Here is a 72,089-nt window from a genome sequence, read left to right as displayed (position 1 = left end):
ATTTCTTTTGTCAGAGATGGGTGGAGGAGATTGTTGTCTCCAATCGCCTGGCCTTGGTAGATGAAGAACTAAGGCAACTGAAGGCGGCAGTCGGTCTGTCCGACCCTCAAGGCCCCTCATATTCTGAGCTGCAAAAGAAGGTTAAGAAAGCTCAAGATTTGTTGGCGGTCGAGCAAAAGAAGACGACCGATCAGGCCACGCCTTGGCCGAGTCCGAGCGACAAGTCAAGTCGCTCGACATAAAAATAACCCTGGCCACCACTCGAAAAAACACGGCCATCTCCGACCTGGAGAAAAAGAATGTGGAGGCTCGGGGCCTAGAGCAGAAAGTAAAGGAACTGAGGGACCAGCTCGATGGCGAGAAAGCAAGCCGCTCGGCTGACGCAGCCAAGCATATAGATGAGCTGAAAACTTTGCAGGAGTCCCTCGCCGCTTCTCAATTGGCCTTCAAAGAATACCAAGAGGCCGAGCCGAGTCGGATAGCTGCCCTAAGACAAAGCTACATCCGCTCGCCCGAATTCTCAGAGAAAGTCTGTGAGCGGATGTACACGGCCTTCGACCTGGCTATGACCGCCACCACTACATATCTGAAGTCTAAGGGTCTTCTTCCGGACTCCACTACTATTCCGGCCGGCGATCAAGTGGCGCTCCTGAACAACATTCCCAAGGACCTTTACGATTATATTGAGTAGACGTTTTTACATGTAATTAGGCCGCTCGGCCAAAGAATGATCCTTTTTTGTACTTAATCCGCTCGGCTTAAAGTTTTATTTTAATGCAATACTTTCCTTTCGCGTACTTTGCCCTTTTGCTAGCCAATGTATGTGTTGTCCGCTCATCTAATATCACACCTAGCATCCGAGAGGGATTTTTACGAAGTATTTGGCGTGACCCTTCCGCTCGGCTAAATTTGTAATATTCCGCTTTGATAGCAGAGATCGCTCGCTAGATGCTGATGAAGTATCTTTGGGTACTGGGCCGAGCGGAGCGTAGAGATGGTCGAACGATATTGACGGCGAGTTTCTTGGACACTTGCCGTCCTTTTTATTGGCCTCATCCGCTCGGAGGGTTTATAGATGCCGGCTCATCTCTCGATTTTTAACGTCGGAGCTCGACGGTCTTCCGCTCAGAGGGTTTATAGACGCCTGCTCGTCTCTCGATTTTTAACGTCATAGCTCGACGGCCTTCCGCTTGGAGGATTTATAGACGCCGGCTCGTCTCTCGATTTTTAACATCGGAGCTCGACGGCCTTCCGCTCGGAGGGTTTATAGACGCCGGCTCGTCTCTCGATTAACGTCGGAGCTCGACGGCCTTCCGCTTGGAGGATTTATAGACGCCGGCTCGTCTCTCGATTTTTAACGTCGGAGCTCGATGGTCTTCTGCTCGGAGGGTTTATAGACACCGGCTCGTCTCTTGATTTTTAACGTCGGAGCTCGACGGTCTTCTGCTCGGAGGGTTTATAGACGCCGGCTCATCTCTCGATTTTTAACGTCGGAGCTCGACGGTCTTCCGCTAGGAGGATTTATAGACGCCGGCTCGTCTCTCAATTTTTAACGTCGGAGCTCGACGGTCTTCCGCTCAGAGGGTTTATAGACGCCGGCTCGTCTCTAGATTTTTAACGTCGGAGCTCAACGGCCTTCCGCTCGGAGGGTTTATAGACGCCGGCTCGTCTCTCGATTTTTAACGTGCCAGAGGTTTTTTCGGAGGATTTTGTGTGACTTTTTCGCTCGGCCGATCTGTCCTACTTTGACAATAGAAGTTGTTTGCTCGATTTTGATGTACCTTTGGGTACTGAGCCGAGCGGAACGTGTCTCGATATTTAACGTCGGAGCTCGACGGTCTTCCGCTCGGAGGGTTTATAGACGCCGGCTCGCCTCTCGATATTTAACGTCGGAGCTCGACGGTCTTCCGCTCGGAGGGTTTATAGACGCCGGCTCGTCTCTCGATTTTTAACGTCGGAGCTCGACGGTCTTCCGCTCGGAGGGTTTATAGACGCCGGCTCGTCTCTCGATATTTAACGTCGGAGCTCGACGGTCTTCCGCTCGGCGGGTTTATAGACGCTGGCTCGTCTCTCGATTTTTAACGTCGGAGCTCGACGGTCTTCCGCTCGGAGGGTTTATAGACGTCGGCTCGTCTCTCGATGTTTAACGTCGGAGCTCGACGGTCTTCCGCTCGGATGATTTATAAACGCCGGCTCGTCTCTCGATTTTTAACGTCGGAGCTCGACGGCCTTTAAGGCTAACTTTAACACTGATGACATACACCCTACCGAGCGGCGAGGGGTCTTCGTCTTCGATGACTTGGCTCGGATAATTTTTACGCCCGGTCGATCGGCCCGGGGTCTTCGACATTGAGTCGGTGCCTCGGATCTTATACATCATGGAGATAGGCCGCTCGGCAGATAATGCCAATTGCGTTTTAACATTTTGCTTCCTGCATTTCAAATATACAGTCAAACGGAAAATATACAGCACACATTATATTGGTGCACCTTTCACCCTGCCACGGAAAGGCTGGAGATAATTTGCGCTTCATGGTTGATCCAAGTTCCAATCCATCTTCATCCGCTCGGCAGTGCTCCCCCTTGAATGCAGGTTGGATCATTGTCTCGGGGGAGGCGTCCGCTCGGGGATCATTGCCTCCGTTCGGGGATCATTGCCTCCGCTCGGGGATCATTGCCTCCGCTCGGCCACCTGATGCTGACGTTGTTTGTTGCTTCAGCCGCTCGGCTTGCGCATTCTCTCTCTGTTGCTCCACGAGCTTAGCTGCTCTTGCCTTGATTAGAGCGTCGAGCTCCTTCATGGAGAGCATCACCGTGGGCGGTCGTCTAGCCTCGTCCATTGCTTCCGATCGGATGCAGGAGCGTTCCCACAGACGGCGTCAAATTGATCCTGTCCGAAAGTTGAATCAACGGACGCTGGGCACGTGGCACTCTCTAAGCGGCTGACGTAGATCTCCTGACTATCCGCACGAACCTCCGGTGAACCTGCACAGAAGTCGGGCCGGGAAGGGGTTCCCGACGACGACCCTCCGACGCTCAAGTCAGGCAAAGCTCGACAACAAGAAAGTGGCTCCAAGAATCATAGAGTGCCTACCTCCGACGAAGGGTGAGGGCCTTTATATAGGGCTGTGAAGAAGCGAGTGCACACATACCGAGGTGTACACGTGTCCTTTCCCATACCGTAGTGTGGGCTTGTCAGAGGAGCTTACCTGACACCATACTGCTACAGTTTGAGCACGTCTCTGATGGGACAGCGGATCTTTCTGTCATAGGATTTGGAGTATGGCCTGCTCATGGAACATGCCTGCTATCAGAAAAAGATGTCCCTTGTCCTTTTCCCCCTACTCCCTGCCGGGCGTCCGGCCGGCCAGCCTCCACCTTAAGTCCGACCGTACATATATAGTGGTCTACTTGGGAGATTCTCGGTAATGTGCTATGTGGAGACTATTAGCAGTATGCTACCTCATGTCTTCGGCCGAGCGTGCCCTCCGCTCGGCTCTGCGATCCTGTCCAATGAGCGCCGAAACCCTAACTTCCGCCAAGGCGCCTTTAGCCATCAATTAGACACCGGTCGGCCGGCCGAGCGGTCGACCCACCCTTCTCCGGTCGGCCACCTGCCCTTTGACTTCCACGTGGCATTGACTCCCCAGAACGGGGGTCCCCTGTTCTTACCGCCGGATCACTTACGATATAAAATTACATGTTTATGTTTAGGTTCATGATTATGCAATGTTTATGTTGCTAAGCATGCACATGTTAAGTTGATGCACAAGTCTATGCTTAAGCTTACGATATGAAAATTACATGCTTATGTTTAGGTTTACAATTATGACATGTTTATGTTTATGCATGCTTACACTATGTTTATGCATAGAATTACGTTGAAATTCATGCTTAAGCTTATGTTGTGAATTTGCATGTTTGTGCTTAAGTTTATGTTCATGTCCCTCTTATGTCTGATTACAATACCTTAAAGTGATAATGATAATGATAAAGATTTAATGGGGATACTGTGAGAGAAAAGGCCCCAGAGGAAGTCTGTTTATGGAAAAAGACCCCAGAGGGAGCCCAATATCGGATAAGTTGAATATAACAAAGTGATAATGATAATAATAATGATAATGAGAATATCAGGTAAGTTGAATGCGACAAAATGATAATAATTAGATGGGAACGCCGTAAGGAAAAAGGCCCCAAAGAGATCCCGTTTATGGGACAAGGTCCCAGAGGGTGCCCAATATCAGTTTTCCATGTTAGGCCATGACCCAGTGATGAGAGTTGTTGACACCTCACCGCCAGGTACAATGGTTATACAAGTGAGATTGATCAATCGACCATATGATGATAGCTAGTCACTTTCAACGATCCTTACCTTAAAAAGATTTATGATATATTATGCTTATGTTATGCTTATATATATGCTCATAATTATATCTGTTCGTATGATTATGTTATGCTTATGTGCATGCTCATGATTATATTTGTTCGTATGTTTATGTTATGCTTATATACATGCTCATGATTATGTTTATTCGTATGCTTATATTTATGCTTACATTATGCTGATGTACATACTCATGATTTTGTCTGTTTGTATGCTTATATTTATGCATTCATGCTTATGTCGATGTCTATGCGTACGTTCGTGGTATGTTAGTAGGAAAGTCCCTAGTTACTTAGAATGTGGTTTCCCTTAGTACACTAGATTATAGGTGATCATTGTTGCATGACATGTTTCTGAATATGCTGAATCTCTGGACTCATAGACTTTAACCTTTCTTTTTCAGATGATGGAACAAATGAGACAAGAGACGTTGACCAGTGAGCCAGCTCGGAACAATGGCAGTATAACGCGAAGACCTTCCAGTTTAATTTCTGCATTTAGCTATATTATTTTTCGAACCATCTATGTAATTTTATTTGAACTAAGAAACCGCTATGAAACTATGAACAAATGACGTCCACAGTTACATTTATGAATTATAAAAAAAATAAAGAAAAAACTAGAGACGTTACACTAGCATTTGGTCAACCTTTACCTGCTGGAATTTCGTCACCAAGTGTCCGGTCAATCCTTTGACCCACTTGGACTTTTCTCCTTGTACCAAGTATCCAGTCAATCCTTTGACCTACTTGGACTTCCAATCACCAAGTATCTGGTCAACCTTGACCCACTTGGATTTACCAACTCGTGCCAAGTGTATGGTTAGTCTTGACCCACTTGGACTTATCAATCACTAGGTGTCCGGTCAATTATTGACCCACTTAGGTTTTCACATGTCTGGCTTTACTCACCAGGACTTTCATCTGGCTTCACTCACCAGGATTTTTCTTCTACTTAGCTTGACTCACTAGGCTTTTCACCTGATTTCACTCACCAGGACTTTTCACACCAAATGTCCAATCAACACTGACCCACTTGGATTTTCTTCTTCTACCAACCTTCCAGTTAGACTTGTCCTTGCCTAACTTCCAGTTAGGACTTTCCCAATCAAGTATTTGGTTAGTCTTGACCTACTTGACTCTTCTTCTCATCAAACTGGTCAAACCTTGACCAGAGGAGAATTGCACTAACAATCTCTCCACACAAATAATTACAACTGCAATCTCCATACATTATCAAATATCAAAACTCAAACATCAAGACTCAAACTTGAGTCAACTCAAGCTTAGTCAAACTAGTCAACATTGACCTAGGAAAATTGCACCAACAATAAACTTTAAAAGGTTATAACTTTCGATTTGGATTAAACTACGAGACACGTAATATATCAAATCTAATATCTCTTAACAAACTTTGATTTGATAAATTGTGTGTTTCTTAATTTAACTCGAATCAAAAATTAAGACATCTCAAAGTTTTTGGTTTAGTATGTTATTGTTGGTCTTTGTTGTTGATCTTCTAAAGAATAGCACATTGTTGCTGGTCCTCTAAAGATCAATAACATGTTGTTACTAGTCTTCTGAAGATCAACAACGCGTTGTAGCAGTTAATAAATTATAGTTGCTATAACTACAAGTTATAACTTTGAAATGTCATAACTTTTGATTCGGGTTAAACTACGGGACACATAATATATCAAATCAAAATATTTGAACTAGCTTCGATTTGATAATTTTTTTATTTTTAGAATGTCCTAGGTTCATTAGTTGATTTCGTCTCAAAAGTGACTAATGGACCTAGAGAACTCAGAATGATATTAAACCAAGATCAATGCGCTCATCTAGTTCTCTCGACTATAGTTATATCCTTAACCATAGATGCAATATATCATATTGAGAGCAACATTTTTTCAAAACCAACAACACAAATTCATTCCTTAATACTCAATATCATTTTACAAAAAAGTCATATGATAAAATTCATTATCAATATATATTAAAATAATAATATTTTTAAATACAAGTACAAAATTATTTTATAATATACCAAATAATAATTTATAACAAACAAACTGGTAACTACAATATTTCAACAACAATAATAATCTAATAAAATATAATTATCATACTGGCATTAATTTACAACTGTTATATAATAAAATAGCAACAACAGTTTTATTGAGTTTTACAACAACACAAAAGAAGAGCACAATAATTTAGGAAAAATAGCAATTAGTTATATACATTAATAACAATTATGTAGATATCAATAACTATAAAATATTATAAATATTTCTCTTCAAGATCCACAATAAGTCAGACATGCTTGTAATTTTATTAGCTAGGAAGAGTAAAGTTTTCTATATATCATATCCAATAAAAAAAATTCAAATTCTCTAATGTTTTCAAGTATCCTAGATGATTTTATGTAGTAATTAAGATAACTCAAGTAGTCCTACTCTTGCTTCAGATCCTTTTATTATCCTTAGTATTTTATAAGAAAAGATAAATATACTGCAAATAACAATTAAAGAGGTTCCTGTTAATTCAGAAGAAAAAGAAATAGAGCATGATTAATACTATTATAATTATAAAAATAAATCATTTCTTAGTATTATTGTTCAAATCTAGTACAAGATTAAGATATCTCATAACATAATTTATTCAACGACCATGTCATTCTTTCTCCACATTGTTTTCAAAAGATAGTACATTTGAATAGCAACAATAAAATATAAGGATAAAAAAAACTAGAGTTGAACAATAACATATTGTTAATAAGACTTTTGCATATGTTAAGAAAATCAGTCCAGTTTAAGTAATTAGTTAGAAAGTTAAAGTTCTGACACTGAAATATCTTATCAAAGTGATAACAAAAAGTCTAGCAAACCACTCATTATATGAAAAATGTTAGGTCAACCTAAAATTATAGTCTTGGAACCAATCAGTTAGATCATTTATAATTTTTAGTCAACCTTAAGAGAATCATAAAATAAATAATAAAAATTATCTACAATGAAATCTAAGATTCAATTAGATAAGAACATCGAAATATTTGTTAACCCATCAAACTTAATGCACTGTCTTAAATAGGAATTACTATTATCACCTATCTAAGCATGAGATTTAGTCATAACCATCTCATTCCTTTTCTCTCTTGGATGGCGCGATGGTGGTGTAGAGGGACGTCAGGGTAGTGGGGATGACGAGAAGGGTCGACTGTTACATCTCCGACTCGTTTAGCTACTGCTCACAATCCATTTCGATGATAAGGAGCACTACGAGGATGAGAAAGATGGTGTCAACAATCCACGCATCTTTTTGGTACTACAAAGGTGCTTCTTGGTCATGGTGCCATCCTCGGTGGCGACAACCCTACCTTGTGCGACAATTGTAAACTCTTAAACGAAGCTCAACATGTGGGAGCGCAAGACATTAGCCTACTCCGTAAGTAAACTCTTCGACAGAGACGAAAGAAGAGATTAAGTTTTTTTAAAAATAAAATAAAATAAAATGATTCAGGGGTTTTTTTTCCTAGATGAACACTTAAAAGAAAAATAGGATATTGTAGGAAAGAAAATGAGAATAAATATAATGCATGATTTGATCCATTCTAAAATGGGTACGTATTTTTTTTTTTTTTTGTATAATATACAAAACTAGCTATGGGTAAACCACACATGATTTTTAATGGCACGCATACATAAATTGTATTAGAAAAATCAGTTTTTGTCTAAATATATATAACATAAATTATTTCAGGTACGATCGTAATACATCTTAAGCCTTAAATCATCTCTGATATCTAAGATATAAAATGAGATCCATTATTTTAAAACTAGTTTTGTCCTACTTTAGTTCTTTATGGTAAAAGATGATGCATTCCGTTCAGACATCGGTCCTAAGACAAGCGGCCTCCTTTTTTAAAAAATCGGAGAGATTTTATTCTCAGAAGATTATTTCATTGGGGATTGATCGTGCATCCATATCAGTTTGTTTATTCTAAAAAAACTTAAATAGTAAAAAAAAAAAATACTTTACATATTTGAATATCTAGTGTATATATATATATATATATAAACTTTCATATTTTTTCTCTTTTTATAATATTTCGAGAATTTATTTCTTAAATTTTAAAAAGTATTATTTATAAATATGAAATTAAAAAAAAAGATAGAATAATATTTTCTAATTATTCTATTTAAAATTTAGAATAAAATTTTTGAATAAAATAATTGATCCGAATATAGCTCAATTATGTCAATACTTTACTTTCCTGATCGTCTAATACTTATTGAGAAATTAAAAATTCACAAGATTAAATTAATGGATCGATATATGCAGAATTGGAACATTAATTTATAAAAGGGCACCATTTTAATAGTCAACGTCCATCGCATTACGCCAATAATTAACAATTATAGCAACTGTTTTTTTCTCTAAAATGTATCACCATCGTATATATTTTTAACTTTAGTCTTACTGTAATTCATAATTAAATTCACAGATGATATCGACAAGTTTGTATTATTGGCTAGTCTTGTACTAGTTAGATTGATTTTAATATAATTTCTCCAACATAAATAATATTGTTTTACTACTTTGTTTACACATTAATTAATTACGATATTACTTTGGAGAAATCAACTTGTGTAAGCAAACCAGTTAGAAAACGTGGATTGAGAGAGATTTTTTATATAAATAAAAAAAAATTAAAAAGATTGGGAGTGAAAGAGAGGTCATAAATATTGACTTAATAGAAGTCTTTAGATCATCAATTTACTACTAGTCCAGTACTAGAAATATAAGTAGAAATGAGATACTGGGCTTCTAGATCATCTACCGAGAGCACTTCCTAATTTATCTTATTATTTAATACATAATTTATAAAATCATGATCTTGGATCGTATGATCCTACGATCCATAACACCAAAGCAATCCTAGATGATGCAAATCATTGTTTTAGTGGAATCGTAATAAGACTGTAGGATCGTAACAGGATAGGAATATGAAAGGAGTAGAATCGGTAAAAGCTTTAAGATGTCATAACTGTTAGTACATTTTTTATTAATGATATAACTCAAGTTTTGATGAATGACAAATGGATTATGATAAATGAATTAAAGTTAGAGTGTTTGTGATCTAATTGTTTAACTAAGTGTGCAGGAGTTGACGGGTCTAGAGAAACTGGCACTAGGTTGAAATTCAGCTAGGTCTGCAGGACCCGATAGTTGGTGCGAAGTCTAGATAAGTTTGTAAAACTTGATATCTGGCAGGAAGTCCGGTTGGATCCGTGGGACCTGACAATCGGCCGAAGTCCAGTTAGGTCTACGAACCCCACAACTGGCGAGAAGACCTGGTAGGTCAAAAATAAGTCAAGTGATTGCAGTTGGTAAGTGTAAGTAAGCAATTGGAGGAGAAATCCAATGAGAACGCGTTCTCCGTTGAGGGAATTGTAGATGTCGGTCCAGCCTAGATTCATTTGGGAAACCTAAACTGAGACCTTGACTAGATCTTGGTCTCAGGGAGACAGGATCTAATTATTACTCTTATCTTATTAATGTTTTGCTAACTCAATTTTGCAGGATAAATATATTTCTTTATTGCATGAACTAACTTTTTGTTGTAGAGAAGAAAAGAGACAAAAAGTGGTCAGGGCGCCTGGACCAGTCTCGCTCGGGTGGGCGTCAGAGGCGTTCGAGCGGGTGCTGCAGGCATCTGGGCGAGTGTCGCAGGGCCCCGGGCGGTCTGAGCACCGGAATTGGTCCAAGCGCCCGGATCACAAAAGTTATCCCGAAATTGAGTTAGAGTACGATGACTAGCCGAACCCACATCAGCGGTCCAGGCGCCCAGAAAGGGTCAAGGTGCTCGGAAGTGGATAAACTTCGCGGATGAAGTTTCGACGAGAGATCGCCACGTTAGCAACAATCCAAGTGCCTAGAGGGGTTCCAGGCACCCAGAATGGGCCTATATAAGGGCCTTCGACCAATAGCTTCAGATCATCATCTGCTATAACTTTCATATTCAAGTGCTGCTCCGAAGAGACTCCGACGACACTAAAAGGCTGCTTCGAAGTTCGAGGAATGAGAGAGACTTCATTTTCTTTTCTGTTTGTCGGTAACAAGTTTTACTTGCAGTTCTTGGACTCAATCTTTGTAATCCATTTACGAACTGATAGTGATTGTTCAACGAAAGCGATCAACAATCGCAAGTCTTGAAGTAGGAGTCGTCACAGGCTCCGAACCAAATAAAACTTAACATTGTTAGCGTTATCTTTTTGTTTTCCTTTTCCGCTACGTAACTCATTTTAACTCGCGATTTTTTACAAATACTATTCACCCAGCGTATTTACGATCCTACATTTAGATCTAATTAATTCAACAAATTTAAATATAAATAAAGTAATTAATAATAATTTAATCAATTCAAATCAGATAAAATTAAAATCTAAAATGACAAAGTCAATATAGATTTAGATAAGATTAATATATTTTTTTAATAAAATATTTGATACTCTAGATAATGTTAATCTTGAAATTTTGATTCAAAATAAAAATAATTTAACAAATAAAAATCTTAAAGATAAATTTACAACTAATTTAATAAATTCTACTAACAAGATAAAAGACAAAGAAAATATAAGGATAAAATTAAATACTTTAATAAAATCAAAACCAAATCTAACAAATTCACAATCAACCATTAATAAAAAATCAAATATCCAAGATACTTAATGAAAAATCATTTAAATAATTTAACTAATTCAAAATAAAAAATTAATAAATATAATCAGGTAAATAAAGATAATTTAAATAATTTAATAAATTTAAAATTAAAAAAATTAAATCTCAAGGATAATTTAATCTATTTAATTAATTTAAAATTAAAAACATAAATTCAATCTAAATGATAATTAATTAAACTTTAACTAAAACTTAATTAAATTAAACTTAATGAATTAAAGAAATAGTTCCGAGAGCTTAGCTAACCAAGCAAGTAGAACCAAACCAAATATACATAATTTTAAACAGAAAACTTAAAAGAAAAATCCATGATTTAGAGGGAGACTCCAAATTAATTGGCACCTCAAAAACATAGACCTTACCCATTAAGGGTAATTAGAACTAGAATAATTAGAGACAAAATTTAACTTGATAAGCAGTACCGAAGAAGTTTTGGATGATAGTAGGTTAGGAAAGCTCTCTTTATGTATGTCTAGAAAGATTTAGCTTCGACCTGATGCATTTAGTTTAGTGGAACTAACTGAAACTACCTTTATTAATTCCAGCAGATTACACCAAAGTTTTGCACTAAGTTCAATAGGTGATACTATTTGAAAATTTTTGAAAGTATGGTTACTCTAATGATGTTTAGGTAAATTACCACACCTTAGAAGTTTATCCAAATAATGTCTATTTGTTGAACTTAAAGTTAAACTTGAATCTAACACAAGGTAAAATAAACTCTGAAATTCAACTTAACTTATATCACAAAATCATAGAATCCCTTTATATAAAAACTTAGACTGGGTAAGATAAATAACGATTAAATTTAAAATTAAATTAAATTAATGTTAAAGTAAAATCATTTAACGTATTACGTCAAATTAAAAATTATTTTAAAATTTTATTTTACAAATTTGTTTAAAAATATTTAAAAAATCTTTTAAAATTATTTTAAAAATTCTTTTAAAAAAATCTTCTAAAATTATTTTAAAAATATTTTTAAAAAACATTTAAAAATTCTTTTTAAAATTATTTTAATTTTTTTTAAAAAAAATTAAAATAAATTTTTTCAATTATTTTTTAAATATTTTTTTTTAAAAATTTATTTTTAAAATAAATTTTTTTAAAATTCATTTAAAAATATTTTTTTAAAACATTTATTTTTTTTAAAAAAATCTTTTAATTTTTTAAAATTTTTTTTAAAATTACTTTAAAATTTCTTTTAAAAATTATTTTAAAATTTATTTTAAAAATCATTTTAAAAATCCTTTAAAAAATTATTTTAAAAAACCTTTTAAAAATCTTTTAAACATTATTTAAAAAAACTTTTAAAAACTATTTTTAAATCCTTTTAAAAATTATTTTGAAAATCTTTTTAAAAAATTATTTTAAAAATCCTTTAAAAATTATTATTTTAACACTTAACTAAAACTTAAAAATTTGACTTAAAACTTTTACTAAAATATAAATTAAATCTAACTTAAAACAAAATAAAATCTAAAACACTAAATAAACTTAAATTAATTAAATAAAGTTAAACCTAAAGTTTACTTAAATTAAGTAAATAAATTGACTTAAAACTTAAATCCTAATTTAAATTAACTTTAATTAATAATTTGTCTTAAGTTAAATATAAACAAAACTTAAAATTAACTCAATCAATTAACTTAAATAAATTGAAATAAAAATAAAACTAATATTTTCATTATTCAATTAACTCAATCAATTAATATAAAATTTAAGTTGTTTTAATCAAATAAGTATTAAATTACTGAATTAAGTTAAGTAATAGTTAATATAATGATTAACTATTATTAAGTTAGTAACAAATGATTTCATTTAACTTGAAACTTAATTTTAACTTATTTAACTTAATTCAATATTAATTTTTTTAATAATTAGTTAATTTAAATAATCTTATTTTAATTAATAAAACTTAAATGAACAATTATAATATGTAGAAATGCTTATGTAAATAATATATTTACTGAACATAAGTATTACTAACACTAAATACCCTAAACACTTAGATAGAACTTCCTATTGTTAACAAAAATAATCAGAAGGTGCTTAGTTAAGAGAGATGAAAGACCTTTAAAATATATGGTAAAATTTAACATACCCAAACCCTAGTATGAACTTGTTGGTGTGGGAAGCATCAGATGATCGAACTTGAGTTTTGATAATGGCAAAGGGTTCAAAAAAGGTAGATCCGCTACCTTAGCGGATGGCAAAGGGTTCAAAGTTAAGGTTATGTGTTGTCTAACAAGTTTGAATGAGATTGCAGGAAAGTCCTAAGTGATCTTAAACAAAAGTCCTAACTATGGTTAGGCAGGTGGAAAACCCTAGGGGGTGGTAACCTTAGGTCCTAGGAGGTGATAACCCTAGGTAGAAAGTCTAGGCAGGTCGAGGGCTTCGGGCAAAATCCTAGAGTCGGGGGCTCTAGGTTGAAATCCTGGTATCACGAACCTGGTGGAAGTCTGGACGGGTTGTGGAGCGAACGTCCAGCATAAAGACCGGAAGCTTCAGACATTGAGAAAAAGTTTAGTTGGTCTGGAGGATCAATCTGGCAATAGGTAACTTTTCCTGAGAGGAGTAGATGAGGACGCGTTTTCCGAAGAGAGAACAGTAGGCATCTATTCGACCTACAGTTTCGACAAAACTCAAAGTCAGAACTGGACAGTCAGAGACTGTCAAATTTCAGTTTATATATATTGTTTTATGTCTGAACTAACTTTATTTTGCAGAAAATAAGGGGCTGGAAAAAACTGGTCCGGGCGCCCGGAGCTGGTCTAGGCGCCCAGAGTCGGTCCGGGCACCCGAAACTCAAAAGTTATCACCAAGATGATGTGGAGCTTGCAGAGTGGTTGAGCCACGTGGTCCAGATGCTCGGAGGGGTTTCGGGTACCTGGAACATCCTATAAAAGCAGCTTCGACCAAGAGCTTGAGGACAATACAACGAACAACTTTCGCTTCTTCGAACTGCTCAAAAGATGATCCGACAAAGCCATAACACGACTTCGACAACCAGAAGTCTAAACTTCTCTTTTCTTATTTGTCGGTATACTTTTAATTATTGTATTAATATTGTACTTCAAGTTGTAATTTTCTGAAGCTATAGTGATTGTCCATCAAAAGCACTCTTACGTGCGGGCCTTGGAATAGGAGTCGTCACAGGCTCCGAACCAAGTAAAAAATCCTGGTATTTGAGTTGTGTATTTTTATTTTTCCGATGCGTATTTACTCAAAACGAAAGTGAAAGCCACGAGCGCTATTCACCCCCCTCTAGCGCTTTACGATCCTACAATTGGTATCAGAGCGGAGTCAGTTCAAATCGATGAAACCACCATTCAAGTAATTTTTTTTCTTTTTGTGGTAATTTTTTTTTCTATTTTCAGAGTCAATCAGAATCAGTAAAATTGTCGTCTTCCGATCTATTTTATCAATCGAGTTCTTTTGTTTCTCGAAGTCGGTGCAAACACCACTCGAGTTTTTATTATATTCTCTTGTTCTCGCACTACTAATCTAAGACCAAGTCTTAGAATCTTTGTTGTCCTTTTATTGTGTGCTAGATTTCTTAAATGGCCCGCCAAGAAGGGTATAACACTGCACGCCCTCCCCTCTTCTCCGGCGAAAACTTCGGCTACTAGAAGAGCCGAATGGAGTACCGCCTCCAGACACAAATCGAGATGTGGATGATCATCAAAATCGACCTCTCACTCCCACTCGACGACGCAGGAAAACCAGTATCATACGAAGGAAACAAAGAAGCAAAGGAAGAAGAAAGTACTGCAAGCGACATGAGATGAGTCTTTCTTTAGAAGACTCTAACGAAGAGCTCGAATAGACGAGCTTCCTCACGCTTATGACCCGGGAACAAATCGATGAATATGATACCGAGAGCGAGTCGAAAATAGAATCTGAGAGAAGCCACAGATCCGTATTCATTTTCGAATGGCCTAACCCCACTGTAAGAACCTCTCAATTAAATAAATTGCATAATTTAGTTAACTATCTCATGCGCAAGTTAGGTAAATCCAACATCCAGGTCAAGTCACTTCAAAAGAAAATAACAACCCTTAAAGAAGTGGCTAACCCAAGCTCCTTGACTGACTTCATTCAGACTGGCACTTCAACTCAAGTCCAAAAGCTTGAGGAAGAAAATTCCAGCCTGAAAAGTCAAGTCAAGGAACTAAAGAATATATTAGAACAGTTCACCTTGAGTTCCAATAATCTTGATCTGATTCTTGAAAAACAAAGAGCCGTATACAACAGATCTGAGCTTAGATTTAAGGCTAAACGAAAATACAGATCTTACTTATCACTTGTAAATAGAGCAAAAAGAAAAATAGTCCAAGCATGGGTCCCCAAGTCGAACTTGATTAATCAAGTTGGACTTGGTCAATATTGGATCCCCAAGGATCAAATCCACTACCTTGATAGACCCTATCGAGGCTATGATCCAGGGGGAGTCAATAGAAAGACCATCTTTATCGATAAATAAATTTTTTTTATGCTTTTTTTACTACCTTTATTATACATGCTTAGACTAGGCTAGATAAGGACCTAGGCTTGGTTTACACTTGACTAGTTAAACCTAAGGGTTTCAGAAAGGAAATTAAATATCTAATTTCTTTGAAAGACTTTATCTAGAAGTGGTGGATGATCTCATACCAAGAAGGCCTAGTGTCTCGCCATAGCTTGGAAGCCAATCATTGAAATGAATATTTAATTGACTGATTGTAAAACCTAAGTCTAACTCAAATGTAAATCAATCCTTAGATGATAATCTAAATTAATTACTGAGTAAAACCTCTAACTTCTTATTTTTAAATTTAAAAAATATTTTTTAAGGTCCAAAAGATTTTTATTTTTTATTATTATCTTTTGGACTATTATAGTTTAGATTATCTCTAGTATTCTACTGAATAAATATGCCTTAAAAGATTGTTTCTAACATTTGTATTCGAATCAAATGTTTCAATAGTTTTAGTTAAATCAGTTGCTTTGTTGGTTTTTAAATTATCTTATGAACCAAGGAAACATTCTTGAGGTTGATACGATTATTGTTATTATATTAGTAAAAAATTTATACTTTTTAATTTTTTATATAAAAAATATAAATATTATTGAGTGTCATTATGGTAGAATTGTTGTTAAATTACTAATTAATTTATATATATATACTAGTGTGATCGTGCATGTGTAATATAATAATATATAAATTATTTGGATCTTTGAAAATCTAAATTGTTTGAATTTTCTAGTGTCACGCTAGAGAATCCCAACAACAACTATTGTAACGGGCTTCCCTATGCAAAAAATTATTTTAATTTAATATTATACTTGTCTTAGTAAAAAAAACTAAGAAAAGTATATTTTTTAACATCGTCGGCCTAAAATATTTATAGAATCTTCTTTTAGCATAGTATTGTCAATTCTAAGATATGAGACTAAAGAGAACTATATTTTTTTATATAAAACAATCAGAGAAAATTAATGATGAGAAAAATTCATAATAATACGTTGTAGCTGAGTCTCGAACTTTAGATCACTGATTGTTTCGCTTGTGGAAATTATTAATAAATCTTGAATTATTTTTAGTGTAAATAGAAAAAAAGGACATTAACATAAATATATTTTAGGCTTCACCAAAGTTAATTAGTAAAGGGGAAGATTTTTAATAAAATAATTATATATATATATATATATATATATATATATATATATATCATGTACTATAAAAATTCAAAGGTATATATATTAAAATATTAATCATGTACTATAAAAATTCAAAGGTTTTTAGTAGCATATGATTCAACCAATCCCATATTGACTTCAAATCAATCTTGCGTTATAAAATTATGATTTTATAAACTAATAAAAAATTTTAATAGAATTAAATCGATGGCTCCAGATTTTAAGACAAAAGGCAAGGAAAAACAAAAGAAATTAAGCATGCACGCATGAATTGAAATTGGTAGGCAAAAAAAAGTTCTTTGGTATGATATTCAGGTTATCATCTAGGTATTTATGAATTTATAAAAAAAAATATTTAAATGAGACATATAACTAAAGGATGTTGGGCTTCTGGATTGTCCGCTGCGAGCACTTCCCGATTTATTTTGGTAGCCGATGAAAAATTTTCATGAGTTGGATCGACCAACTTAAATTCAACGTTACCTAACTTAATTAATTATTTTTTTTATAGGTAAAAAGACAATTTACTTTACAACTGGAGTGTAATGTTGGGAGCAGGTGCCATCGAATGTTGTTAATCTTGAAATAACGACCTGAGAGAAAACGAGCGCCATCAGCAATGACGAACGAATCTATTCTTCACTCCAGAGGAGTTACGTTGCGTCTGAAACAAATTCAATTCAAACCCGCCCATAACAATCATCAATATTTATGAAAATGTACTCTTTTAAATTTAAAATTATTAAAATATATTACTATTATTATTATTATTATTATTATTATTAAAGAATAATATTTATATTTTTAAAATATTATGAACAAAAATTAAAAGAATGTCCCAACTTAACAGAAACATCATATTAACATCTCATTTTATTAAAAACAAAAAGTCAAATCAACACCGTTCTACAAAAATGAACAGCGCCCTTAATCTAAAGATACCCCTGAATTCAGTGCTATAAAAATTATTAATTAGTTGTTACGACGTGTAAAAAGTATTCGATAATTATTACATATTGTAAAAGTTATATTTTAATTTCTATACTTTGATCATAATTAAATTATATTCATTTTAAATATAATAAATATCATGTAGTCTCCATCATTTTATTTGTATGTTGAAATATTATTTTAATTATATTATCATTCAAAAAATTAAAATCAAAATAATATAAAATCATCATAAAAAATTAGCATCTAGCTTTTATAACTATAAAAGTTAGCAGCCTAACTTTTACAATTATGGAATGATCATAATATTTTGGATCGATTATTTTAAAAGAGGTATAGAAAAGCGTTCATTTGACTTATATATATATATATAATAATAATAATAATAATAAATAAAAATAAAGAAGGATTAGGAAAACATAAATAATGAGTGTCTAGGGCATAAACTTTTTTTGAATAGTGACCAACGATATTGTTAAACAATGTACTGCCTGAATGAATGAAAGGAGAGGATTGCCCTTGTTACGTCTATTAATGTTCTATTTATGTTTAGGATATTTAGAAGATTATAATGGCCAATTTTTAAACTAAAAAATAACATAAATTGATTTAAGGCCATTTTTTAAAAAATAAATAAATAAAACATATAAGAGTATTAATATTCTAAGATATTTAAAAGCGGTTAAAATATTTGATCTTTAATATGTGAAAGTGCTTAGCAAATTAGGATGGGTTCATAACATAGAAATAATAATCTGATTATTAATTATTTTATAATTTATTTTTATTTAAATAAATCTAATCTTATTCTATATCAAATTTTGAGGTTCGAACTAATTTATTAATCAGTTTGCATGATAAAAATCATTAATCCCTATTTTTCATGACTGAGTTTCAAATAGCTTAATAATAACATATTACAATTTTTTTAATCCTGAATAATTTAATTTGGCGAATAATTTGGCAACAAATTGTTTTGTAAATAAATTGCACTTTTATTTTTTGCTAATTTGGAAAACTACAAATTAATTTTCAAATATTTTATATTAAATTGACGATTAAACAGTGTTTTGAAATATTATTGTTATTTTTATAATAATAATAATAATAATAATACTGTGAACTAAATTTATTTATAAATTAGCTTAACTGGTTTGGAAGGAAGTTTTTTTAGGTAAAATGATGTTTACATATTTAAAAAAGTTCAATATAATAAACAGAAAGACAACAGGTTTTAATGAGCTGTAAAGGGCGGCTCAACCCGAACCAAACCGGCCCCAGGTGAACCGACGAACCAAATTGGAGATGGACCCATCCACTGGCCCATTTCTCTCCTCTTCAATTGCGTGACAATCTCTCTCTCTCTCTAGCTTTGGGTTGTCTTCACGACTTCACCCGCCCCCTTCTTCACGTCGTCTTCATCCACTTGCTCAGCCGCCGCCGCCAGCGCCAGCGTCCGCTTCATGCGAAGACGACGCCGGACGTGGGCCATCGACACACCTATGATAAGAAGTTGAAGAAGTATAAAGGATGAACCTTTGGGCCGACGACAGCGACTCTATGATGAAGGCCTTCATGCCCGCCGCCTCCGACCTTCAATCCTCCTCCCCCTGGGTGACGGCGGCCGCTCCCGGTCCTCCCCATCCGATCACTCCCCCTCCCACTCCGCCCCCCTCTTCTGCCTTCTTCAACCAGGACACCCTCCAGCAGCGGCTGCAGGCGCTGATCGAGGGCGCGCGGGAAGGATGGACGTACGGCATCTTCTGGCAGTCGTCCTTCGACGCGGCCACTGGAGCGTCCTTTCTCATCTGGGGCGAAGGCTACTACCGTGGGTGCGAGGACGACAAGCGGAGGCAGCCCACCGTTAGCTCCGCCGAGCGGGAGAACCGCAAACGCGTCCTGCGGGAGCTCAATTCGATGATCTCCGGCGGCGGAGCGGACGAAGCTGTCGACGAGGAAGTCACGGACACCGAGTGGTTCTTTCTGGTTTCGATGACCCAGTCCTTCGTCGACGGCACCGACCTCCCCGGCCAGGCCTTCTATACAGGCGCTCCATATTGGGTCGCCGGCGCCGACCGTATGGCCGCGTTGCCGTGCGAGCGCCCCCGACAGGCTCAGATGCTCGGCATCCAGACCATGGTCTGCACCTTCGTTGGGTCCGGCGTGCTCGAGCTTGGATCCACCGACGTGATCCCCCAGAGACCGGAGATCATAGGCAAGATCCACAACCTCTTCAATTTCAGCTCCACCGACTGTCCCTCCGTCGAGACCGGCACAGCCGCATCCTGGCTCGCGACGGAATCCCCGGAGGCGAATCCTGACGCGGCCGACAAGGGCGAGGCAGATCCATTACTCTGGTTCACAGACCCCTCCATCGCCGAGGTGAAGGACTCCGTCTCCCCTCTTTCTGCAACTCCCTCTATCTCCCTCACAAAATCCCTAATTCCGTTTGAGAGCAACCCTAGCTCGCTTACCCTTGTCGAAAACCCTACTTCTTCGATCCAGATCCAAAAGATTCAGACCCAGACCCCGCCATTCTCCTCCAAAGAGTACACTTTCTCCAATGGCGCCGTTCACACTCACTCGTTCAAGCCGGAGTCCGGCGACATCCTCGATTTCTCCAGTGGCAAGAGGAACCCTTCGCCAGCCCCTCCCGCCGGAAACCTCTTCTCTCACCGCCAGGCTGACGCCTTGGCGGACGACAAGAACAACAACAGGTCCACGGGGGAGACATCCAAGGCGAGCCACAACGATGAGGGCTTGGTTTCTTTTGCTTCAGCTCCCGCGAGACCATCGTCCGATGGCCAATTGAAGTCGTCTTCCGCGGCCACAGCTGCCGGCGGAGTCCTCAACGACCCCAACTCCGATCAATCCGACCTCGAGGCATCGGTGCGCGAAGTGGACAGCAGCCGGGCGGCCGAACTGGAGAAGCGGCCGAGGAAGCGCGGCCGCAAGCCTGCCCATGGCCGAGAGGAGCCTCTGAACCACGTGGAAGCAGAGCGGCAGCGCCGCGAGAAGCTCAACCAAAGGTTCTACTCTCTCCGAGCAGTAGTCCCCAACGTGTCCAAGATGGACAAGGCCTCCCTCCTCGGAGATGCGGTCTCCTACATCAATGAACTCCGAGCAAAACTCCCAGCTTTGGAAGCCGACAAGGAGGAATTGCAAACACAGATCGAAGCCCTCAGAAGAGAACGTGAATCCCCACCTACACGGCCGCCGCCGGGGGGAAAAGACGACGGCCATAAGATTATGAATGCCGGCGGCAGCCGGTGTCTCTCTGTCGAGATCGAAGTGAAAATACTCGGATTGGAAGCCATGATCAGATTACAGTGCCTTAAAACGAACCATCCAGCTGCAAGGCTTATGGCAACGCTAAAAGAACTCGACCTCGAAGTGCATTACGCCAGTGTGTCTGTGGTGAAGGACCTCATGATCCAACAAGTTACAGTGAAGATGTCGAGCCAGATTTACACACAGGAGCAGCTCCACACTGCCCTCTACTCTAGATTAGCCGCTGAGCGACTGGTTACTCGATAGTCTTCTACCCTGTAAACTAGTAATGTCGTACATTTTTGCTGAAGATCAGTTGCAGCTCACTTGTTCATGCTCAATTGTGGAGTTGTAGAGATTATGCTCAATCGTGTCGTCGTGTTCTGTATTACTCTACAATTGCAGTAACCAATTTAAAGGATTTGGTTATTTACAATGCTAAGGTATATTCTACGTTTGCTGCATGTATTAGTTAATAATATTAGTTTATTATCAGCTTTAGCGAATTTATATCTCCATACTTTTAAATATCAATTTATAATTATATTAATATCCATAAATATTAATTTTATTAACTATACTGAGTGTAAAACTTATGATTGGGATTCTTATTACCGAAACTACGGTACAATTTAGAAAAGAAACACTCAAAAAGAGAGGTTGGTCGAATGTCAGCTCAAAGTCGTCTGGTCTCACTGGACTTGACACGTCAACTTTGGGTGGGAAGCTTAACTAAAGTGGATAGGTCATTCAAAAGTAGCCAGCCGCAAGCCATCTGATCGAACTGACGCATCAATTACGAATCAGGGTAGTGTTCATCATCTGAATCTGAATTCTACCAAAGAGATAAGTGTAGCTGTGTAGCGGGCAGTTAGTGCTAAATCCTCAAGTGAAAAGTGCAGATAGAATTTTAGTGACCCATTCATTATCCATTACCCAATCAATAAGGCTAAATGTTGCCTTGAAACTTGATGTGACAAACACAGCCAGTCCAATTAAATAACACCAGTGCGTGACGGATCATCATCTTTCTTTCCTTTGCTCGGCACTTTTAATTCATTGGACTAGGCAAACGAACCGAAAGTCAAATCTATAGTGAGGTCCCATGAATCCAATCTCCACTCCTTGCTAATAGCATCCAGAGCAAGGGCCACCAAAACTCAGTTATCCAACTAATCAGGTAATGAACTCAATCAGCGCCAGTTGTTGCAAATAGCATTAAATTATCTGTATTCCAAGTACAATCATAATTCAAAAGAAGATAGAAGAGCAACACTCGAGTGGAAGATGACAGTGTAATCCGCCTCAGAATTACATCACTAAATGTCTAAGAAACTCTCACACGTTCTTAAAAGAATTTCTTCTCGTATGAAACCAATCCATGAATGCCTCCCTCTACCTGTGCTGCTCCTGTTCGAACCTGGAGAACAAGAAATCCACAAACTTGGCTTTAACTTAAATACGCATTGAACAAGATAATTATGAAAAATAAACAGATCTACTGCCAAGTTCTAGAATTCAATTGTGCACTCATAGTCACCATTCATGATGTTTGTGCATATAGACAAAAGAGTGCTTGTTAAAAATGTTTAGTATGTCTCTCTGAAGATTAAGATTTTGAGCTCATTGCAAACAAAAGATTCCTATTTTGTCATGATCTCTCAACTTTTTCAAAGGGTCATAACTAGTTGTGAGGAAAAAAACAAGTTTTTTACTGACTTCATGACGAGCAGAGAGACAGAGAGAGATTTGGGATCCAAAATCAGCGTACCTCCAATCTCAAAACCTCTGAACGCAACAGATCATGAGCTGATTGCAAAGAGGATGCACCGAGATCCTGAAAACCTTGCTTCACAGCTTGCATCGTATAGGGAATAAACTTCAATACGGAGCCTTTGTCAGCAACAGCACCAACAACTCCCTGAGCAACTTTAAGCTTTAGTGTGTCACCCAAGTACCTTGCGTCACTTCCCTTTGTCATGGCTTCAAGAGAACCCATTCCCCTATATTTCTTGACCCGGTGGCCATTCTGGTCAAGCAAACGTGAGGTAGAATCCAATTAGCTACAAAGTTCATTCAAATCTAGTAGCTCAACAACGATTATAACAATTTGTTATGAGGTAAGTTAGTTACTACTTCCTAAAACTCAAGAATGCTCATCACCTTTTTCTCCTAGGAACCTAAAACGTACTGAAGAAGATTAAAATTCGGCTAATATTTCTGATTCCCATCCTGATGAAATTTGTAGTGTTTGGTTTACCATGTTGCCTGCTAGTAAATGTCATGTGGCTCAACAATATGTTCTACATTATTTGGTCAAATCTGAGGTCCAAAAATGAATGTTCACACCAATCCCTTTTCTCCGTTTCACCTTTTTTTTTATTATTTTTTACTCAGGTAGATCAAAATGTGAATGCCCAACACAATCTTTCCAGACAAGTATCTAGAATGATGTAAAAAAATGTCAAAAAGTGATCTGAATTCCTCGTGTTGGTCATCAGAGGAGAGAAAAATCCATCAAGATGTTGGACTATTAAGCTACACAGTGATGTTAGAGCTACAAACGAAGAGCTCTTTGTTGTTTTTGGTTAAATGACTTGCATGAAATCCTTCCCTGAAGAGACCACAAGCATACATTTCATAAATTTCCCCAAACCTAAATTTACGGTTAAAAACTGCCTTAATAATATGTCAGCTCATTATGAATTGGTGGACCGTACTACATGTCTAACATGAACAGGAGTATCATATGCATTACACTCTGGCGCATAGAATCTGAAGAGACAAGACATGACCCGGAGGGCAAGAGTAAAAAGCTGTAACAGTAAAAGACTAATGACCAAGAACACCTCCAGAACGTGGTTGTGGGCACCAGGAATACTTCCAGGCACATGAATGACAACGTTCACTAAATGAGTAAACTTCGAATAGGAATATCATAGTCATGTTACTATCGGAGGTATAATATCTAAAGAGACAAAACATGGTATCCAAGGAGAAGAGAAAGATGCTGAAAAATTTAGTTGAGTAAAAACCAAAAACATATTCAATACTTGATTATGGGCACCAGGAATATTGTCCTGGCACATGGTTGGTAATGACATCAATGGATGAATAAACTTACTTTGGCTATCCAACATAGTAGCCATGGCAAAGAGTTGCAATGACAAGCAAGATAAGCAAAAAAAAAAAAAAAAAACACCATCTTAATAAAGCATACCAGATCCACAAAAACCCCAGGAGCCTCAGTGCTTCCAGCAAGAAAACTACCCATCATAGCAGTGGAAGCTCCTAGTGTCAAAGCTTTCACAATATGACCAGAATTTGAAATCCCACCATCAGCAATAACTGGCACATCATGGTCCTTTGCAAAAGATGAAACTTTGTACACTGCGGTTGCCTGTTGAAGTCAAAACAAATACAGCTTTTAGTTGAGCATCATTGAAAATAATGCTTTTGCCATCACAACGATCCGAATTATTGTGTTCACAAATTTATTAACATCTACTTGTTCCTCGTTAACATTCTCCGAGACAATTGCCATACAAAATGAAGACGAGAGACGACGATACCTGTCCTCTGCCGACAGCACAGACCTCCTGAGTAGTACATATGGATCCTGATCCCATTCCCACCCTCAATCCATCAGCTCCGGCCATGATCAGATTCTGAGCCTGCGCGATCGTGACGACATTCCCACCGATCACATCCAAATCAGGGTGCATATTCTTCGCATACTTGATCATTTCTAACTGGTATATTGAGTTCCCTTGTGAGCTATCCACCACCACCACGTTCGTCCCGGCCTTCATGAGATGATCGAGTCTCTCCTTGTCCGATTCCCGAGTTCCTATAGATGCGCCAACGAGGAACCTCCCATCCGGGCCCAGAGATGGCACTCCTAATCTCGGAAATTCCCGGATCCTCTCGACATCTTCCTTGGTGACCAGATCCACAATCTCTCCCTCTTCGTCCACCAGCGGCGTGCACTCCAATCCCCCGCCGGCGAGGAAAGACGCCACCTTTTCGAAGTCATAGCACGCGGGAACGGACGCCGGTGCCGGACGCATGTACTCGCGGACTATTAAGGAGTTTTTGTCAGATAGAGACTCCCAATCGGACCTCGCGACGACGCCGACAACCTTCGACTTGGATCCGCCCGACTCGGTAACTAGGGCATAGGCCGCGGACCCGAAGTCGGGAACGGAATCCGAGGGGGAGAGAAAGACGGGGTCGGTGACGAAGGGGATGCGTCGGGCCTTTGCGGAGCGGATGATGGCGGCCTGTCGGGAAGGGGCGTCGTTGCAGTGGACGATGGCGGCGCCGCCGAGGGCAGCCATGGCGACGGCCATAGAGGACTCGGATACCGTGTCCATGGGAGAGGCGACGCACGGAATGGCGAGGGGGATGCGGCGGGAGAGACGGGTGGACAAGTCGACGGCATCGGCGGGGAAGTCGATATAGCCGGGAAGAACAATAACGTCGTCGTAGGTGTACGATACGCCCTGACTGAAGAGGCGTGCAGCCGGGAAACCGTCGTCCGCCATGGCTGCTAGGGTTTTGTGCGGAGTAGGAGCGGAAACAGAGAGACCAGAGATGGGAAGGCAAAGCGGAGGATTCGGTCCAAGTGATACAAAGTTACGTATTAGAGTTAGACCACTAATCCCGCTGATATATACATGCGGCTCTTAAAATAGAACCTGGATAGGATCCCTGGTCGCGGAGTTTTGAAAGGAGAAGATGGGAATGAACAGACGGTGTAGATTTGTTTATACAGATGTTGATTGGATTTTTGTTGGATTTGGTATTATTTTATTCAAGGACAATGCGAGTTGGGAAGGTTAATATACGACGGCGATAAGTTTTTTTTAATAGATAATTTTAAAAAATTTAATGATGATGTGAGTTGGAAAGGTGGCAAAAGGCGAAACCCTCGCCCTCAGTGCCCCCGCCGTACCCTGCCCAGGGTCATCACGAGGGAGGTAAATCACGGTAGCTCGGTGGCAAGTACGCAGTGGGCCGAGACTTTTTGCACAGGGATAGGGAATAAATCCCCGTTGCCCTGCGGACTCGAACCCATGTTCTCAGTGGCAAACTTCCACATCTTTACCAGCCGAGATAACCCCGTGGGGCGATGTGAGTTGGAAAGGTGGCTATATGAGGACGTGTTTTTTGTCCGTATTTATCTCGCCAATTTTTAAATACGTTAGTCTTGAAAGTGGACAAAATTCTTTTACAATGCGTCAATAACTAACATTTATAAACTATATCTATTAGAGCATTTACAATGTCGTTCATACTTGAATTTAATATCAACATGATTTACTTTTCAGTAATTTACATACCTTGTATAATATATTTATCAGAAGGTACATCATAATTTTATATTTATCAAAAGATACATATAAATGATGTGTAATATCCAATATATCCCTCCCGTCAATCTCCTATGTTTAGCCGTCATTTCCCAATCATCCGAACCACTTTTTGACTTTGATTTTTAAAAAATAATTTCTATCATTTTTCTACCTCCCTTCAAATCGTGCATGACTCAGTGTTGTTCGTAACACTTTGAGTGCAACTCCAATTCTGTGGAGAAATCTTCCCTCTTGTGAAACCCTAGGTTAGTGCGTGACGTCGAGTCTTTCTCAAGCAACGACATCAAGCATTTCAGTGCTTAAAAATAGGACTGTTCGCAAGGAACCAGGGAAGGGTTCTAGGGTTTAGGTGAATCATCTCGTCTCATAATGACGCAAAGAAGTCGATCGGGTGTATCATCATCCTCTCCACATCAATTAGCTGTAAAGGTATAAAGTTACAAACTCTGTGATTTTGAGAAGCTGAACGAGTATGATTAAAATTTTTTAATTTGTATAAACTGTAGGGTTCAGTTGGTGTTGGACAGAAACTGCATTGGAACAGTGTCCTAGGTCACTTTAAAAGATTTTTTCAAACATCCACGAAGAAAGGAACGCATCAAGGGTCTGTTATTTTACATGACCGACAATAGCGCTGATAAAACAGTCACCCTTTAATATTTTTTTGGACATACAAGATATGCAGCACATCCGTGAGATTTTGGTCAATATATTTTAAAATTGGAATTCAAGTAGTCAAACCTTTAGATTCTCAGTTACAATATATAATTTTGTATTTTAATCACAAAGTAGTTGTATGATAAAATTAAATCTTTTGCTAAACGTGGGACTGATACGATATCACATCAGGGCCAACATTGGGCATGATACGATGTCATATCAGACCCAACATGGGCCTGATACGATACAATAGCAGGCCTAACGTGTGCTTGATATGACATCGTATCATGTCCACGGTGTTCCTAATACTTTTGTATTTGTTCGTAGAAGTCAAATAATCATTTAACTTGGTCATGGGTTCCGGTTGGCTTCACAAGAAGAGACGTTTCATTGCTGCTTGGTATTGCAGACCGAGGAGCTTCAATTCCAATGAATTCTACTAAAGTATCGGGTGACCTCTTTCTAATATACTTCTCAAGCAAAAAAGAAGCTACTAGATCAAGAATTGAAAAGTTACTTAAATTTTATGGCAATCGCGTTGAAGGAGAAGATGATGTTTTATTATTTTGCAAATTCTATATTTTGTATATATTTGTTTGTGTTTTATTTTCTTCTAGTACATATAAGGTCCCTTTATGTCTCATAGATATAGTAGATGATTTTGAGAATCTTGCTAGATTCAACTGGGTTGAAGTTATCCATGAATTTATGGCTCCACAATTACCTAAGATTGGGGACATATTTTTATCAACTGCGACAAAATATTATAACACTAACCTCCCTTACCTAAAGGGGTTTGCTGGTCTTTTGCCAGTAAGTTTATAATTTATGTGAAATTTATTAATATTTTACGGACATTTATCAATAGTTAACACTTGTGATGGTGAATCAGGCATGGTTTTTGGAGCATGTTTCAATCCAAAAATCATACAAAATAAAAGGAGCAAGAATAAATAAGTGGAGGAATATTCCTTCACATATTAGTAAGGTGAGGGAATTGTTTGATGAAGTCTCATCTGAAGAGGTAAATTTTGAATACTTTAACTATAGTTTGGTTAAGAACTCTTGTTTTAACATGTGTTTTAATATTCTTACAGGTTGTCATAGACCTAATCCCTACCCAATATGAAAATTCATTGTTTGAGAACCTTGTTGGCTTTGATGACAGTCCACATGCAATGGAGACATCACAAATTGAAGTCACTGAAGGAAGTCAAATTATTAAGGGGTGTTGTAATTGCATTATTCAAGCTAACAGAACTAAAGAGCTTACAAGGGAGAACATGCAATTGAATGAAAGGATGAAAGAATTACTTAAAAAGTTGAAAATAAATGCATGGAATCTCAATATAGCGAGCCTGTGGACGATCCTCAATTTGAACCTGTAGGTGTTACAACAAGAAGAAGGAGGAGAGGACGTGACAGAAGTCGCTATGATTATAGGGATACTCCAATTGATAGTCCATTGTAGCTTAAAACTTTACCTAAGAGGCAGCGTAGAAATATACATGTAAGTGAGCCTGCGGAGAAAGTTTCAAGTCAAGGAGAAGGGAAAAAAAGTTGTAAAAGAATCTGATGTTGTGGGGAAGGGGAAAGGAAAAATTGATGTGGATGAAATGAAAGAAGAAAGAGATATTGTAGAATTGATGGAAGACAAATCTGATGAAGAGGCAGAGAAGGATGCAGATATGTTTGTCAAATATGGCAAAATGAGGAAACAAGCCATTACTGTAAGATGATATCTGCAAATTTAATTTTAATTGGTTAGATTTAATAGATTATCTAAATGGCTTTTATGTTTATGCGCATAGTATGTGAAGAAGCAATTTAAGACTTCCAAGAAAAACAAAACAAGACCAAGAGGTGCGTACTTGTTAAAAGCGTTGGAGAAACTAAAGTATGTGAATTACATAGTTGATTAGTCAAGACAATTATATGCTTCTCTAATTACATAGTTGATGTACGGTTCTCAAAATTAATTTTGTAAAAATAATCATTGATTTGTTTAATATGTAGGGTTACAAATGATTTAGTTTGGGAGGAACCACCCTTTTGTTTAAATGTGTATTCCCTGTTATCTGGTGTGAATGGAGAAATGTTAACAAGAGGGGGCGTAATCGACACGTATTGTAAAATTCTATTTAAGGGGGCAATCGCGTTTGGAAGGACATACAACAAGTTTATATATTGTTCAACATTCTTCACAGTAAGGAATTCTCTAGTAAAAATTAGAATCCATTTTATTACTTGGTTATGTATGTATGACTTTTGCATATTTGTAGTCATTAATGAAATCATCGAGTAAGTTTGCCTTCCAGCACCTGATAAAGACAGATAGAGGAGATGAAGAGGTTAGGTATATTTTTGTACCTTTGTGTAGTGATAATGCACACTTCCACTTGCTGATGGTGGACACCAAATCAATGATGTTCAATCAGTACAATTCTCTAGCAAGTGGAAGTAAATACAAATATGAATTTGAAGCAGCGGTGAACATCCAATATTCATGTGTATGTTTGTATTCTAATATAAATGCTAGTTGATGGAAAATGTAAATTTCCTGTTCAATCTTACAGGTATTAGATTTTAAACTCTATAGTCGTGACCACATTGCTGTTATTGATTCAAAATTTGAAAGGCATTATCCGTTCGATAAATGAGTGTCTCGCACAATAGAATATCCACAACAACAAGCCAGGTAAGTCGAGCACAGAGTGTGAATAGAACATATTGATAACAAATCTTGACCATTAAAATGGTGTTGTTATTTACAGCGTTGACTGTGGCTTCTTTGTGATGCAATACATTCGATGTCTCCTATACAATATGAAGATGGACTTCACACAAGGAGACATGAAAAAGATTAGAATTGATGTAATGGTATTAATTTTGAGGGATAAATTTTTTAAAACATTGAATTAAATATCTATAATCTTGTAAGGCAAAAACTTGTAGAGAATGTAAATGAAGTTACGTAGTGTAGATAGTTTTATATGTTTGTATGTAGTCTTTGTTGTTTAATATAGTGTTATGTATTATATGAGTAGAGTATAAACTACCACTGGAATATTAATTATATTGTATAGTGATTAGTCAAATATAAGTCACAATATCCTGTGACATCCAAATTGCGATGCTAGTGCTTATCAGTGAAAAGAGAGATAATGTATATAAGTTGTACTGCACACCATATCTATCTTGTCAAAACTAAAAACATTGTAACGGTTGGGATTGTTTAGAAAATCAAATAGGCTTGGACCAACACTCGATTTCAAGAGCACAAGGTAGGCTTTGAAATTTGAATTAGGCATGTAATTATGGAACACCAAAGTAACTAAGTTACGAGAAAAAAAATTGGTTCTTAGTCCTGAAACTACAAGAAACATATGGTGTTCCAAATGATGGATCCATTGATGGACCTAGACACCTCTGATTGTACCCATTCAGTTCGAGTGGGATTCTGGAATTCCAAGGAACCATCGGTGCTAGCCAATCATGGTTTAAATCTCCATAGGTGTGGTGGCAAGTGATGGAAAAAAATTAGGCACCGTTGGGCCTGATATGCAAGCCCGTTGGGCCTGATATGCTTGCATATCAGGCCTAACGTGGGCCTGATATGAGAGCATATCAGGCCCAACGTGGGTCTGGTATGGTATCCTTTCTTAAAAATTGAGATGAAAAAAAAATCAGGCACCGTTGGGCCTGATATGCTTGCATATCAGGCCTAACGTGGGCCTGATATGAGAGCATATCAGGCCCAACGTGGGTCTGGTATGGTATCCTTTCTTAAAAATTGAGACCATCTCCCCCTTTCTATAAACTCAAAATGTGCTACCATGCTCCTTATCAAAAAAATCATAAAAATAAAATTAGAAGGTGCTACCATAGGGTTTAAGTCTATAGTATGGTCATGGCCATAAGTGGAATATGTGCCAACTGGCACGGAGCCATAACTTCTAATCTATGATGTATAAATTCTGTTTGACACCATATACACCATCTCCCCACCAAGACCTTTATAGGGGATTTGATTTCATGAAATTCCAAGTAGGGGAGGGCCATCAGTGGGTTTTGGTCAAAATCCACTGATCGATCTAGACACCTCTGATTGTACTCATTTCAGTTGGAGTGAGATTCTGGAATTCCAAGGACTCCATCAGTGCTAGCAAATCAAGGTTTAAAGCTCCATTCATAGGTGTGGTGGCAAGTGATAAAAAAAATCAGGCACCATTAGGCCTGATATGCTTGAATATCAAGCCCAACGTGGGCCTGATATGAGAGCATATCAGGTCAAATGTGGGCCTGGTATGGTATCCTTTTTTAAAAATTGATACTATCTCCCCCTTTCTATAAACTCAAAATGTGCTACCATGTTCCTTATCAAAAATTCAAAAAAATAAAATTAGAAGGTGCTACCATAGGGTTTAAGTCTATAGCATGGCCATGACCATAACTGGAATATGTGCCAAGTGGCACAGAACCATATCTTCTAATCCATGATGTATAAATTCTGTTTGACACCATATATACCATCTTCCCACCAAGACCTTTACAAGGGACTTGATTTCAAGTAAATCCAAGTAGGGGAGGGCCATCAGTGGGTTTTGGTCAAAACCCACTGATGGACCTAGACACTTTTGATTGTACCCATTTTAGTTGGAGTGGGATTCTGGAATTCCAAGGACTCCATCGGTGCTAGCAAATCAAGGTTTAAAGCTCCATAAGTGTGGTGGCAAGTGATGGAAAAAAAAATCAGGCACCATTGGGCTTGATATGCTTGAATATCAGGCCCAACGTGGGGCTGATATGAGAGAATATCAAGCCCAACGTGGGCCTGATATAAGAGCATATCAAGCCCAACGTGGGCCTAGTATGGTATCCTTTCTTAAAAATTGATACTATCTCCCCCTTTCTATAAACTCAAAATGTGTTACCATACTCCTTATCAAAAAAAAAAAAAATTAGAAGGTGCTACAATAGGGTTTAAGTCTATAGCATGGCCATGGCCATAAGTGGAATATGTGCCAACTGGCACAGAGCCATACCTTCTAATCCATGGTGTATAAATTATGTTTGACACCGTATATACCATCTCCCCACCAAGACTTTCACAGGGGACTTGATTTCATGTAATTCCAAGTAGGGGAGGGTCATTAGTAGGTTTTGGTCAAAACCCACTTATGGACCTAGACACCTCTTATTGTATCCATTTCAGTTGGAGTAGGATTCTGGAATTCCAAGGACTCCATCGGTGCTAGAAAATAAAGGTTTAAAGCTCCATAGGTGTGGTGGCAAGTGATGGAAAAAAAATCAGGCACCGTTGGGCCTGATATGCTGGCATATCAGGCCCAACGTGGGCCTAATATAAGAGCATATCAAGCCCAACGTGGGCCTGATATGAGAGTATATCAAGCCTAACGTGGGCCTGGTATGGTATCCTTTCTTAAAAATTGATACTATCTCCCCCTTTCTATAAACTCAAAATGTGCTACCATGCTCCTTATCAAAAAAGAAATTAAAATAAAATAAATTGATTCACCATAATTTTAATTTACACAAACACAAGAATATTATATTACAATTGTTCAGTATCTACAGTTTAAAGTTTTTTTCAGACATGATTTTATGTCCAAGTCTAAATCTATAAGCTCTCATATCAGCTTGTACAAAGTCTACAGATCTCTGGAATATCAAACTCTCTGCATAGCGCATTATAAAAAAAAGCATAATCCAACCTACAAAACAAAAGCACAATCCATCATAAAAAAGCCAAATCCAATTATTATGGAATATACACAAATACTTACGATTTACTTTGTGTGGGGCCATTAACTTGAATCGTTTTATACTCTCTCCCGGAGAAAGGTGCTAAACCTTTATGCAATAAGTGATAGTATGACCAGTTTAGCTCCTTAAAAAACAACACCTACAAATATCAAACCATAGTAATTAATACATAAACAATGATTATTGGATATAAGAAATTTGTTACTTACGGTTTGATTAAAAACATCAGTGTAATTTTCTGTGGTGCCAAGAGAGTTATAATGAATTATTTGACCTTCCTCCAAGTCCATGACCATTAGATGCCAATGATCATCTTGGTTATTTAGAGGATAGAAAATATATCTAATGTCCTTATCCTCATCAGTTTTTGCAGTTTGTTTCAATGCATCCACGTGCATCATTCCAAACAAGTCCAATGCAAATAATAGAGCTATTTAGGTGACTACATCCAATATATATTATAAACAATTTACAATGAGATAAGGGTCATACTCGGAATCCAACCCCACAAAATATGGATGGGTGGTACGGCGAGTTAGAGTTTTTGGTTTCATTAGCAAGAATATTCCAATAAATATTTATGCAATCCCCATTGGTGTATTGCGTCCAATCAAATATTGTCAAAAAAGATTACATATCTAAAGAGAAATTATCATTTGTCCATATTGGTTGCACCGTCTCCCTACACACAAGGATACAGTCAATGGTATTTAATAAATTAAAAGTATAATAAATATCATTAAACTCCAATAATAATCCTTCATTGACATGTGGTTAAGTATTTAGGTTGGCAACTACGTTACCTTAACTGACTGAGCTTCAACAATGCATTGGCTATCACACCATCTTTACTCTTTTTAAAATATGTCTTCGCTTGTTGAGATAATTAAAATACTACTATGTCATTAAGGATTATAAAATAACAACTTACGTATTTCTTCTATCATCGTTGCCAGGTTTTTATTAGCTTCCTCCAAACTCTTAGTAGCTTTATGTAATTCTTGCTTTAAACTTTCAATTTTTTCTCCCTTTTCCTTGCACAAAATACAATCTACCGTATTGTCACACTGCAGTAGATCTTCTTCGGCTTGCTGTAAAGATCCTTGGGCAACCAACTCAAGAGACTCAGTTGGCTGAGCCCGGTTTGGTAATAAATCCAACTCTGATTCTGCCGAAATTAAATCTACTAAAATTTTATCTGCAGTTACACGGTCTATCATTTTTTTTACTGTGTCAACATGATAGTTAGGCCACCTCCACCGTAGTATTCTTGGCAATTTTTCTAGATGGTCTGGATCAATAATCCTGATGTGCTCACACACTCATACCTATAATATGATTATAAAAATAATTCATAATCTTTACAAATATCGTGATATATATGTAATCGGACTTACAGCCAAAATATTTGGAAATCCCTTGAGCAAGGGGGCTTTGGGCGTTGCATCAGCAACCTGTGGTTTTGGTCTTAATGTAAGCTCTAAGCCAATGGAGTCTAATTGTTGAGCCATGAAACTGTATACTACATTGCACCAGTTAAACCTAGCTAAGTTGTCAAAACCATCTACATAGTCAATTAGGGAGAGCACAGGTATTCTGAGAACACTCTACTACCACAAAACAGAACAGTTGCAAAAAAATACAGGATATACATCTGACAGTACAGCTTGTCATTTGATCTCGATTTCCTAATCAGTTTCTCCAAATGTTTGGCAGAACAATCCGAATCTCGGAAAAACTCCATGTACAGTGACCTGAAAGCCTCATTTAAATCGAGACGAACTATCTCTCCATTGTCGGGTAGGCCAAGAATCAGTCTCACATCTACCTTTGTAAATTTGAGCTTCTTCCCATGAAAGATAAAGTTTTTTTTCCTCATGATCCCAATTATCAAACATATTTTGTACCTGAGCTCTTACAAAAGAACTATCAGGAGGTCGAGGATCCATGAAAAAGGTGTGCCTCGAATCTTCTGTTCTTGTTTTGCAGTCGGGTAAACAGAAGAGATAAATTTTCTGAAGTGACAAATGGTACTTTTCCAGTTCATTTTTTTAGTTCTTCTTCTGTTGATATAACTTGAATATTTTGGTCGATCAGCACTCACACTTGTCGACGCTTCTTTTGTTGCCATTGCGAACCTAGCTACTGATGGAGTCCAGAATCCATCACTTGTCACCACACCTATGGAGCTTTAAACCTTGATTTGCTAGCACCGATGAAGTCCTTGGAGTTCCAGAATCCCACTCCAACTGAAATGGGCACAATCAGAGGTGTCTAGGTCCATCCGTGGGTTTTGACCAAACCCCACTGATGACCCTCCCCTACTTGGAATTACATGAAATCAAGATCCCTGTGAAGATCTTGGTGGGGAGATGGTATATATAGTGTCAAATAGAATTTATACCACATGGAATAGAAGTTATGCCTCCGTGCCAGTTGGCACATATTCCACTTATGGCCATGGCCATGCTATAGACTTAAACCCTATGGTAGCACCTTCTAATTTTTTTTTTTTTGATTTTTTGATAAGGAGAATGGTAGCACATTTTGAGTTTATAGAAAGGGGAAGATAGATCAATTTTTAAGAAAGGATACCATACCAGACCCACATTGGGCCTGATATGCTCTCATATCAGGCCCACGTTGGGCTTGATATTCAAGTATATCAGGCCCAACGGTGCCTGATTTTTTTTTTTCCATCACTTGCCACCACACCTATGGAGCTTTAAACCTTGATTTGCTAGCACCAATGGAGTCCTTGGAATTCCAGAATTCCACTCCAACTGAAATGGGTGCAATCAGAGGTGTCTAGGTCCATAAGTGAGTTTTGACCAAAACTCACTGATGGCCCTCCCCTACTTGGATTTACCTGAAATCAAGTCTCCTGTGAAGGTCTTGGTGGGGAGATGGAATATATGGTGTCAAACAGAATTTATACCCCATGGATTAGAAGTTATGCCTTCGTGCCAGTTGACACATATTCCACTTATGACCATGGCCATGCTATAGACTTAAACCCTATGGTAGCATCTTCTAATTTTTTTTTTTTTTGATTTTTTGATAAGGATCATGGTAGCACATTTTGAATTTATAGAAATAGGGAGATAATGTCAACTTTTAAGAAAGGATACCATACCAGGCCCACGTTGGGCCTGATATTCAAGCATATCAGGCCCAACGGTGCCTGATTTTTTTTCCCATCACTTGCCACCACACCTATGGAGCTTTAAACCTTGATTTTCTAGCACCGATGGAATCCTTGGAATTCTAGAATCTCACTCCGACTGAAATGGGTACAATCAAAAGTGTCTAGGTCCATAAGTGGGTTTTTACCAAAACCCACTGATGACCCTCCCCTACTTGGAATTACATGAAATCAAGTCCCCTGTGAAGGTCTTGGTGGGGAGATTGTATATATGATGTCAAACAGAATTTATACCCCATGGATTAGAAGGTATGACTCCGTGCCACTTGGCACATATTCCACTTATGGCCATGACCATGCTATAAACTTAAACCCTATGATAGCACCTTCTAATTTTATTTTTTTTATTTTTTGATAAGGAGCATGGTAGCACATTTTGAGTTCATAGAAAGGGGGAGATAATATCAATTTTTAAGAAAGGATACCATACCAGGCTTACGTTGGGCCTGATATGCTCTCATATCAGGCCCACGTTGGGCCTGATATGCTCTCATATCAAGCCCACGTTAGGCCTGATATTCAAGCATATCAGGCCCAACGGTGCCTGATTTTTTTCCCCAACACTTGTCACCACACCTATGGAGATTTAAACCATGATTGGCTAGCACCGATGGAGTCCTTGGAATTCTATAATCCCACTCTAACTGAAATGAGTACAATCAGAGGTGTCTAGGTCCATCAGTGGATTTTGACCAAAACCCACTAATGGCCCTCCCCTACTTGGATTTACCTGAAATCAAGTTCCCTGTGAAAGTCTTGGTGGGGAGATGGTATATATGGTGTCAAACAGAATTTATACACCATTGATTAGAAGTTATACCTCCGTGCCAGTTGGCACGAAACAGTGTCCTGTTTTCTTTTTCAATAACCGAGAACCGCTGTCCAATCTTATTTTTCAAGGATGACTACAATCCTTTGTTTGAGTTTTACCTCATTTAAATTTCAGGACATATTTACATGACTTTGAAATTACAAACCCCTTCCTATTAAATTGAAATGCAGAGAGATACTAAACCTATTATAATTCTGAATATTCACAACTGGTATCGCGTTTTTTTACCCAATCGAGATATGGTGTGAAGTATTAATTCTGCCTTGTAGGTGATGGTTTACACTTCTCATACCTACAATAACACTGTATCATAAAATAAATACTACATAAAACGATATAGCAGAAACATCCCTTTCCAAAACTTTTTTTTCTTACATTCCTATGTATGTACTGCATACAAAACATATGGATCAACTCCTCCAATTTACAATTAAGTCAAGAACCAGGGGTTGGCGACATTCTACAGGTCCTCCGATTATGGCCTAATTGTTTGCACCTGCTGCATTTGACTTTTACCTTCCCATTATGTTTCGACTCGATCCTTGCCTTCTTTCGCCTACCCGACTGCACAAGGTTACTGGGACATAGAACTATAATGTTGTTTACTTCCCTAGGCCAAAATTCCTTGCTTCTACAAGGGTAAATACGATCCATGTATGTCGCATTCCAATTCTGTGAATGAAAATAATATTCACAATATGGGAGTGTATCCATGTTCCGGTGAATGATGACGGCAATTGCATGTGAGCAAGGCAACCCTGAAATTTAAAACTCCATATTGTTACAATATTTTCTCTCCAAATCAACAATGTATGAAGCGCCCCATGTCTCTACTTCCATTTCAGATTGAGAGTAGGGGTGGACTTTATATCATCTAGATTTCTCCCTCCTTGATTCCATTTCTTTAGTAGCATGAGGTGTCAACGCAACATACCATTTCGACACTTCCTCCCTACGGTTAAAGAACCATTGAGAAACCTTTCTTCTGGTATTATCAATTAACCTATTTATGGGAAGTTCACGCGTCTCCTTGAACAAAGTATTTAAACTCTCTACACAATTGGTTGTTAGCATTGTGTACCTTCTACCACTAAAGTGTGCATTAGCCCATCTTTTAGCGTCAATGTTCTGAAGCCACTTATGAGCATCTGGATGTTTTTCAAGCATGGACTGCATTATGAGATCAAATTGGAGTGTTGTGTTTGCTCAAGCTGCTGCCCAAAACAAGCCTAAATCTGACCTACTGCCAGTATCTGTTACTATATTATAAGACATGTGGTGGCAACAAAAATCATGATGGGCGGTAGGGTAGACTTTTCTAACTGCTGATATAATGCCACGATGTCTATCTGATACTATACTCATTGACTCTGGATCAACATCAAAGAATCTCTTCGTATGATCCAAAAACCACTCCCATGCAGACCCACATTCAACTTCAGCAATTCCAAAGGCTACTACGAGGACATTGCCATTAGCATCAATTGATGTAGCCATCAACAACACACCCGGATATTTACCTCTTAGGTGTGTGGCATCAATTCGAATCAATTTGCGAAGATAAGACCTGAATACTCTTCTACAAGCTCCAAAACCCCAAAAACAGCGTTGGAACTGATTATCCCCATTCCTGTGTAGTGCCATATATGTTTCAGGATCCCTAACTCTTAACTCACTCAGATATAGTGGAAGATCTCTATATGCTTGGTCATAATCTCCAACGACTTTCTTCATCGCTTTCTCTCGAGCTATATATGCTTTTCTGTATGATATGTGGTCACTCCAAACCTAGCTTTTATATCTGCTATAATCATACTTGGCTTGTATTGTTCATTAGCAAGAAATTGCTCTTCAACAAAAGAAGCTACAAAGGATGAAGAGCATGCTTGATGATCAGCACTTTCCCTAATGGTGCCACATTGGTGTTCCTTTATATATTTCGTAACAATGAACTCTACATCCCCCCGGGCAACTACTGTCTATTTACATGGTTGATTGAAGCAAACGACTTTTACTTTATTTTTTCGAGTGTCAACTGGGTTATATCTTATATGTTTAATCATGACATGTTTCACAAGTGCATTCTTGAACTCTTGTCGAGAAGGAAAAATCTGTCCAACAAAAAATTCATGCTCATCTGTTGCCTCTTCAATTGGCCTTAGGAGCAATCGAGAATTTAGAATATATGGATCATCAGCTATTGGGAACTCCTCCTCTAAGTCACTGTACTGCTCTGGAGATATTTCATATTGTTCATTCTATATATCATCAGCTAAGAATTCTTGTACATCTGTATTACATTGTAATTCCTCTCCAATTCGGTTATAATACCCTTCCTCCTCACTCCAAGTAGGCTCAAAGTAATCAGCAAGTATTGTATAGGGATTCAGAACTTCTTCTTCTTGAATACTAGCTTCTTCATTTAGATCAAATGTGAAATTACTGCTTCTATTTCTATTTGTGTTAGGCACACAACTATACTGTGAAGATGATGGAATATTTATTCTGGATACTTCTACATTACCTCCATTTCCAATGTTTGAATTTGTATCAAGTGTATTCCATATCTCAGAGAGAATTTCTTCGGTTATATGATCATCCCTGATAAATAAATTCCAAACTAATTGAGTCAATTTTCAACTACATAATCAAGTGATGTAATAGGAAGGGTTGAGCGAGGAAAAGATCTATATGATGTAAAAGCAAACTTTTAACCAAAGATCGCATTGGGCCTGATATAGATGATATCAGACCCATGTTGGGCCTGATATCTCGATATTAGGCCCACGTTGGGCCTGATATCGATGATTCAGGCCCCTACTGAAGTCGACAATTCTTGTAAACTAGGACCACCACTGACTAAACCCTTAACCCTAAATAAAAAATGGTTAGCCAAACTTAACTATCAACCTCAGAAACTAACAAGACTTAAATCGATTAAGTATTCTATTACATCATATTACAGGTGTTGTTGAATATTTATTCCCCACACAACCTAAATAAACCATAGCAACCATTTTTTCCACCACCCTTTGCTACAATACTGTAATTACAGTAATAAATCTATACATACATGTCTAAATCTTTAAATGTACTCTTCTACTAATTTCTCTCTTGCAAGACGTTTGTCCTTCTCGGCTGACGTTCTTAACTGCAGTTGTCCTTTGGTCTCCTCTTGAAACTCTTACGTCAATATCCCAAAAACCTAACTGGTCTATTGCAATCCTGCCAACCAACACGAGCAGTAATGGCAAGCACAGGGTTCATATTTCTTTCGTGTTTATAAAACCATGCAGAGGGATGGAGGGAGTGAGACGGTGAGATGACGTGCATCCGAACCACAAATTAATTTTCAATTCGATTTGTGCCTTGGATGCTTGGAAAATGGTGACTGAAAAAGGTGGTTGCCAGTAGCCAGAAGGGTAATTTGGGAATTGAATTTGTTAAACTGAGTTAGTAAGCTTATGAATTAACTTTTAAATAAAAAAATAATAGTTTTGATATTGAATTTATAGATTTTATATTTTATTTATGAAAAATATAGATAAATATATTAAATTTATTTATTAGAATAAAATTATAAATTTTAATTGCTCTAAATATATAATTTAACTTTTAATAAATATTTAAATTTATAATTTATATTTATTAAACTCGTTTAGGTTCGATAAAAGTTCGAATAAGCTCGTGAGTCATGAATATATTTGTTAAATAAAACTCGAGCTCGGCTCAATTATAAATGAGTCAAATTTAAATATTCAAAAGTTTAATTTAACTCGGCTCGATTATACCCCTTTGATAAGTATACACTTGAAATTCAAATTAATGCTCTTTTTCCATTATTTGTTCGCGTACCAAATCTATTAGTTATTTCTCCCTAACTTACCTTCCATTTCGAAATATGAATACTTTCATAATTTACTCAGACATTATTATTATTATCTCATTCTTTCTCATCAAATATGAGAGTGTTGGACCCTTGGTGACCGGCTAGAGGGGGTGAATTGTCCTGTAAAGAAAAAATGAACCTTCCTCGAACTTTACAGTTTAATAAGAATTAACACTAGTATAAAATAAATAAGAGACTAAATAAAGAAAGAAAAAACATGAAAGAGTTTACTTGGTTACAACCAGGAAGGTTGTTAATCCAAGGAAATTGAAAGAGCATTAATATCTCCTTCAGGTGGAGAAGCCTCTTACAACAATTGAAGCACTCAGTTAAACAACAAGATTAAAAAGAAATGAATTGCAAGTGTTATATTTTAGCTTCTGGGACTAGGTTGTATTGTTGGGATGCATGGAAGGGTTCCAGGCGCCTGGGAGGGGATAAACTTTTATGTTCGTCGCAACGAAATGAGCCACGTCGCGTTCCGGATAAAAACTTGCTCTGGGCGCCTGGACCCAAATTAACATCATGTTAACTATTTGGTCCATGTTCTTCCGCTCTGGCTCCAGCTCCGCTTGGGTGATCTTGGTCATCCGAAATAGTGCTCACCCGAACCCAACTTTCGATCTTCGAGCAAACTTCTGCTCCGGCTTCTCATCCCTCAAAAACATCGTGCACCTCCTTCTCGTTTGCTCGCGTACTCTTCCGCAACATCTCGTACCTCGGATGCACCGAGGCCGCCGACTCTCTCCCATGTTATCCTTCTCGTTAGTTTATCTTTCGCTCAACTTCCTATGCTCCTAAGTTTCTGCACACTTAGACACAGGTGTTAAATATCAACAGAACCTAAGTTTACTTGGTTGATCACATCAAAACTACCACGGGGTACTTACAATCTCCCCTTTTGATGTGAGCAAACCCCAAGTTAAGTTAGGGTAAACCATAAATTTAACAGTTATAAAATAATAATAGTTCAAATTTTGAAAGTACAAGAATTAAAAATTTATAAGTACAAAAATTTAAAAATTGTACTACCCTCCCCTTAGACTTAATCTTTACTACTCCCCCTTTTGATTACATAAAAAATGAGGTACCTTTAAAGATGTTACTTGGAAGGTCTAACACAAAAGTCTAGGAGAAAAATTAAAGTTAAAGTTTGGATTTATCAATATAAATTTAAAAAACAATTAACATATATAAGTCAGATAATTTTATATAAAGTTGAAATTATCATAAATTTTTTTTTTAAAATAACATTCAGAAAAATTTATTTATGGATAAAGTTATTTTTCTTGAAAAAAATAATTTTTAAATAATTTCTAACAAAATTTTTTTAAAAAGTATTCTTATAACAACTATTTGCTTATCAGTTAGTCAATTAAATAATTATTTCAATAATTAGTTTTCAAGTTGTGGCGAAGCACTAGGCCTTCTTAGATATTATAACAACAATCACTTTCTAAACAAAGCCTTTTAAAGAAATTAAATATTTAACTTTCTGTCTAAAAGTAAAAAAAAAAATTAATCTAAGTATGATTTTGGAATCCAAAATGAGTTCCTTCCTACAGGGTTAATCAAAAATTTTTTGGGAATATATTTCTGGGATATTTTCCTAATTTGACCATTATGATATTTAAAATACCAATTTAAATCATTATATCTCGTAATATTTTTAATGTGTCAGCATGTACGATTTTTCAAATATTATATTTCTATTCTTAATTTATCATTTTCCATTTTTATTTTATTGAAATCTTCTAATCAACAAGATATAGCTAAGATTGAATTTAGCTCTTTCTTTTCTTTTTCTAACTTATAGCAGTTTTTCTATAATATTTTCACGAATTGAAATAACTTGTCAGGAGGAAGAGTTCATACTTGACTTACCTTGTCGATTCCATAATTTGAAGCTCCCCCTAGAGTGTTGTTTTCTTCCGATGTCGCTCCCCCTTCATCGATACTCTCGATGCTCATTTTGGATGGGCTTGCTTCATCTTCATCTTCTTGGTGACTTGCTACTAGCGCAAGTCCCGGTGAGAACTTCTATCTCTGATTCGGACGACGTTTCTATGGGGGATCGGTGGCCGGCTTGAAGGGGGTTGGATAGACGATACCCCCAAATACTCGCTTCCTACACTTGTTAGTTTGCGTAGCGAAAATACAAACTAATATGAATACAAAGAAAGCTAAAGACAAGAAAGAAATCAAACTAAGCTACACGATCATTTAACATGGTTCGGAGATTGCTTGCTCCTACTCCACGGCGTGTCCTTGAGATGGGCGATCCCTATCCGTCGGTGGATTAGCCCCCGACAAACTCCGGCTATCTCAAGTTGCTCCTTGTGGGTGGAAAACCTCACCACAACGCCAACCATGACTCTTGAGATTAGTAGACTACTAATTAGGGTTTACCACCACTAATTTCATCAACTATAACCAAGCTCCCAAACCTTGGTTATATAGGCCACGGGTTGAAAAATCTCGCCTACCAGTCAACTGCTAAAACCATCAGTCGACTGCCCTCTGTAGAAATTCGACCGTTACATCCCAACGGCTCAATACCAGTTGTGTAACACCCATAGGGTTCTTAGCAAAAATTTTAGAATAATTTTTATCATGAATAAAAATATGCCTTAGTTAAATTTTTGCTCCTAGCCGAACACTTAAACAAACAAAATAGAAAAAATATATATATATAAGGTCTAGGATTTGAACTCTAGACCTCCCACTAGATGCATGAATAAGAAAACCATTAGACCAAGAGTAATTGTGGTTGAAAAGAAAGGGAAACTATAGTTAAAGGTAAAGAGGTAAAAGCTCTTCTCTTGGGAAGAGAAGTTAGAATTGTCTTCTTCCTCTCTAATGAAGAGATGCTCTAGAATATTCTTTTCTTGCTCTCTAAGAAGGGATGCATCTAGACAATGTTTTCATTAAGAAGAGAGTAAAGGAAAGGAGGAAGAAAAATATAGTTTTTCCTCCTCTCATGATGAATAAAAGGGAGAAATGAAAAATGAGTTGGCATTTTGCTCTCATTCTCTCCTACTCTCTCTTTCACCGTGACTCTCCCTCCCTCTCCTCTTCTTGCCGAGACCAATGAGCAAGGAAGCTCTCCTCTAGGAAGGATTCACAAGCAAGGTTCCCTCCTTAGAGAATTTAGTGAAGGATGTGAGTATCCCCTCACTGCAGTACAAGTAGCTTCGATCGGTTTTAATCGTAAACATTTTCTTTTGAAATTTTAAAGATGTCTCTCTTGTAAATTTCAGTCAAGGTAAATATGGGTAGTCACTTAGGGCATGATAGAAAAAAAAAAAAGAAAACTAAGGCCCTACTTACCATGTTTCGGCCTAGGACACAAGAAGGGTGAGATTAAATTTTCTTGTGAGAACATACTTGATTTTAGGCTTCCATGAGGTGTGGATTTTATATGTTGATGGCTTAGTTTCATAATTCATGTTGTGGAAAAAAAAAGGACATACTTACCATATGATTCGGCCAAAATGATTTTTAGGCCTTAAGTTAAGAATTTTGGATAGAAATCATGGTAGTTGTACTCCTTCATGATGTATAAAATTTTTACATGTTGATAACCTAAGCTTTTATGTTTTATATGAAATGAAAACCATGAAGACCCTACTGATATGTTTTGGCCTAAACAAAATAAATGGTTTAGGGTTAGAATTTTGAACTCAATCATGCTTATTCATGAAGTAAAATGCCTTGTATGTGCTTAGATCAAGTTTGCATGTTATATGGTTAAGTTTTATGCTTCATATGGAATAAAATGATATGAAACCCTACTGATATGTTTCGGCCAAATTGAGATAAATAAGTTAGGGTTAGAATTTTGAATTCAAATAGTCTTATTCATGAAGTATGGTGACTTGTATGTGCTTGTACAATGCCTTGTATGTACTTAGATTAAATTTGCATGTTATATGTTTAAGTTTTATGCTTCATATGGAATAAAATGATATGAAACCCTACTGATATGTTTCGTCCAAATTGAGAAAAATAGGTTAGGTTTAGAGTTTTGAACCCAAATAGGCTTATTCATGAAGTATAATGCCTTGTATATGCTTAGATCAAGTTTGCATGTTATGTGGTTAAGTTTTATGATTCATATGGAACAAAATGATATGAGAATCCTACTGATAGGTTTCGGTCAAATTAAGATAAATGGGTTAGGGTTAGAGTTTTTGAACTCAAACATGCGTATTCATGAAAAATAATGTCTTGTATGTGCTTGGAACAAATTTGCATGTTATGTGTTTGAGTTTTTATGCTTCATATGGAATAAAATAATGTGGAAACCTACTGATGTGGTTCGGCCAAGATGGATTAATTGGGTTAGGAAAGAGTTTAAACCTAACTAAACATGCTTATGTATTCTCATGATATGTAGCCTTTGATATATGAGTAGATTAAGCTTTCATGCTTCATGATATGATGAAAATATGCCTTATGATATGTTGCATTGCTATGTCTTATGATATGATAGACTTATGACATGATGTGCCATGTTAATGATATGATATGCTAGACTCATGATATGATATGCCATGTTCATGATATGTATGCTAAGTTCATGAGATGATATGTCATGTTTGATGATTTGAAAATAACATGTTATACTTTATGTTATGATAGGACCATGTTATGTTTCATAATGCATGTATGAATGGCTTATGTAAGAGGAAAAGCCTAAAGAGTTGCTTCGCTTAAGTTGGGACCAAGAGCACTCTTCATGTTATGAAAAAGAGTTGCTTCCCTTAAGTTGGGACCAAGAGCACTCTTCATGTTATGAAAAAGAGTTGCTTCCCTTAAGTTGGGACCAAGAGCACTCTTCATGTTATGAAAAAGAGCTGCTTCCCTTAAGTTGGGATCAAGAGCACTCTACATGCTATGGTAAAGAGATGCTTCCCTTAAGTTGGGATCAAGAGCTCTCTTCATGATATGACAAGAATTATGACAAGTATGATATGATATGACATGCATGATATTTTACTTTGTAAGGCTTGTACCAAGGGTGGGCTCCATAAGCGCCCCGGGGTCGACGGACTATGAACGGATCTCGTTAAGGGATGGGCTCCTTAGTACGCCCCTAGGTTGACGGACTATGAACGGACCTAGATCCCTAGTAGGTTCGGGGCTAGCTACCCTGTCCTAGGGATTGCGCGCATTTATGTTTACATGTGGTACAAGCCGGGGCCCTTCTCATGTTGATGATATTATGTTCAAGTATATGTATACGATATGTTTTACAAGAAGCATGATGCAAACGTTCATTCCATGATGCATGTTTTGAAAATCATTCTACATCTTGCATCTACATGTTCACATGATATGAAATCCTTACATGAAAATAAAAAGGAGGTATGATATGCTCACCTGACATGATATATGTTTTGATAGGTGTTTCTATGATACGTTTCATGATATGAATTCACATGACATGATAGATTTTCATGAGAAATGCTTATATGATATGATATGTTATGATGTGTACTTACAAGCTATGACACATTTTATGCCATGCTATGTTATGTTCCTTATATGATAGGAGACGATTATGTTATGTTCTTCCATACCATTTGATGATATGATATATTTGATTTCATGTGTCACTTTATGTATTATTGTGATTCGGATTTATGAGTAGGAAAGGAGCTCACTAAGCCCTTTGGCTTATAGCTACACGTTTTCCTTGTACTACAGATAAAGGCAAGGAATGGATCAGTTAAGGGGAGCAGCAGGAAAGACGATAAAGATGTGTGTGGAAGTGCTGGTGGATAGATCTATTTATGCTTTTGGGTTATCTAAGTTATGCATGTGAACAATGTTGGACCTATGCTTATGATAATGTTCAGCTAGTATGATATCCTACTCATGTTATGTTGGTACGTTTGATTTCACATGCCATGTTAAGTGAATTAGATGCATATGGTAGATGTCAAAAAAAATATATATATATAAGTCTTCCGCTGCCATGAATCCATATGCATTAGTAAATGATGTCTATGTTAAGTGACGTCTGTCCCTCTAGGGTAGCCTTAGGGGTACCTGGAAGGGCGGGCGTTATAGTTTGGTATTAGAGCAGGGCTGCCTTTCCACTACACACACATCAAGCCTTCATCCTGTCACTCCAAGTAAGACTTTTATGCTTAAATTTTATTTTGATATGATATTTATGCTTAATCCATTTTTTTATGATGTTTGATAATATGCATGCTTGTTATCTTTATTTATTTAGTTATCCCATTTTTAGTTTAGGTATACATGATGGTAGACTAGGAACAACAATAATCTTAAGGTAGCCTAGTTTTGAATAACGATAACTTATACTAGCTTGTTGTGATTTATGAAGATAAAGCATGGTTAGAACACGAAATACCAGAGCAGATGAGACAGTACCTCCACCTGATCTGATCCATGTGGTTACCGAGCTCCATCGTCAGGTTACGGAACAGTAACAAACGATCACTGCATTGATGAATCTGCAAGGGAATCCTGCTACCCCACCAGGGAACCTGAATGCGATACCCATTATACCTACAGCTGTACCAGTACCTCCGGCACCGGTACCACTGGTAGTTCCAGTTCCAGTGGTTCGACAGGAGGCATATCTGATTCAGTGGCAGAGACTTAAGCCAGAAGCTTTCTCTAGACATTGTGAGCCATGGGACGCTCAAGCATGGTTCAAAACTGTGGAGAGCATAGTGGAGTTACTAGATTGGCCTGAACATGAAAAGGTCAAATACGCATCATTCTGCCTTACCGGAGATACCAGGATGTGGTGGGACAGAGTGAAAGCAAGGAGACAAATAAATCAGATGAGATGGATGGACTTCGAGACTGAATTCTTCGAAGAATTTTTCCATATGCGGGTGACCAACAAGCACTATGACGAGTTCACCGAGTTCCGACAAGGTGATCTATCGGTTAACGAAGCTGTCAAGAAATTCAACCGCCTAGCACGCTTATGCCCAGAATTGGTCAGCACTGAAAGAGAAAGGGTCAGACTTATGCTAAAAATGCTCCGACCCGAGATAGCTCTGAATGTGGCCAGCGGAGTTAATAGACCGCAGACCGCTGAAGAGTTAATCAGCAGTGCCCTGATTACAGAACACTATCTGAAGGCAATGAACGGTGGCAAGAATCAAGCCCAACCCGGAGGACAAAAATCGCAGAATACCAGAACTGGTTGGAAGGGGAACCACAGTGGCAAGAGGAAGCAATGGGACAACTCTCAGGGAGGTCCAGCGAGCAAGCAGATCATGTTTCCTCAGTGCAACACGTGCGGAAAGAAGCATCCCGGAAAATGTCGTATGGGCACAAATGTATGCTATAGCTGTGGATTAGAAGGACATATGGCCAAAAACTGTCCTACTCAAATCCAGACACCTCAACCACAGAATGTCCCGAACAGAGGTATTCCTCCACAGTTACATCTGATGCAAGCTGCATTAGAAGGCCCTCAGATAAGCCAAGGAAGATTGGAAGCTCTGCCAGTGACAACGAATGCCAGGATCCACTCCCTCACCAGAGAAGATGGGACGAGTGCTTCGACGGTCATCACAAGTCAGATACCTATTATTGGTCATTATGCAAATATGTTATCAAATCCTAAATGCGAACCGAAGTATGAATTTATCGAGAAGCCGAGAAACATTACCGGTCAGGGGATCGAGAATGTGACCGGGCAACTCTCTACCCTGACCCTAGCAACAATATTATTCGACAATATATTGGAGAAACAAACCCGTGACCCCAGTATCCAAAGGATCAAGCAAGAAGTCTTAGAAGGGAAGGATAACGGATTTCGTATCGCTGACAGTGGAATAATGTACTTCAAGGATCGCCTATGTATTCCCGACGATTCAGAGATGCGGAAAAAGATATTAGAGGAGACGCATGCGACACCATACGCAATGCATCCTGGAACCACCAAAATGTACCAAGACCTGAAGAAGAAATTCTGGTGGTTTGGTATGAAGAGGGATGTGGCTCAGCACGTCAGTACTTGCCTGACCTGCCAAAGAGTTAAAGCAGAACACCAGAGACCTGGAGGTGTACTGCAGCCAATTCAGATTCCAGAATGGAAATGGGAGGATATTTCCATGGACTTCATTTCGGGACTCCCCAAAACGACGAATGGTTACGATGTAATATGGGTGATCGTGGACAGGTTGACAAAATCGGCCCATTTTCTGGCAATCAAGATGACCTACTCGATCGAACAGCTAGCCCAATTATATGTCAAGGAGATTATCAGACTGCATGGGATCCCTAAGACCATCATCTCTGATAGAGATGGCCGTTTTGTTTCACATTTTTGGGAATGTGTTCAGAAGGCCCTAGGTACGAAATTATTGTTCAGCACTGCCTTTCACCCTCAGACTGACGGGCAAACAGAAAGGGTGAATCAAGTGTTGGAAGATATGTTACGAGCTTGCGCTCTGGACTTCAAAGGGAGCTGGTGTCGATATCTATGCTTAGCGGAATTCGCCTATAACAATAGCTATCAAGCTACCATTGGTATGGCACCGTACGAAGCATTGTACGGGAGAAAATGTAGATCCCCTATATGCTGGTATGAAGGCGGTGAAAAGAAGGAGATGGGATTCCGAACCGATCTTATCGACAGCACCACCCGTGCAATACAGAACATCCGTCAAAGAATAGAGACTGCTCAGAGTCGGCAGAAGAATTATGCAGATAAGCGACGTAGGCCGCTAGAATTCAGCGTCAGGGATTCAGTATTTCTCAAAGTAGCTCCTATGAAAGGAGTAATGAGATTCGGAAAGAAGGGAAAACTAAGTCCTCGATATGTAGGACCATATCAAATTTTGAAAAGAGTTGGCAAGGTGGCTTATGAACTAGAGCTACCACCAGAGATGTCGGCTATTCACAACGTGTTTCATGTCTCAATGCTCAAGAAGTACATGGGTAGCACGGATCAAGTGATCGAGCCACAGACAGTTCAAGTTCAAGAGGACCTGAGCTATGCGAGTCGACCGATTCAGATATTAGACCGAGATATTAAAAGGCTAAGGAACAAGGAAATACCTTTAGTAAAGGTTTTATGGCAAAATCAACGGTTTGAAGAAGCCACTTGGAAACGTGAAGACGATATGAGACAGAAATACCCCGAACTATTTTAAGTTCGAGGACGAACTTTTATGAGGTATGGGAGACTGTAACACTCATAGGGTTCTTAGCAAAAATTTTAGAATAATTTTTATCATGAATAAAAATATGCCTTAGTTAAATTTTTGCTCCTAGCCGAACACTTAAACAAACAAAATAGAAATATATATATATATATATATATATATATATATATATATATATATATATAAGGTCTAGGATTTGAACTCTAGACCTCCCACTAGATGCATGAATAAGAAAACCATTAGACCAAGAGTAATTGTGGTTGAAAAGAAAGGGAAACTATAGTTAAAGGTAAAGAGGTAAAAGCACTTCTCTTGGGAAGAGAAGTTAGAATTGTCTTCTTCCTCTCTAATGAAGAGATGCTCTAGAATATTCTTTTCTTGCTCTCTAAGAAGGGATGCATCTAGACAATGTTTTCATTAAGAAGAGAGTAAAGGAAAGGAGGAAGAAAAATATAGTTTTTCCTCCTCCTCTCATGATGAATAAAAGGGAGAAATGAAAAATGAGTTGGCATTTTGCTCTCATTCTCTCCTACTCTCTCTTTCACCGTGACTCTCCCTCCCTCTCCTCTTCTCGCCGAGACCAAGGAGCAAGGAAGCTCTCCTCTAGGAAGGATTCACAAGCAAGGTTCCCTCCTTAGAGAATTTAGTGAAGGATGTGAGTATCCCCTCACTGCAGTACAAGTAGCTTCGATCGGTTTCAATCGTAAACGTTTTCTTTTGAAATTTTAAAGATGTCTCTCTTGTAAATTTCAGTCAAGGTAAATATGGGTAGTCACTTAGGGCATGATAGAAAAAAAAAAAAGACTAAGGCCCTACTTACCATGTTTCGGCCTAGGACACAAGAAGGGTGAGATTAAATTTTCTTGTGAGAACATACTTGATTTTAGGCTTCCATGAGGTGTGGATTTTATATGTTGATGGCTTAGTTTCATAATTCGTGTTGTGAAAAAAAAAAAGACAAACTTATCATATGATTCGGCCAAAATGATTTTTAGGCCTTAAGTTAAGAATTTTGGATAGAAATCATGGTAGTTGTACTCCTTCATGATGTATAAAATTTTTACATGTTGATAACCTAAGCTTTTATGTTTTATATGAAATGAAAACCATGAAGACCCTACTGATATGTTTCGGCCTAAACAAAATAAATGGTTTAGGGTTAGAATTTTGAACTCAATCATGCTTATTCATGAAGTAAAATGCCTTGTATGTGCTTAGATCAAGTTTGCATGTTATATGGTTAAGTTTTATGCTTCATATGGAATAAAATGATATGAAACCCTACTGATATGTTTCGGCCAAATTGAGATAAATAAGTTAGGGTTAGAATTTTGAATTCAAATAGTCTTATTCATGAAGTATGGTGACTTGTATGTGCTTGTACAATGCCTTGTATGTACTTAGATTAAATTTGCATGTTATATGTTTAAGTTTTATGCTTCATATGGAATAAAATGATATGAAACCCTACTGATATATTTCGGCCAAATTGAGAAAAATAGGTTAGGGTTAGAGTTTTGAACCCAAATAGGCTTATTCATGAAGTATAATGCCTTGTATATGCTTAGATCAAGTTTGCATGTTATGTGGTTAAGTTTTATGATTCATAGAACAAAATAATATGAGAATCCTACTGATAGGTTTCGGTCAAATTAAGATAAATGGGTTAGGGTTAGAGTTTTTGAACTCAAACATGCGTATTCATGAAAAATAATGTCTTGTATGTGCTTGAAACAAATTTGCATGTTATGTGTTTGAGTTTTTATGCTTCATATGGAATAAAATAATGTGGAAACCTACTGATGTGGTTCGGCCAAGATGGATTAATTGGGTTAGGAAAGAGTTTAAACCTAACTAAACATGCTTATGTATTCTCATGATATGTAGCCTTTGATATATGAGTAGATTAAGCTTTCATGCTTCATGATATGATGAAAATATGCCTTATGATATGTTGCATTGCTATGTCTTATGATATGTTAGACTTATGACATGATGTGCCATGTTAATGATATGATATGCTAGACTCATGATATGATATGCCATGTTCATGATATGTATGCTAAGTTCATGAGATGATATGCCATGTTTGATGATTTGAAAATAACATGTTATACTTTATGTTATGATAGGACCATGTTATGTTTCATAATGCATGTATGAATGGCTTATGTAAGAGGAAAAGCCTAAAGAGTTGCTTCGCTTAAGTTGGGACCAAGAGCACTCTTCATGTTATGAAAAAGAGTTGCTTCCCTTAAGTTGGGACCAAGAGCACTCATAACATGTTATGAAAAAGAGCTGCTTCCCTTAAGTTGGGATCAAGAGCACTCTACATGCTATGGTAAAGAGATGCTTCCCTTAAGTTGGGATCAAGAGCTCTCTTCATGATATGACAAGAATTATGACAAGTATGATATGATATGACACGCATGATATTTTACTTTGTAAGGCTTGTACCAAGGGTGGGCTCTATAAGCGCCCCCGGGGTCGACGGACTATGAACGGATCTCGTTAAGGAATGGGCTCCTTAGTACGCCCCTAGGTCGACGGACTATGAACGGACCTAGATCCCTAGTAGGTTCGGGGCTAGCTACCCTGTCCTAGGGATTGCGCGCATTTATGTTTACATGTGGTACAAGCCGGGGCCCTTCTCATGTTGATGATATTATGTTCAAGTATATGTATACGATATGTTTTACAAGAAGCATGATGCAAACGTTCATTCCATGATGCATGTTTTGAAAATCATTCTACATCTTGCATCTACATGTTCACATGATATGAAATCCTTACATGAAAATAAAAAGGAGGTATGATATGCTCACCTGACATGATATATGTTTTGATAGGTGTTTCTATGATACGTTTCATGATATGAATTCACATGACATGATAGATTTTCATGAGACATACTTATATGATATGATATGTTATGATGTGTACTTACAAGCTATGACACATTTTATGCCATGCTATGTTATGTTCCTTATATGATAGGAGACGATTATGTTATGTTCTTCCATACCATTTGATGATATGATATGTTTGATTTCATGTGTCACTTTATGTATTATTGTGATTCGGATTTATGAGTAGGAAAGGAGCTCACTAAGCCCTTTGGCTTATAGCTACACGTTTTCCTTGTACTGCAGATAAAGGCAAGGAATGGATCAGTTAAGGGGAGCAGCAGGAAAGGCGATGAAGATGTGTGTGGAAGTGCTGGTGGATAGATCTATTTATGCTTTTGGGTTATCTAAGTTATGCATGTGAACAATGTTGGACCTATGCTTATGATAATGTTCAGCTAGTATGATATCCTACTCATGTTATGTTGGTACGTTTGATTTCACATGCCATGTTAAGTGAATTAGATGCATATGGTAGATGTAAAAAAAAATATATATATATAAGTCTTCCGCTGCCATGAATCCATATGCATTAGTAAATGATGTCTATGTTAAGTGACATCCGTCCCTCTAGGGTAGCCTTAGGGGTACCTGGAAGGGCGGGCGTTACAAGTTGACTGCTAAAACTAGCAATCGACTGCTCCACACTGGTTGAGCGAATAAAAGCATTCTGTTCGCTCCTAGTCGACTGCCCAGTCGACTACATCAGTCAACTGCCCAGTCGAGTGCTATTTTCACCAGTCGACTGCTACAGTAACTGTTACAGTAATTGCTATAGTACTTCTATAGTAACTGCTCCAGTAAAACCCTAAACCTAGGATTTTACCCTGGGCACAATCTCTCATGCACTCGTACCCTCACGACTCACTTGACCCTTCATTGCAACCTTGACCTTTAGCCTTCAAACCTACTTCCTTTGGCTCTCGTCCCTTGGATGCATCCAAGCCCGCGGCTCGTCCCCAATGTCATCCTTCGCGTATGCCTCGAAGTCTCTTCCCTCGGCCCTTGTCCTTGCTGCCTTGTCCACGGTCCCTCGGATGCTCCATCCTTTATCGGACCCAAAGTCATCATGATAAGTCATATGTGTATCCTGTAAACTTGCATACTCGTATACACATATCAAATACAAGGGTGAACCTAACTTAAACCCTTTGCCCAAACACCAAAACATATGGTCGCACGGACCATTGGGATTGCTCCAACAATATCCCCTTTTTGATGTTTGGCAATACGTTTAAATTAGGGAAAACAAATAGCAAATAAACATGCTAAAAACAATGAATTTACGATGCCAAGGATACACACTTGGACTTACACCGCCGAATGGACTTACGATGCCAAGGCTACACACTTGGACTTACAACGCCGAATGGAAATGCACCATGCATTGGAACCTATCCCAAGGCTCCCCCTACACCTATGCTCCCCATTGAGCTAGGAATATCCTATAGGGCTATTTAAGAACCTATCACAAGGCTCCCCCTACATAAAGACACTTAAGGTTTTCCCAACTAAACCTTACTTCTCCCCCTTTGCCTAATATCAAAAAGCTCCAACAATATCCCAATTGTTGAAAATTTGATCATCAAATTGACCCTAAACTTGTGTATTTATTCACCATGGATCTCATACACATATACAAGCTGACCTGGTCAAAATCCAATGCTGAAAATAATTTCAGACTGGTATCAGTCGACTACTAGAAGTACCAGTCGACTAACCTTATCGAAATGAGCTTACAGAGACATTCTGTGCTAAAAAATATTATTACCAGTCGACTGGTAACTGTACCAGTCGACGGGTACATTATTTCTAAAAAAATCAGTCTTTTCTGACCAACTTCAGAAATACACCAGAAATTCCACAGACCTCCAAAAATTCTCAAATTTTGTGGAGAGGTCTATTATATCAATATATAATTATAAAAAATATATACAAAAATATATTTATCACAAATCCCAAGATTGACACAAAACTCTAAACTAGTTAAATGGTTCAATTGAACCTTGACTTAAAATCCTAGTTTTGCCTTCCTCTTGATGTATTTGCTCATACTAACCCACAATACATCCCTAACATTGGTTTATATGGCATCTATACATCCAAAATCAATTATCATGCAATATGACCCCAATGTCATATTCCTTGCATGAAACATAACCCATGTGTGCCAATTCCTTAGGTTTGAGACTCAAGTTCGTCTCCAAACCATTTGGCACACTCCATGACTCCTCTAGATTCTCAAGTAAAATCCACTTGAGATCCATTTGCTATGGGTCCCAAATTGACTTTTTGAGCTCCCCCTAGAGCTCTTAGCCTTATCCACCTCCCTAGGTAACTTATCAACAATTGCTAGACCACATCGGTGCACCTCCGGTGACACTTGGCCTACAAACCTAACCTTTTTAACCTTGGAAATCTTATCCTTGGTTAATTTAACCTTACCTTTAAATGACTTTCTCTTGCCATTTATTGTCTTCTCCTTGCTATAGTCATATGTAACCCTAGAATAAGACTTTCCCTTAGCATTGGAGACATTAGATCGGTATCCCACACCCGATCTATCATTGTTGGATCTTTGGCTACCCAACATCATACCTAAACCCTTAGATCCAATATTGAATCTTTCTAGGGTTTTCTCCAACTTATCAAGCTTTGACTTCAAAGCTTGATTTTCCCTTTCTAGGTTCCTAACCCTAGAGTCAACATGTCCACCTTGGACATTCCTAGACCTACCCATTTTTCTAGGCATATGTCTCCCCTTCTTAGGATTAATGCTTTGGGTCTTCTTAGGTCAACCATTTCTAGAGTTATCATGAATGGGTTTTCTAAGGTTATGATCCACATTTACCCTACTCCTATCATGTATTTAAAACAGAAGTTATGCATGGGTAAATAATAACAATTATTTCTAGCATGCATGGAGGAGTTTAAATTTGAATTAAACTTCAAGTTAGGATATACCTCCCTTACCCTTGAAGCTCTCTCTTGATTTGAGCTCCTCTTCTTCTTCTCCCACTTCTTTAAATACGCAAGCTTCTTGATCTCCCTCTTCTTGGGGCATTTTGTGTGATAGTGTCCCTTCTCCCTACATGTGAAACATACAATGCGCATTCTCCTTATTTGAGCTTCTTCATTCGTACAACCCTTGTTAGTGTTTAAATTAACTTGAATGAGTTTAGGAGTTATCTTCTTCTTACCCAATGAACACCTACTCTTGTAATGCTCCTTCTCATTGTACCTGAAGCAAATGATGTTGTCTTTTGACTTTGCTTCGGTGGAGGTGCTCACTAGGTTGACCTCCAAGACCTCTTCTTCGCTTGTCTTGGATTCTTCTTCAACCCTTGAGGATGTGGATGATGTCTCATTTTCCTCATCCACACTTGTGGATAGCCTCTCTTCATCCTCCTTCTCCTCGGATGTGACTGAATTCACTTCCTCTTCTTCTTTTGATGTTGAATTGGTCTCCACATCCGATTGGTCCTTCTTCTCCTCTTGGACAACTTCATCCTTTTCTTCGGATTTTCCTCTTCGTGTGTAGGCATGAGTTCTTCCCATTGAACCTTCTTAATCTTTCTCCACAAATTGTGAGCATTCTCGTATTCACCTACACACCTCATCACATTAGAAGGCAACATATAAATTAAAATTGATATTACCTTATTGTTTGCCTCCGATCTCGAGGTTTGCTCCTCTGTCTAATATCGTGGTCGGAGCTTCTTCGCTTTCTTGTCTTTCGGGACTTTGAACGGTTCCTTGATCACCATCATGGTATCCCAATCCGTGTCAAAGAAGACCTTCATCTTCATTATCCAATAGGTGATATCCCATAAGCCTCTACCTTCAAACTTCAGTGGTTCAATCAAGCCAGTCATCTTCTTGTATTTGCTCTTCTCGGCGATTAGTCCAGTGAAGTGCGACCTCGCTCTGATACCACTTGTGGGGGATCGGTGGCCAGCTTGAAGGGGGGTTGGATAGACGACAACCCCAAATACTCGCTTCCTACACTTTTTAGTTTGTGCAGCGAAAATACAAACTAATATGAATACAAAGAAAGCTAAAGACAAGAAAGAAATCAAACTAAGCTACACGATTATTTAACGTGGTTCGGAGATTACTTGCTCCTACTCCACAGCGTGCCCTTAAGGTGAGCGATCCCTATTCATCGGTGGATTAGCCCCCGGTAAACTCCGGCTATCTCAAGTCGCTCCTTATGGATAGAGAAACATCACCACAACATCAACCAAGACTCTTGAGACTAGTAGACTACTAATTAGGGTTTACCACCACTAATTTCATTAACTATAATCAAGCTCTCAAGCCTTGGTTATATAGGCCACAGGTTGGAAAACCCCGCCTACCAATCGACTGCTAAAACCATCAGTCAACTGTCCTCTATGGAAATTCGACCGTTACATCACAACGGCTTGATACCAGTCGACCGCTAAAACTAGCAGTCGACTGCTCCACACTGATCTAGCGAACAGAAGCATTCTGTTCGCTCCCGGTCGACTGCCCAGTCGACAACATCAGTCGACTGCTGTTTTCACCAGTCGACTGCTACAGTAACTGCTATAGTGCTACTTCAATAATTGTTACAATACTGCTACAATAACTGCTCCAGTAAAACCCTAAACCTAGAATTTTACCCTGAGTACAATCTCTCATGCACTCATACCCTCACGACTCACTTGACCCTTCATTGCAGCATTGACCTTTAGTCTTCAAGCCTACTTCCTTTGGCTCTTGTCCCTCGGATGCATCCAAGTCTGTGGCTCGTCCCTAATGTCATCCTTCACGTATGCCTCGAAGTCGCTTCTCTCGCCCTTATCCTTGCTGCCTTGTCCATGGTCCCTCGGATGCTCCATCCTTCACCGGACCCGAAGCCATCAAGATGAGTCATATTTGTATCCTGCAAACCTGCACACTCATATACACATATCACATACAAGGGTGAACATAGCTTAAACTCTTTGCCCAAACACCAAAACACATGGTCGCACGGACCATTGGGATTGCTCCAACAGTTTCGTCCCACGTCGCTTTGAGATTTCTATGCTTATCGGTTTGAGTTGGCTTCTTATTCTTTTCCTTGTCCTTGCTTGTGTCCTTATTCTTCAATTTTGGATAGTTATCTTTCATGTGCCCTTCTTCATTGCAGTGGTATCACTTTACCTTTCTTTTCCTTCTTCTACCCTGCACTTGATTAAATAATTTTTTAAATTTTCTTACCATTAACGTCGTTTCATCATCGTCAAGTGATGTCTCGAAATCTGGTTCATTCATTTTAGTTCATCCGTTTTAGGTTTTAAGGAAATGTTTTGCCTTGATTCCTTCTTAGACCTGCACATCTTGACTCATGAATTTCAAAAGTTGAAAAAAAAGTTCTTCCAAAGTGCTTACCTCTAAATCCTTAGAGATGAAATACGCATCTACTAAGGTTGACCATTCCGGAGTCCTAGGAAATGTGTTAAGTGCGTACCTTAGAGAATCTCGGTTGGTTACCTTTTCTCCGATATTCATGAGTCTAGTGATGAGATCCTTGATTCTTGAGTGGAGGTGTGCGACGGTTTCGCCTTCTTCTAACTGGAGGTTGCTGATCTGGTTCCAGAGCGGGTCCCGTCTCGCTAGTTTTGCCTCCAAGGTCCCTTCATGTAGTTCTAGAAATTTCTCGCAGAGCTCCTTAGCTGACTCGTAGGCTCCGATCCGGTCGACTTCTTCTAGCAGTAAGATAATTAGCAGATGGAACTCTACTTTTTTGTTTGCCATGAAGTTGGCTTGCTCCTTCTTCATCATTGATATTCTTCTTTGTCTTTCAAAGCTACAAAACCATATTTCATAATTATTAATAATTTAAAATCTATTTTAAAAAATACTTCTATCTTTTTCTTCCAACTCGTAAATTCCCCCTCAAACGTTGGTGGGTTGATGCTCGGTTGTGCCATCTCGTATGCTTTGTTCAGTGATTTATCCTCCTGAAGCGAACTTAGCTCTGATACCACTTGTTGGACCCTTGGCGGTCGGCTAGAGGGGTGAATAGCCCTGCAAAGAAAAATGAACTTTTCTCAAACTTTACAACTTAATAAGAATTAACACTTACATAAAATAAATAAGAGACTAAATAAAGAAAGGAAGAGGCATGAAAGAGTTTACTTGGTTACAACCAGGAAGATTATTAATCCAAGGAAGTTGAAAGCGCACTAATTGTTGGTGCAATCGACCTCTAGGGTTTCAATATTTGACAATATACATAAGTTTAGTCAATTTGACCAAGGGTTGATCCAAACAGAATTTGATATTTGGAAGAGAGAAGTCTAGGCAGGACTAGATGACTAGCAAAGGTAAGTCCTACCCAAAGGATAGGCAGGTGAGAAGTCTACTGAATGACTAGTCCTAATTGGAAGTTAGGCAAAGTAGAAGTCTTGGTGAGTGAAGTCAGATCCTAGTGAGTGAAGCTAGGTGATGGAAGTCTTGGTGAGTGAAGTCAAACCCTAGTGAGTGAAGCTAGGTAGTGGAAATTTTGGTGAGTGAAGCTGGGCCCTAGTGAGTGAAGCTAGGTGGTGGAAGTCCTGGTGAGTGAAGTCAGACCCTAGTGAGTGAAGCTAGATAGTGGAAGTCCTGGTGAGTGAAGTCAGGCCCTAATAAATGAAGCTAGGTGGTGGAAGTCCTGGTGAGTGAATCCAAGCAATGAAAGTCTAAGTGAGTGAAGCTGGGCAGCCCTAGGGGAGGTAACCAACGAATCTTAAAATATGTTAACATTGTCTTAATTTACTGTTTTATCTATTGTGCTAACTTAGTGTTGCAAGGAAGTCCAGTTATGTCAACGAGCCAATCAGATAGCTGGCATGAAGTCCAGACAGGTCGACGGGTTGACCGAATGTCTAGCAAGATGGTAAGTTAAGGTAAGTCACTAGAGAAGAGTGACTTTGTGAGGACGTGTTTTCCATTTGAGGGAACAGTAGGCGTCAATCCAACTTAGACCCATTTGGAAAATCTAAGTTGAGATCTTAACTAGATTCTAGTCTCAATGAGACAGAATCTAATTACTACTCTATTTGTTATACTGTGCTAACTTTGTTTTACAGGGTAGTATAATTTTTATTGCCTCAAACAAACCTTTTCTTACAGGAAAAAGAGTTGTTAGAAAAGGGGGGTCCAGGCGCCCAAAAGGGATCCGAGCGCCCGAAACTGGTCTGGGCGCCCGAAGTTTATCTCATCGCCAGCATGGAGCGCAATGATTGGTTTGCCGACATCATGATCCAGGTGCCTAGAAGGGATCCAAGCACCCGGAATTGCTTATATAAGCACCAAGAGCCAAACACAACTTCTTTTATGATTGCTCTATTGCGTACTGCTCCAAAGATGCTCCTGCGAAGCTCCTCCGACAACCTGCGACTAAGTTTCATTTTCCTTGTTGTCAGTATTAGTTCGTGTACTAAATTGTGTAATACTTTTTGTGAATTATTAGTGATTGCCTAATGAAAGCACTCTCACGTGCGGGCCTTGGAGTAGGAGTCGATGAAGGCTTCGAACCAAGTAAAATTGGTTTGTCAGCGTTGCTTCAATTTTTCTCTTCCGTTGCATACTCGATTTAATTTACGATTCTCGACGATTGCTATCCCCCCCCCCCCACCCCTCTAGTGAACTTTACGATCCAACACTAATGTCTCCTTCAGGTGGAGAAGCCTCTTACAGTAGTTGAAGTACTCAGTTACAAAACAAGATTGGAAATAAATGAATTATAAGTGTTATATTTTAGCTTCTGGGACCAGGACTGTATTTATAGCCCTAGTCGGGGTGCCTGGAAGGGTTCCAGGCACCTAGGAGGGGGTAAACTTTTATCTCTATCACAACGGAACATGCCACGTCGCGTTCCGGATAAAAGCTTACTCCAAGCGCCTGGATCAATCCATGCATCCGGACCCAAGTTAACATCATGTTAACTATTTGATCTGGGTTCTTCCGCTCTGGCTCCAGCTCCGCTTGCTTGGGTCTAGGTCTTCCGCTCAGGCTCCGGCTTCGCTTGGATGATCTCGGCCATCAGGAATAGGGCTCACCCGAACCCAACTTCCGGTCTTCTAGCAAACTTCTGCTCTGGCTTCTCGTCTCTCAGAAACACTATGTGCCTCCTTCTCATCAGCTCGCGTACTCTTCCACAGCACCTCATACCTCGGACACACTGAGCCTGCGGCTTTCTCTTGTGTCGTCCTTCTCGCTAGTTGCATCTTTCACTCGACTTCTTGTGCTCCTAACTTTCTACACACTTAGACACAGGGGTTAAATATCAACAGGACATAAATTTACTTGGTTGATCACATCAAAACTACCACAAGGTACTTACAGAGAGTTTCTATTATTTTAAAAAGCATTATTATTACTCCATTAATATCTCTTCCTCAATGTGGTTGTCAAATGGCAATATATTCTCAGGTTAGCATTGTTCTTGATTAGGATCGTTCCCTTAATATGGCTGTCAATTTGAAATGTCAAGGCCTGTTTATGATTCTCAGATAGATATTGTTGTTGTCCCATGGATTAATATAGTTGGTACTTATATGAGTGATTACTTTAATAGATTTTTAAGGTCAATTCCTAGCAAGTACAAAATACCTCGTTGGGTATTTAACTTCCCTATGCAAAGTAGTGCTTAACCTCCCCATGCAAAGTCTCACTATACTAGGATAAAATGTTCTCTATGATTTATATGTTTGTATCTAACCAGGAGGTCAACGATACTGAGATGCCCGCGTTATCACCTTTTGATTAGGGATGAGTATTCAGTTAAAATTGAACTGAATTAGCCGTATTGGAAATATTTTATTTTGATTATGAATATTTCCTCATTAAGTGACATATATTTATTAACACTACAACAAAATCCCTCATAGACATCAGTGGAACAACAACGGTTTTAGGCTAAAACCGATGTCTTTGAGTATTTTACACCGATTTTTCTAAAAACCGGTGTCTATGAGCGCGGATTTTAGCTCATAGACATCGGTTTTTTATGCGATGTCTATGAGCGCCCTTTTTTTCGTTAATAGACACCGATTTTAACATCGATTTTTAAAATCCGATGTTAATGAACCAAAATAAAATATTTTAATTTCCCCACAAGCCAAAATCTGCACACTGTGAAGTTCCCTCCAAACCTAAATCTTTATCCCGCCCCTTCCTCCGCGCGACCATCTCTCTCGCGTAAACCTAAACCGAGACATCTCTCTCTTCCTAAACCTAAACCTCCGACCATCCGACCATCTCTCTCAGCCTAAACCTAAACCTCCGACCATCTCTCTCAACCTCATCTCCCTCTTCCCCCTTCCTAGATCCTCTCCCGATCAGGATCAAGACACGACGAACTTGCTTCTCCGTCCAACCACACCGCATCTCCTCCAACTCCTCCATTTGGTTGAGAAGAGGAGGCCTTCTTCGCATTCCGGTAGTCCATACTTTATCTTTTCCTTTCTACTTCCTCCTATTTTTGTGTTCGGTTTTGCTCCCTTCCCATGAGGTTGCTTTCCTCTCAGAGTTGCCCAACCTCGCCACCATCTCCTTTGAGGAAGGCTACACCCAACTGTTCGGAGACTCCAACCTCATGCTTCACGGCGACGGCCGGACTGTCCACCTCTCCCTCGACCAGCAAATAGGTTCTGTTAAAAGATTTTTTTTTAAAAAAGAAAGGGACATCTTTGAACCTACCTTGTTCTGTGATCAGGTGCTGCATTTGTGTCGCAAGATCTCTACCTCCATGGATTCTTTAGTGCCTCCATTAAACTGCCCTCCGATTACGTGGCTGGAGTGGTGGTTGCTTTCTATGTATGCTTCTTTACTCTCGAGTTTAGATTTTGCAGCACTTTCCTTTACCTGTTTGAAAGAAGAAGAAGAAGAAGAAGGAGGAGGAGGAGGAAAAAACAAAAACAATCTCTCCTCCTCCGCGATGGGCTCTGCAACGGTCCTCACATCACTCTGCAATGGGGGTGCCGCAAGCGCCTCCGCCGCATCAAGGTCAGGGACAAAGGATCCGCCGCAAAATCTGGCGTCCGGAGGGGAATCGCGTCTCGGAATGTCTGCCGCATCGCAGATCAAGAGTCCCCCCTGCACCCGCCTCTTTATCCCCTCAGGTAATAGATCGGAGGTTGATCCGGAAAAGTTAGGGTTTGATCTAGTTTGAGGTGTCGCCGGTGAGATATGGAAGTAACCACTGCTCGGATTTATCCACAGGAGGTCGGAATCGACCGGGAGCGAGAACCATAACTCCCGATCTATCTCGTCGTCGTCGGATAAGGATGACCGTTGCTACACGACCAGGGGATCGGCGGCGTTGGTATGCGAGGGCGAGAATGCCGACGAAAGAGCCTCGGCAGCCTCTCTACCTCGATTCTTCGTTTCGCTGTCGAACAAGGAGAAGGAGGAGGACTTCATGGTGATGAAGGGGTGCAAGCTGCCGCAGCGACCCAAGAAGAGATCCAAATTCGTCCAAAAATGCATACTTGTACGCTTCCATTCCCTCCAAAAATCTAATTTTTAAGATCAAACAGTCGAAAAAACTGATTTTTTCCTCTAATTTCTTTGACAAACTCGATCTAGTTGGTGAGTCCTGGAGCATGGCTGTCAGATCTCTCACAGGAGAGGTATGTAGTCAGGGAGAAGAAGGGATCAAGAAAGGTAGAAATTCTCTCTACCTTCGACCAATTTGCTCGTCTCGTTCCTGCATCCCATTCACATCTCATGTTCTTTTGTTTCCTGTTCCATAATTCACAGAGGAGAAGAGGATTAAAGGCCATGTCCATGGAGAGTGATTCAGAATGAAGCAAAAGGGAGAGGTAATACTAATTGCTATCATTAATTATGATCGAATTGGAATTTTTCAGACTGAAATTTAATGGTTTGACTTCCTGTTCTTACTTCAATCTCATGTAGATGCCCGAGTTGGGAAGCTTTTAGAACAAGTGAAATGAGTTCAGGCTTGTATCAATCAGACTTTGAACAATATTTTGTGGATAACTTTCTTGTTGTTACAAGGATTGCACTCAATCTATATCTAGCATTGAGATAGATAAGGTATTCTAGAGCACCTCAAAATTAATTTTCTTGAAGATAACAATTCTTGATTTATTCATTAATTTTCTAACAAAAAGAGTTTAGTCAATCTTATCCCGATTTAATCCGTCAATTAATAACTAACTGTTGCTGGATGTTTTTTAATTTGATTAAATCAAGATGATAAATAATATCACGGGCCCCATACTTGAGTCGTCAGTATGCTTCAGTGAACAGGCAGGTATCTGTGTGGGTTTTCTGGAGCGGGTGTGAATAATGTGATTTCGCCGGAAATCAATGTTGATTCATCTGGAAAATCAATGAGCTTCCACGGATGTCTAATCTGCTTGGAAAATATGTATGATGTTCTTTTACTTGTTTGGCAAAGAAAAACGTGAAATGCTTTTCCCCTAGTGCTTGCTATGATTTTTTGATACAAACCGGATGCTATGCTTTTGTTACAATGATTTTTTTTATACAAACCGGATGCTATGCTTTTGTTACAAACCAGATACTAGTTGGAGACTAAATGATTGCCTAAGAAGAAAGGAATTAGAGATTAGGAGTTGCAGTGAGTAGAGTGGCTGGATAAGCTATCTTAAATGGTAACCTTAGGATTAAAGGATTGATTACATTTTTTGAACCTGCTCAACTTCCTCTAAATCTAACACATTGATACTCGAATTTAACTTAACCTATTAAGATAAATGGGTAATCAAACCTAAAGGGTACCCATTACCATATTTAGCTATACTAATGAATTTCAAGTTCAACTAGAAGTAAGAGTGAGTGTCAATATGCCTGTGGGAATTTACTAGAATCTACTCCTACATGAAGCAAATGAATAAAAACTACAAGTAAAGTTTACCTACCCTGTTACTACAAGTAAAGATTGCATAGTATGGCTTTGGGTTACTTCTATGATCAGGTTCGACTCTATATATTTATCATGTATGGCTTTGGGTTCCTTCCTCCTCGTGTTATAACATTTGAGCAACAACATCAACATTTTAGTGAGTCATGATCCTGTGTATCTTGGGCATGTTCAATTATGCAGCGATTTTATTATTACATGTATTTCTGCACATAACTATTTTTTTGCTTTACATTTCATCTCACTTATTTTAACAACTAAATTGTGTACAACTTTGTTGGACCAGCATGTACCTTCTGCGTCAGAAGTTTCATGATTTAAATATATTCCTCATATGCTAGTCTTCCTAATCATTTGTGTTTTGGTGAACTTCTTGATGCTAATTATGAAGCCATTTCTGTTGGACTAACTACAATTTAACAACTTTCATTATGCACTTAGTATGTGTATGATATGAGTTACTTATGAAGTATACAATAATCTTTTGTAGAGTATTTTATTCTTCTTGAAAAATTTTAAGATACTGTAAAGTGCAATTGAATGTCTTTTCTGCATAATGTAGCAAGTTTTCTATAGTAAATCCAACATATATGAAAAGCTGATTAACTTATTTTAACCTTCCTGATCAACTTGTTTCAATTAGACATAATAGGGTTTAGTCTATAATGTTTCTAAACTATTGAAAAGTTATAATTGTTTTCAAAATTTTTATGCCTTGTGACTTTTTAGGATACTCTCTAGCTACCATTCCTTTGATGTTGAATTCTGAATGCTATATTCTCAACACACTTCATTTTGGCGAAGTTGAATCTGTAGACAAGCCTAGTACCTAGACTGATTTTGTTTCTTCTGCTTAATACAATGTTAAATCCGATTGGATGATTATCTGCCCCATGAGCTTAAGTTGTTAGTAAATCACTTGATTTATGCTATTTTATGCAGTATAATAAGTCATCCCCCCCCCCCTAATTTATATCGTTTAACTTGTGTGTCTGCAAACAATTGTGAATTTTCCTCCTTTATAGAGAATTATATATCTGCTTGCAGGAAAAGAATGATGTTAAGTTTGAGAAAGTTCTAAAGAAAGCAGCTATGGAAAACAAAACAGTAATATTAACAACTTTGAATGCTGCCTGGGCTTCTCCTGGTTCTATTATATATTTGTTTTTTCAAAGTTTTCAGACAGGAGATGGAACACGCAGACTCTTGGACCATTTGGTAATCATTGCCTTGGACAAGAAAGCGTACATAAGGTGCATATCCTTGCATACTCACTGTTTTGCTCTTTATACTGAGGGAATGGATTTCTCAGATGAGAAGATTTACATGACTGCTGGATATTTGTCAATGATGTGGAGAAGGATAGAATTTCTGCGTGTTATTCTCGAAATGGGATACAACTTTATTTTCTCGGTAAAATTCTCCTTCCTATGATTGGCCTTTGTAATATTCTGTTTGTTAAAGTACTGATGTGTGAAAGTGACCATACCTTCTGGATCTTCTTGTTCTCTAAGTATCTATTTCTATGTAGACTATCTTGCCTTTTTTTGTTCATAGCCAAGTTTGCAGGCAATGCTCTATTGTTAAACTTTGTTCCTTGTTTCTTGTTTGTGCAACATATTTTGTTACCCCTTCTTTCATCTGCTGCAAACGCATATAAGATAGAATCATATATATCTACAAATTTATGCATGGAATGCATGCCTAGGATAATAGTTTGCTTGAGTGTATGAAAGTTTATCCAATGGGATAGGCATTAAGTTGTCCATATAAGCATCAGTATGTGACAGACTCATTGTTATCCATGCTCTTACTGCATAATATTCTTTATATAGCTTTGCATATAATTCTGTTAGCAGGAACTGCTAACATCTTGTACTACTGATACTCTGCATGCTGTATCCTTTTTAGTCTTGGTTTACTAATATATTATTTATGTGTTTTTACAGTTTACAAATCTCAAGAACTCCAGAGTTGAAATTGATGAAGTGCGGTTCGAGTGGGCTGAATGCATACTAGATTACATTTGAAGTGTGGTTCTACCTTGATGTGTTAAAAGAATGTTCTACCTTGATTTTGATATTTATTAGCTAGCTTTTGATGTAAAAAGAATGTTTGGGTATTTTATAGATATTGTTGTAAGAAGATTATTTATATAATTTGTGAATATTTGTGTATTTTATGGATATTATTGAATGAAGAATATTTGTATAATTTATGAATATTTGTGTATTTTTTTATTGTTGGTTTTTCATTATTTCGGAAATCAAATTTGTGCTGTTAAAAAATATACATATTACATCGGTTTTCCACCGTTGCAAAACTGGTGTTATTAACTAATATTACATCGGTTATTTACCGCTGCCAAAACTGCTGTTATTAACATACAATATTACATCGGTTTTACACCGTTGATGAAATGGTGTCGTTAAGTGATACTATACCGGTTAATAACCGATTCGAAAATCGGTGTCGTTAAGTGATACTACACCGGTTTTAACCCGATGTCTAAAATGACAGACTTTTAACATCGGCTTCATAGACATCGGTCGAAAATGAAATAGACACCGGTGGAAAACCGATGTCTATGAAGGTTTTTGTTGTAGGGTAAGATTTTATTTATGCACAATCTTTTATCTTAATAAAGAGGTCATATATTATAAGATTTAAATATGCATAATTAATTGAAATCTTACCTTAATATGAATATACTTATTTTATCATATCTTTTAATATGGTATGATTATTTCATCATTATTTACCACAATATCAAGTATCGACTTAATGATGGAGTGTTTAGAAGGCTCTAAAGCATTAAGCATCAAAAGGGGTGTCAAACTTTCTTCAAATATCAATGGATGGTAGTAACCATCGATTTATTTTTGTACATTCGGTTATAATTTTTATTTTTAAGTATGATCTATTATTTATAACAGTTGGTATCAGAGTAACTTTTACTTTCATCTTGATATAATTATCAATCAATAATTTTTTAATGTAATTTTTTAATTTCTATTTTTTAAAAAATAAAAAAAAATAGGATTTAAAAATTTTGCATGTATGAATTCCGATTAAAAAAAAATCATAATTTAGAATTATGAATATATATATATATACTTCCAAAATTATGAATCTTGATTTCTTTGGAATAAATTTACATGTAATATATCAATAGTTGTGAATGATCTGCATGTATGAAATTTAAAATTTGGAAAGAATATCCTTCCAAAATTATGAATATTAATTTTCTTAGCATAAATTTACATATGATTTAATTTCTTGTTATACATGTGATTTAATGTTACACTTGAAAATTTTACATGTAAATTAAGCAAAAAATTTTGGCTAATGAAGATTCATTATTTGAATGATGGAGTTTTAATAACAATTATAAGGTGGCATAAAAAGACATGATCTAAAAGAGTTATTCATAGACTAGTCTTGTTAATGCTCCCGCCTTATGCTAACGCTTAGGCTATAACACCCCAAATTTTATGATTTGGAGTCCAAAAAGACCTTATTAAAATCTAGAAATACTTTAGAAAAATTCTAGAGATTTTTAGGAATTTATAGAATATTTTTATGCAATTTTTGGAGATCGTTTGGTATTTTTACTAGACGAAGGAAGTTTCGACAAAAAATGTCCAAGCCAAGAATTGAACCCACGACCTTTGACTTGATCCAAACCCGGTTCACCAAGTGGGCAAACGGATTTTTCTATTTAGAATTGGTAGCAAATTTATTTAAGAATTAGTTAATTAACAGAATATTAAGGTTATAAAAAGAGGAACTTAGGGTGGGATAATTGGAATTACCCGAACCTTTCTCTCCTTTCCTCACCTCACGCGAGCGTCGGCGATTCTCCTCTCGGGCGAAGACAAAGCCGAGCTAGGTTTTTCCTCCCTCCGGCGGCCGGCGAAGACTTCCTTTCGGCGAACCTTGGTGATTTCGATCCTTTCGTTGAGGTGAGCTCGGAGGGACGAGGAAGAGGCCGGGAACTCAAGTATTTCGGAAACCCTAGAGTTGCCCTTCTCCTTCGGCAGTAAGCTCAAGAACAGCAAGGTAAGTTGCTTACTCACCTGCAGAAGAGTAGTTTTGGATTTCCCGTTAGCCTTTGCTTCCTGATTTTTGCAGCATGTTTGCTTCCTTAAGTTGCTGCCGCGAATTGAGGATTTAAATCCTTGTATCTTCTTGATGTTTATTTTGAAACATGCTGTAAGGAATAGGTTGTAAAGGGTTAGTACACAGTTTGAGTTTTTACAGAATTCGGATTTAAGCTGTAAGATTTGTTGCTTAAGCTTTCTGCCGTGAATCTCAATTTCAGATTTGTTTAGAGTTGAACAAATCGATCAGATGAGCATGTAGTTTATCATTTCAGCTTGTGGAGATTCTGGAATAGATTTCCTTGGGTTTTAGTCCTTGCTTATGGTTCGAGCAGATTTAGTTACCTTACTACTTGTTAGGTTCATACTTCATGGAGAGGGAGTTCCTAAATCCAAAATTTGTATAGATTTTAGAAGAGATGGCATCTATAGTAGCAGAATGCATTTAATTTGGAGTCTAATGGATTTAATGTACCCTACTGTAAAGAGATGGGGACAATTTTGAGAAGTCTTCATCTATCGTTCAAAATTGTTCAGAAACAGCAGATTTAGAACAGCCCTGCAGTTGAGTAGTAGATTTTTATTCATGTGGCGTAGCATGCTTAAAAATTTTAGATTTGCTTTCCTTGTTCTAATTATGACGTAGCAAGCTTAAGGAATTCAGATGTGGTTTCCTTTATTTAATTTTGTTGTAGCATACTTGAAGAAGTCAGATTTGTTTCCATGCTTTGGATTTTCCGTATAGCTAGTGTATTTTGTTTTCCTTGCTTTGAATTTCATTATAGAGTATTGGAATAACATGAGCGTATTTTTATAAGTATAGCATGCAATGTTTCAATTGTTTTTAGTTCTTTTTAGTATGAGATAGTTTTATGCTTTTAGGTTGCTTGTGACCCTAAACAGATTCAGTTTTGTTGGTTTAGCATTGGAATAGCTAGAGATTATTAAGTAGCATGCATTCTTTGCTCTCTTTCTTTATCTCTGTTGTAGCAAGATTTAAGTTTTAATTTCAACAAGTTTTAGATTTAGTTTAAGCTTGTATGATATGCAGACTTTCGTAAGTATTGCTTGTAGATTTTAGATAAGCTTAGTATACAGATTTGTTAAGCTTAGTATGCAAATTTTAGATAAGCTTAATATGCAGATTGTTGTTAAGCTTTGCATGCAGATTTATGTTATGCTTCGTATACAGATTTTTGTTTAAGCATTTCAGTGTTAGAATTTGTTTAAACATTTCAGTTTGTAAGAGACATTCTTTTATAAGAAAAGTATAAGAAAGATAAAGAAAAGAAAGAAAAGGCCAAGGCCTTAAGTAAATCCCAAAGTCAAGACTTTAGGGATTTTGACACGCAAGGTGCTAAAGAAAATGCCGAGGCATTATATATTAGAAGTATTAAGAGATAACAAGTATTTTACTTTTATCAATGGCACTGTACTGGACTTTCAGTAGTCCTTGGGCTGGGCTCCCATAGTCGGTCCCTAGGTTTAGATAACCTAGTATGCAGGACTCTCAGTAGTCCTTGGGCTGGGCTCCCATAGTCGGTCCCTAGGTTTAGATAACCTAGTATGCAGGACTCTCAGTAGTCCTTGGGCTGGGCTCCCATAGTCGGTCCCTAGGTTTAGATAACCTAGCAAATCCTACTAGATTCGGGAACAGCTATCTCGGGTCTAGTTAGGGATGCGCGCATGGTAAGTACAATTGCCGGGCCCAAGAAGAAGTTGATTATTATTTTGAAGTATTATAAGTATAAGTTTTGAACAAGTAAAGCAAGTTTTACATAAGTATAAAGTATTTAAAGAATAAGTCTTTAAACAAGTGAAATAAGATTCAGAAGGTGTTTAGAATTCAGTAAGCTTAGTTCTTTATGCAAGCATGATAGTATAGACTTGCCTTACATGTTTAGCCTTTCAGTATGTTTCTTTACTAATAGAAGAGCATGAGTTAGTTTACTGTTCTTTGCTATTTATGAGCATGATTAGCTATACATGTTTAATATTTCAGCTAGTATGATTCCTTTGCTATGTATGAGCATGAGTAGCTTTACATGTTGGCATTCAGTTTTAGCATGTTCTTATTTATATACATGCATATCGAGATTTTGTGAGTTAGATAGCGCTTACTAAGCAAATTTTGCTTATAGACTACACTTCCTCTTACTGCAGATACAGGGAAGGAAAAGATATAGAAAGGAAGGCGACAAGGAGGTGTTCGAAGGATGTGTGATGCTAGGACTGTGGAAGCCTTGGGACTAGGAAAGAAATTTTAAATTTTAGTTTCCGCATTTTAGTTATTGTAAACATTTGAGTTGTATTGAGATTATTCTGTTTAGATTGCATGTAGGATGAGTTTAGTTTAGTAAGTAGATATTTGTGTGTTTTGGATTTATTATACTGCGTGGTTGATTGATATGTGTTCCAGCCGCTTGTGGCTGAGTATATATTGCATGTATTGTCGAATATGGTCACCGGTACAGGGGAGATTCTGTCGAAATTTTTCGGTAGGGTTTCCATGTGATTTTTAATCATACCGGTTAAGTAGAGTTAGTAGTTAAGTAACGGTCATCCTTAGAGTGTAGTAGTAGTAAGAAGGGTGGTCGTTACAGTTGGTATCAGAGCAGTTCCCATTCTCCAGCATCACACATCAGCACCATCCTTGCCGTCTTCAAGTAAGAAAGTATTTAATTTTTCTTTTATGCTTATTGATTGCGGTATAGAGTATCTGCTTATATGCGGTTAAGTATGAAGAAAGTTCTTGTTTTATTCTTTCTATGTTTAAATACATATGCTTAGGAAGAATATAGATGATTTTAGTTTTGTTTCTCTCCTACATAATTAGATGTCAAGGAGAGGACGTCCCCGTACTGTTCGTACTGAGGACCGAGCACAGGAGAACGAAGAGCCTAGAATGGCTGAACCAAATCTCTCTGAAGTTGTTGCTCAACTCCAGAGACAAGTGGCGGAGCAGCAACAAGTAATCGTCAATCTGATGGCAGCCAGTCCCACCCACTCCTCCAACTATTAACGTGGAGACTCCAGTAGTGACTGAGGTTCCACCAGCCGCTCTGGAAGTCCCCACAGCACCTGGACGACAAGAAGCCTACCTGATACAGTGGTTGAAGCTGAAGCCAGAAGGTTTCTTAGGCACGACTGAGCCCTGGGATGCTCAAGCTTGGTTTAAGACACTGGAGAGCACCATGGAACTTCTTGACTGGCCA

The 72,089-nt window shown here is 37.9% G+C and overlaps 3 protein-coding genes across 3 annotated transcripts; 2 read left to right on the top strand and 1 right to left on the bottom strand.

Moving 5' to 3' along the window:
* Positions 1 to 19,109: 19,109 nt before the first annotated feature.
* LOC121980952 (transcription factor MYC2-like) lies at positions 19,110 to 21,525 on the top strand. The gene is made up of 2 exons (XM_042533236.1): positions 19,110 to 20,142; positions 20,266 to 21,525. Exons 1-2 carry the CDS (start codon positions 19,291 to 19,293, stop codon positions 21,295 to 21,297), a joined length of 1,884 nt encoding a protein of 627 aa, XP_042389170.1. The 5' UTR covers positions 19,110 to 19,290; the 3' UTR covers positions 21,298 to 21,525.
* Positions 21,526 to 22,214: 689 nt separating this feature from the next.
* On the bottom strand, positions 22,215 to 47,446 carry LOC121979786 (inosine-5'-monophosphate dehydrogenase-like). The gene is made up of 5 exons (XM_042531781.1): positions 47,190 to 47,446; positions 24,603 to 25,698; positions 24,251 to 24,430; positions 22,802 to 23,059; positions 22,215 to 22,450 (listed from the first exon to the last, which is right to left on the bottom strand). The coding sequence occupies exons 1-5, from the start codon at positions 47,444 to 47,446 to the stop codon at positions 22,379 to 22,381; spliced, it is 1,863 nt and encodes a 620-aa protein (XP_042387715.1). The 3' UTR covers positions 22,215 to 22,378.
* Positions 47,447 to 60,081: 12,635 nt separating this feature from the next.
* Positions 60,082 to 63,853, top strand: LOC121979784. The gene is made up of 8 exons (XM_042531778.1): positions 60,082 to 60,120; positions 62,369 to 62,504; positions 62,573 to 62,673; positions 62,845 to 62,978; positions 63,079 to 63,349; positions 63,445 to 63,522; positions 63,619 to 63,680; positions 63,778 to 63,853. Exons 1-7 carry the CDS (start codon positions 60,082 to 60,084, stop codon positions 63,664 to 63,666), a joined length of 807 nt encoding a protein of 268 aa, XP_042387712.1. The 3' UTR covers positions 63,667 to 63,680; positions 63,778 to 63,853.
* Positions 63,854 to 72,089: the final 8,236 nt, after the last annotated feature.

The sequence above is a fragment of the Zingiber officinale genome, chromosome 5A, assembly GCF_018446385.1.
Source record: "Zingiber officinale cultivar Zhangliang chromosome 5A, Zo_v1.1, whole genome shotgun sequence".
NCBI classification, from domain to species: Eukaryota; Viridiplantae; Streptophyta; class Magnoliopsida; order Zingiberales; family Zingiberaceae; genus Zingiber; species Zingiber officinale.
This window is presented reverse-complemented; position numbering and strand designations above follow the sequence as displayed.

Coding starts and splice junctions, on each gene's coding strand:
- LOC121980952 (XM_042533236.1), top strand. CDS start 19,291: ATGAACCTTTGGGCCGACGACAGCGACTCTATGATGAAGGCCTTCATG. Junction 20,143..20,265: donor CAGACCCCTCCATCGCCGAG/GTGAAGGACTCC, acceptor TCTTCGATCCAG/ATCCAAAAGATTCAGACCCA.
- LOC121979786 (XM_042531781.1), bottom strand. CDS start 47,446: ATGTCTAGAGAAAGCTTCTGGCTTAAGTCTCTGCCACTGAATCAGATA. Junction 24,431..24,602: donor GTGCTGTCGGCAGAGGACAG/GTATCGTCGTCT, acceptor TGACTTCAACAG/GCAACCGCAGTGTACAAAGT. Junction 23,060..24,250: donor CTGGGGTTTTTGTGGATCTG/GTATGCTTTATT, acceptor TTGCTTGACCAG/AATGGCCACCGGGTCAAGAA.
- LOC121979784 (XM_042531778.1), top strand. CDS start 60,082: ATGGAGCGCAATGATTGGTTTGCCGACATCATGATCCAG. Junction 60,121..62,368: donor TTGCCGACATCATGATCCAG/GTGCCTAGAAGG, acceptor CCTTCCCATGAG/GTTGCTTTCCTCTCAGAGTT. Junction 63,523..63,618: donor AGAAGAAGGGATCAAGAAAG/GTAGAAATTCTC, acceptor CATAATTCACAG/AGGAGAAGAGGATTAAAGGC.